This window comes from Acromyrmex echinatior, chromosome 9 (assembly GCF_024713525.1).
Source record: "Acromyrmex echinatior isolate Ae372 chromosome 9, ASM2471352v2, whole genome shotgun sequence".
Classification (NCBI taxonomy): Eukaryota; Metazoa; Arthropoda; class Insecta; order Hymenoptera; family Formicidae; genus Acromyrmex; species Acromyrmex echinatior.
The window spans coordinates 61,707-133,795 of NC_141860.1; the positions used below are offsets into that span (position 1 = coordinate 61,707).

Sequence of the window (72,089 nt, forward strand, 5' to 3'; positions counted from 1 at the left end):
TTAATTCAACATCGAGGTCGCAATCATTTTTATCTATATGGTCTTTCCAAAAATATTACGCTGTTATCCCTAAGGTAATTATTTCTTTCTTAATTATAAATAAAATCATTCATCATCAATTAACTATATCTACTCATTAATATTTTATCTCAAATTAAAGTTATTTAAAATTTAATAATCCTCCCAACTAAATAAATAAATCTATTTTTTTAAAATAAATTTTTATTATATATAAATTTATTTATAAAATTCTATAGGGTCTTCTCGTCCCATAATTCCATTTAAAAATTTTAATTTAACTACTAAATTCAATTATTATAATTTAAGACAGCTTAAATTTCATCTTTACTTTTATCGTCAGACGTTCGTCGTAGTATGTGACGGATAGCAGCTCTCAGATACTTGTTTATAGCACTCAATTCGTACGATCCTTCGGGAATCGTGATTATTTTGTCGTCGGTATCGAAGTAGAAGTTATTGTTCGTGGAAGTAACATTCGGTATCGCGTTGTATGTTTCGAAATTCGTAAGACTCAATTCGTATTCGCCATTACTTAAATCCAACGCAGGAAAGTAATTCGCCGTGAGAATACTGGTTGTTCTTAACGTGAGAGTCCACGACATGACGTAATCGAAGATAAACGCTCAACTGAGACGACTCACACGACACATTATTAGATATATCTTTTCCTCCAATCTATTTCTCGAAGAAATCGTAGACACAACTGACTCCACAAATACTCTGATCGAACGTTTGATAAGAGTGACGATTATACGTTACGTTGCTTCCGAGATAGTGTTCGAGTTCCCTCGATGGTCTAAGATTGCCAAAACCATCGAAGTAAACGGCATTATTTCCCTTTTTCGCATAAGCAACCCAGTGTGTTCCAGCATTTTCCGAATTATCGAGATTTACGATACCGCTTTCATTACGATGTGGTTTCGTCGGTAACGCGTCACGCATAAACACACCTCTGAAGAATGGTAAACGCAAACGATACGCCGCACGACTCAACTGTTCGTTCGTTGTGATACCGGAGAGCGGTATTTTAAGAGTCTCTAATGTTTCTTTCCACGATGTTTTTTTTTATCTCTTGCCTTTCTTTTCCTCACGTTACCACCACCACGTTTGTAGGGCGCTATATACAGTCCGCGACCTTCCGTCTGACGTCGAGCAGCTTTGCGATCGCTTACAGCTCTCGCTACGCTCGCCGCTCCACCGATCAAAGACCCGAGTGCACCCAACATTGGTAAAATCGGTAGGAAACCTCCGCGTTTTGAAGTAGTCTCTTCCTTTTCGTTTTTTTTTCCTTCTTTTCATAACCATTCCTAATTTCGTTTTTGCTTTCATAGCTACCCATACAGCGGTCGCGGCAGTTTTCTCACCAAACGTCGAATCACTCGCTGTTATATATTCGCGCGCTTTTTCGGCGAGAACTCGATCGGCAATGTGACGATCGGCGAGATCGTTGCTTCGCGAATAGGCGATATCGTGTTCGCGACACGCCGCGTCTAATCGATTTATACCTCGATCACCACGCGCTAGTCTTTTCGCGAGACGAGTACTGGGTCCACAAAATTGACCAGGTATATGTATTTCAAACGAAAGCGCGTTTATCGCCTTGTCAAATAAACCTGCTCCATACGCAGGAATCATTCCCTCCTCCACGCTATCTTATTTCATACGACATATGTCGCAATTTTTGATAAGTGGTGGCGGATCGTCTATGTGTGTTCGTTGCCACGAACGATTATAATGCTCTGTACACGGACGATAGCGTTGCACTTCAGGATCCGTTTTTAAATGTTCGGGTAATCGATCCCACAATAGCTCCACGTAATTCTCAAATTCCTGTAGAAGAACAATCTTCGGTATGTATTGCAATTGCTCGGCGGTAAAATCGAGAATCCGACGTTTATCTATTAGTAAGAAAAACATTTTTTGCGATAACAACAACGACGACGATTGCTCTTTACAGTAAAACTGTGCGGATCGAGTGCCTGCTCAGGGATATAAATAGTGCTGAAAAAACTCGCTCGCGTTACATCGCACACGCGCGGTACACAAGTAAATGCGATTCGTATGACAATCACGGGCGATAGGAGTGTCGAATCTCGACCGCAAGGCGCGACTTATGTCCGATGAAACGGTTGGAGAAATTCGTAGACACGGCCCTTTACTACCGAATACAATTCGTTGCATCATTTGCGGACCGTCCAATTGTGGTAAAACAAACGCTTTGATAAGTTTAATAGAAAGTCCACATGATGTATGTTTCGAAAACGTATATGTGTATTCGAAATCTCTCTTTCAACCGAAATATCGATATTTGGAAGAATTACTCGAATCAATAAATGGTATCGGTTACCACGCTTTTTCCAACAATCGCGACGTCATACCACCGAAGGAGGCACTTCCCAATTTAATATTTGTATTCGATGATGTGACTTGCGATAATCAGAATACTATTAGAGAATATTTTTCTATGGGTCGACATACGAACATTGATTATTTTTATCTCTGTCAGACGTATGCAAAAATACCGAAACATTTGATACGCGATAATGCAAATTTTTTGATACTATTCAAACAAGACGGTACCAATTTAAAACACATTTATAACGATCACGTGAACACCGATATATCGTATGAGAATTTTTGCACGTTGTGCCATTTATGTTGGCAACACAAATACGGTTTTGTGATAGTAGACAAAGATAGCGCGTTACGCAACGGTAGATATAGACGAGGATTCAACGATTTCGCTGTAGTGTAAAAAAATCATTTGTAGTGTTTTTTTTGTAAAAAAAAGTGAGCAGTACCTCTTTGACATTACGATAAAATGGTCAGAACGAAAAGTATCTCTGAACGGGAGAAAACAGCAAAACTGATCGCGAAGACTCGCGCGTCGATTCGTAAGAAACACCGAGCATTGAAGACTGGCATAATGGAGAATGAGGTCGTTCTGGAGAAACAATTAAAACCTATTATCGAACCGTTGAAACAAATTGCTGGAAACACTGAATGTGGAGGTAAATTTGACACTAAGTTTACGGAGAGTAAGCAAAAGAATAAACGTGAGTACAACGATGATGAGGATAATAATGATGACGACGATGATGATGATGACGATGATGATGATGTGATTCCAACACAAACTACTCCCCAACGTCTTCCATGGAACAAACAAACAAATAAAAAGAAACGATCAAACGTTATGTTTGATTCGTCCATAATTCATTCGACACCAATAGAATCACAACAACAACAACAACAACAACAGGTAACTCCATTTAACTTACGGGACGAAGAAATTTTTAAAACCGATGATGATCCGTCGTCGCTCGAAACGTCTGTCAGACAGGTGTTGAACACACCTCAAGGTCGTCAGAGATTGCAAAGTCAATTAGGACCGTTAGGACAAATATACGTAAATACTCTTTTAACTAGTGATGCAAGAAACGAAATCGATCTTGTCTACGGTGTTTATTTTGAAAACGGTACGATGTTAGGTAGTAAAAAATTTGACGTAAATACGGATGACACTATAATCATAGACGGAGGTACAAAGGTATACCAGGTCTATACGAGCTGATCTTCAAGATTCCAAACGACGCTATCTACACAGAGAATGATAAACAAACATACAAACATATATTATTAATGACGAATGCTCACAGACGTGACAATGACGCCAGAATGCCTATTAAGAGTAACAAGGGACACAAATACAAAAACATTATCGCTCCGCTCTTAGTTACTCATCGTAAGACCAGTGGCACTATTGGTTCAGGTATAAAGACAAATATACCATCCGGTGCGAAATTGACCGACAACGAAATAGATTACGTTTATTGGGACGACCCCAATTGGTGGATCGTCTTCAATTGCTCGATGCTTCTCGTAGAGAGGGTAATAATGCTCACGACAACGAAATATTGTCGATAATCGAAGAACTTTGCGAAGCTGGGTTAATTATAAATTAAATTGCTGTGACGAAAATCGCGACAGTGATCAAATTCGCGCGAACTCGATATGATGTCTGTGAATAAATTTGGTATGTCTATGAGGGGAAACGAAATCGAAAAATCGCGATCGTCGATAGAATCTTTACGAAATTACGTGCACGACAATGAGCTTTGTCTGAATCCGGATCATTACGACGCGAAGGAGCGAAAAATAGAACACATAGCCGCGCCGGAATTCGACACCAATATAGTAAACAAAAGCTACGTCGAGCGTACGCTTCGAGATACGCGAAACGAGATCGAGGAATCATTTAGAACGATAAGGAGAGATGTATAGGAAGTGCATAGCGATGTGGAGAAGGTGCGAAGAAACGTGGAAAAGAATGTGACGAGAATGTCTGACGAGATTCAGCATTTGAATCGAGATATAACGATACGAATGAAAAATGTAGTGACCAACGAGACATTGGAGAAATCGTTTAAAACGACCGGGAGAGATACGATCGTGCGCGCGCTTCAGGATACGCAGAAAGATGTGAAGATCTCGAACGATGTGGAAAAAGTGCGAAACAACGTGGAGGAAGTCTCGAAAAGTGTAAACGCGCTATCGACAAAAGTGTCTGATGAGATTCATCGAGGTGTAACTGATTTGCGTCAACGAATGAATAATATAGTGACGAAAGAGACATTAGAGAGAGATACGATCGTACTCGCCCTTCGGAAAGTGTCCAACGATATGCAGATACTGCACCGCGGTGTAGGTGATCTGCGTCGACAATATCAAAGAAAGTGCGTAACGAGAACGAGATTCAGCATCTGAATCGAGGGTACCTGATTTAAAAGATACGCGCGAGGCTCGTTTCTTGTCACAACAAAGAGAGAGAGAAAGATAGATGAGTGTCGAGAAACAAAAACTCGTGAAAGAACTCCACGCGCCCGCGCGAAGAAATTTTTCACGTCGTCGCGTCGAGATGCGTCCCTACGCGCGATTCAACAAAGGTTACAATTACATTTTAACCGTTATCGATGTTTTGAGTAAATACGCATGGGCTCTACTGCTCAAGAGCAAGAACGGAAGCGACGTAGCCGCAGCGTTATCCAAAATATTTCGCGAGGACGAACGATACCTGCAGACAGATCAAGGAAAGGAATTTTACAACACTACCGTGCAGAAAAAATTGTGAAAAGATACAACATAAATCATTATTCGACGTATTCGGTGATGAAAGCGTCGGTAGTGGAACGATTTAATCGTACTCAAGAATAACATGTGGAAAACATTCACGTTAAACGGCTCGTACAAATGGATCGACGAGCTACTGCGTCTATTGTCAGATTATAATCATCGTAAACATCGAACTATTGGGATACGACCGATAGACGTAACTCCCGTCGTTGCAAAACGACTCTTGTCGACGGTATACAGTCATGTAAAAATTGCCGCTCCAACGAGATTCAAGGTAGGCGATCCAGTACGTATTAGTAAATTCAAGACAATTTTTGAAAAGGGTTATATACCCAATTGGTTCACCGAGATTTTTTACATCGTTAAAACACAACGTACGAATCCTGCAACGTATCTATTGAAAGATTATCAAGGAAAGCCGATAGCTGGTGGATTCTACGAACACGAATTGCAGCGAGTCTCTAATCCGGACGTTTATCTCGTGGAAAAAATATTACCCAAACGAGGAAACGAGGTGTACGTGAAATGGTTAGGAATGGACAATTCATATAATTCTTGGATAGATAAAACGAATGTATTGTAATTTTTTTTTTTATTTATTACAATAAAAAAACTAAAAAAACTACAGTGCATTACAGAGGTATTTTATAATGTCCCCAAGGTAGAGTAGCGACCGGGTACGACGTACCGCTTGTCATCGTATGGACTAAGAGCGAGCTTCAATTCAGACACTGTGTAAACTTCGTGCAACGTTGATAGTATGCACGACTGACGTCTCGACTGTACCGTCGCATCGTTCAAACATCGCGCATAATCGTCGAAAGTGATCGTTTTCGCGACTACCTTTTTCTTGATACCCTTTATTCTCTTCGTATCGCTCTTTCCGATCACTCTCAATGCGCACTCTCTTCGCTCTGAGTCCTATGAATTCCGACATAATCGCACCATTATTTTCATCTTTCATCAAACCGGGTATTTTATTGTTAGCGCGTGGAACATCATACGCATTTCTCTCAGGATAATCACTCGTGTCGAATCTCGCGATATCACGCTTAATGTTCTCGTACACATTCTTACATTCTAAAAGATAAATTAAGCTGTCCGTGTCCATGTACATAATCTTACATCTATCGCGATACAATGTATTCATAGAAATGAAATTCATACAAACGCAACTTAGATATCTCGAGAATGCACTTACGTATATCGGTTTATTTAATTTCACCTCGAGTTTGCGCAATTCAACAGCGATCAGATTTTCAGAAAAAACACTTCTACTGTGAAAATTCGGTTTCGCTATCATCGCTTCCGCACCGTGTCTCCCATCCCAACGCATTATGAGTCGAACATCGACATGATCGCGTACGTTCTCCATCGTTTTTCCAAATACCGCATTATTCATCAATTTGTAAAGATTTTTCTCAAAATCGTTATTCGCGAGTATTCTAAATCTCGTATTAAGTTCAATATATCCGCGAAGCCATGGGGATTGTGCGAATTGTAATATTCGATGAATTTTTTTTACGTGTAATCCATGCTGAATACGTTGTTGTAAATTGCGATAGTGCACGATATAGCGTAAAGAGTGGCTCCTTATCGTAAAGAGTGGCCAATAGTTTGTCATTCCGTTTTCCGGGAGGCCGTTCGCGATTGGGGCAGAATGGAAGGTCTGCATGAGCGTCGTGTATGTTTTGCGGATACGCAAGATCGACCTCTAGAATATAACCGACTACGGAGTCTGACGACACTGACATTATGTCAAAGCGTCGACCCATTGAAATTCTCCGTACGGTAAGGATTCGGACATCGCCCAACCGTACAGATTGTTCACATCGAAGTACATGAGATACGTCGAAGGTTTCGAAGAATCGTACGAAGATGCATTGTACTTGTTATTAGCTTGCGTATCTATGCGAACATTAACTTAAACCACCGCGTATACCATGTTCCGCAAACATGTCAATGTCAGTGAGTAATTCGAATCGAATACCAGTGTATTTCAACATAGCGTCCCACGTATATCCCGGTAAAGTGTAATAATACGTTGGATCCAATCCGTAACTATCGATACACGTATCACGAAAATTTTCAAAAACATCTGCTAATAAAAGCACATTTGTCTTAAGATACAAATCACTGTAATCGCCGAGAGTCTCTATGCGGAAACGTTGTCAAACGTTTGTCGCGTGTTGATAATCGTCATCGGAAGCGGTCTCGTCGGTCAACGAACTGTAAAACAATTCACTGGTAAACTATTCGATGGTAAACTAGTCTCGTCTAGCTTATCGACGCTGTCGATGTACTCGTACGGAAACACTCCTTTCCGCGTACTCTTATCAAGATATGCTACCAATTTTCGAGACTAGTATTGAGAAATTTAAACGAATCCACAAAGCGCACTTTCACACCGTCCTTTCCCCATTTAGAGTTTACTGTATCCCCGACATGTTTCGTAAACGATATATAATTTTTTTTCGTTATAGGTAACACGTCAACTCTACCCGCAAAACTGTTAGCAATATCTTTTATGATAAAATGAGCGTCGTAACCTGCCAAATTGTGAAAGAATACAGGAATAACGTATGTATCCTGATAATGTAAATTGCAACGTGAATGTGCGGGACCTCTGTAACGTCCGGTCAAATGACAGTAATCGCGTACGCGCACATCTCCTTCCTCAAATGGTCGTTCGCAGATATGACAGTGAGTCGTGTTTCGAAATTTTTCCCACTCGACGTTCGATGTAAATTCCGCTATAGTCACATTATTGTTGAATATCATTTTCGCACGATGCGTCAAATCGTATAATTCCTTGACAAACCACGATACGCAATCCTCGCCGCGATAAGATCTGTACATCGACTATATATATATACAAAACAATTAGTATACCCACCTATCGCACAGATACTTCTTTCCTATATTCTTGCTCAATTGCGAACCTATCAATCGTGACAGATCTTTAATCCATGTGAAATGAGCGATAACGTTTTCGTCGTCGTCGCGTCTCGACTCTTGCAACAGATTTACGTGTTTCTCTTTCTTCTCTTTGGTTAGACGAAGAGGAACGATTATATTGCCATCGTCTTTTTTTCCACCCCTCTTTCGCTCGGTAAATACGTTGATAGATATATCGTTCAAAAGTTCAAATGTTGTAATTTGTTTTAAGGTAACAGGGAACTCGATACCCTCAAGATTCAACACAGTAGTATAATCCGGATACGATGATTTCCTATTCACATGACTTTGAACTGGATACAGAGCGGCGACCACCAACCAAGCGAAACACGCATTGTCTATCGAACGCACATTGATTACCGCCTTCCTCAGCATAATTTCTCGCGGCAGCTCCACCCAACATCCCGCATGCATAGGATTATATTTGTTAACATTTACAATCAGATTCAATATACGTGATAGCGCCCATCCACTGTCACGTTCCTGAAATTCCTCCAATGCCGCTAAAGTATCATCTGTCACGTGTTTATCGTACCACTCTCGCAGATCGGATGTGTCGAAAAGCTCGTGATTTTTCGTAGTAATACTCTTAGCAGATCTCTTAGCATCCGCAACGAACTCACCGTTGAATATTGTATTCACTTTCAAACAAATATGTCTCTGAAGATTATCGCGTACCCGATCGAGAACGATATCTCTCGCGTCATCGAGAAATCTCTGTCGAGGTTCGATGTAATTCGAATTCAACACCACACCAGTCAATACGCGATTGTTAAAAGCTGTTTCGATCTCCAACCACAAGAATCCCCCTCTTTTTTGCGATTCGACATAGCCAATGCCCACATGTTCAAAACGATGTCGTAGGACATTTCTCAAACCTTCCAATCGTGCTAGTCGAGCGATCGCTGCATTTACAACTCCGGCAGATGTTCGTTGACGTTTACCGCTTCGACACGTCTCCCGTAAGAAATCGAGACACTCGTCACATTTTTCCTCCCATACTCGATACGTGTCCGCCGTATCGATACTCATTGCACGATGAAGATCTTCCACCTCCTCATCCATCTCTCTCTATATTAAACAAAAATCACTACCCTCGCTTACACATGAACCAGAGCGTCTCACCGCAACTCTAGGTATCTCTAGGTATGTCGAATTTAATCTTTTTATATATCCTTCCAATGTCATCGATTCGCACACCTTTCATAGCTGCGTTTTCGTACCTTCTTGTATGATCATCAACAACTACCGCACTTTGAATGCATAAAATTTCTCGCGAACAATGATTCCCAATCTCTCTCCGTAAATGGTGTGTGGCTAAGTTCCAACACTTCTTCTTCTTTATTCAAGATGTAACCAACGTAGGACTCGATACCATACGCTCGTAACAGTACACATCACTACCTACATCCGAAACCGCACTTGACGGATCGCTGTCCGTACTCTCGTTCGGACTATTATCGCTATAGCTATCGCTATCGCTTAACATATTAAAATCACTGTGAGAAGAACCTTACCCCGTGCACTTATATATCGTTCCTTCGTCGGAAACAACAAACCGCAAGCCCATCTTATCTTTTACAAATAATACGCGTATAAAAATACGACGCATCCTATCACATTCAAAGGATGTTGTATTCACACACACACACACACACACACACACACACACACACACACACACACACACAAGGATATGTGTAAGGAAAGAAATCCATTATTCACATTTTTTTCTTTTTACTTTTAATAAAATGCAAACTAAAATTAGTACATACATCATAATATATATAAAAGAATCATAATAAATCGTCATAATGTATAAAAAATACGTACTACTATTCATTTTGATATTTTTTATACTGATTGTATAGTTTCATTATATTTTGTAATGCGCACGGTTACTGTGTCTTCCACACCGAAACGTATTAATAGAGTCTAGATTTTCCAACGATTCAATGTCATTGAAATGATTGTCGATCGTTTCGACTATGACATTGTCGTTGTTTAGAATGTCCACTAACCACCCCCGTTTCTCGAGACCTTTCACATAAATAAGTACATCATCATCGCTCTCTCCACTGACAGCTTCAGCGATCAAACGCTGCGCCATACGATACGGCACCACCCCGTCGTTCCATCGCAATCCGTGATGATGCGCCATCAGCCATGAGGCGTGCGACTGATCTTTCTTCGTCAAGAAACGCCATGGCATCGGGCACGTAAAAATGTAATGCGTTTCACCGCCATTTTTCAGCACTGCCACCTCCTTCACGACGAATCGTTCACCCACGACGAATCCTTTAACAAAAAAAACCACGTATAATACACATAATACACACGTTTTGTAAAATAAATAAACCAGAAACACGAACTGTACCTTGTAAATCGACGAATGTCGGCACCATGACTTCGATATATATATGTCACCACATACGATTAAACCACGCCAATATGGCAATCGCGCGGTGCGTCTCTCTTTTATCATATCCTGTGTTCTCTCGGTGTGAAGGAAACAATCGTACGTAAAAGTGAGATAGCTATGTAGGATATGCGTAAGTAGTAGATATAATATGTGATTATCGTATGCGTCTTTTCCTCTCTCCTATATATTTTTTTACATACGTTTTTCTTTTCCTTCATTAGCGATGGTACTTTCCTCAAATCGTCAGCTACCCAATCCAAAAGCCAATTCACCACTTGCTGCTTACGATCTCTAGGGGAAGATGTCACAAATTGTGTTCTCATTTTTGCATATTTCCATCATTGACGTTTTTCCTTATTCTTAATATCATGAATGTCATACAAATCTACGCGAATCAACTGATGCCTCCAGTCTGTCCTTCCGGAGTGCTCACGGTGTACAGCTGACCATGTTCCAATTTTGTCATGTATTGGGATATTCCATCGTTTTGCTGTTTCGAGGTTGAAACAAAAAGCGCGTCCATACCTCCAGATGTCGATTCTCTTGACGATGCAAAAATCTCACGATCGATGTTCGGCGCATCAATAAGTGTCGCCATGTGACATCTAACGTATTCCTTCAGATCGTGTAACCATTCGAAGTATGTATTTCTCGTCATGAAATCTTCCATAAACAAATGATGCAACACTTTGCTCTCGGAGGTAGAGAGGAAACGATCCAGCTCTTCCACAGAATACCTAGAATTCAGCAAACCTCTCGTTTTCAATACGTTCAAAAATGACATTAATGCATTTTTCATCGTCTTTGCCTCCCTCATACGTATCGTATTCGGATCTATCTTTCGCTGATGTACCATATAGGTCTGTATACATCCAATCATCATTCGCAGATTTTTTACAAACGTATTCGTAATCCACGTCTGATGTATTAAATCGAATTATAGAACCCATAAACGTTTCATCGAACACATCTTCCTCTTCGTCTTCCTCATCTAATAGTTGTTCAAACGATTTCTCAGTGGATCTCATCGGTAGCTCCTCAACCTCTTTACTTCGAGACTCCATCGTAGTAGTGCATAAATAATATTAATACGTTCGAAACCAAAATATATGTATGACGAAAAAAAGCCTCGCCCATACACATTTATATACTGTTGTCCATCGGACATGTTGACGGATGTAGTTTCTATCGAGAACGCAAAAAACTGCATAAAAATAGACACCCTTATGAAGAGTGAAACAACGTCATACGAGAGAGAACGCATCCTGAAAGAGGATGCAATAGTGTCTTATCACATCTTTGTGATATCTATCAAGGTGACAGAACTGCGCAAAACTGCATAACGGAAAATCTTTAAGGACTCGAAAGAGGATGCATGTGGTATTAGACAAAAAACTATTTATAAAACTGCATAAAATGGATTCTTATCGTATCCTTAAGGACGCGGTGTAACTGCGGAAGAGAAAATATTATTTATTGTTCCATTTATCTTTTGTTTATTATTAAACTAACAGCGATCGAACGCGACAAACGAAACGTTGGTGCAAGCGAGAGCGACAGCAAAAATGGGGATTCTTATCGTATCTTTAAGGAGGTAAGATTACATTATTATATTATATTTACAGCGAGTGAGAAACCCGTTGGTGCGAGCGAGAACGACAGCGCGCATGCGGGAAGAAAAAACGCGCGAACTTCCTTAGTAGCTCGCCCGCTCCCGAGCTCGCCGGATCGTCGTCACGACGCGTCACGCCGTGACGTCACCAGCTCACACAGACATGCGCCCGTGGGGACGGGGGCCGGGGAGGAAAACTACGAGAGGTGGTGGGAGGACAAAGCAGCTCGCTCATTGGCTGCCCCCCCCCCCGCACCACAATACCCCTCTCGCCCAGTTTTCCCCCCGGCCCCTCACCCCGCAGCTTGCCCCATGGCTTAGAATATATATAGATATGCTACTTCTAGCAATTGCGCAAATTTTTGGAAATAGGGGAAAGGATTTTGATTTGAAATAAGGGCCAATTTAACTTGGAACCTCAATCTCTTTTCTCTTTGTCTTCTTCCGCCTTTGGTAGGCATGGAGGTAATGCAAAAAAAAGAATTATAATGTTCCGGAAAACTGTCGTAAACGGGGGCCACGCTATTGGCAGCGACAGTCGCAACAACTCCTCAGATATTCATATAATATATACTATATGGGCTGAAAAGTCCCGGGATTTTAATGAAAACAAACGTTTTTTGGGCAAAGTTATATTTATTCCTCAATATAGTTGCCTTCGAGGGCGATACACTTGGTATAGCGATTTTCCAACATTTCGATGTCTTTTCTGTAGTACGAAATGTCCAAGCTTTCAAAATACGCCTTGGTTTCCGCGATGACTTCCTCATTCGATGTGAATCTTTTTTCCTGGAGCCACCGCTTGAGCTTTGGGAACAGATAATAGTCGCTGGGGGCCAAGTCTGGAGAATACGGGTGAGCAACCAATTCGAATCGTAATTGGTCCAATTTGACCATCGCTTTCAAGGACGTGTGTGACGGTGCGTTATCGTGATAGTACAGAACTTTTTTCTTCGCCATATGGGGCCGTTTTTTTTTTATTTCGTCGTTCAGTTTGTCCAATAATACTCTGCATAATACGCTGCATAATACTCTCCCGTAACTGTTCTTCCCTTCTGCAGGTAATCGATGAAGATTGTGCCATGCGCATCCCAAAAAACGGAGGCCATAACCTTCCCGGCCGAGCGTTGGTCTTTTGGCCGCTTTGGTCGGCTTTCGTGGCTTTTCAGCCACTCTGCAGACTGCCTATTGGACTCAGCCTATGGTAATGGACCCACGTTTCATTCATCATCACAAAACGTCGAAAAAAGTCCGCTCGATTACGCTGCAACAACGCCAAACCGGCCGTTGAATCATCAACGCGCTGCTGTTTTTGGTCGATGGTCAGCAAACGCGGCACCCATCGTGCCAATAGCTTTTTCATCTCCAAAACATCGTGCAAAATGTATCCCGCCCGTTCTTTTGAGATGCCCATGGCCTCAGTTAACTCGCGCAACTTCATTTTACGATCACTCAAAACGATTCGATGCACTTGCTTTACGATTTCCGCATTCGTAGCCTCTTTTGGCCTTCCAGAGCAAGGTGCGTCTTCGGTGCTTGTACGACCCATTTTAAATTCACTAAACCACCGATAAACTGTTGTTCTAGAAGGAGCAGATGTGGGATAACATTTCTGCAACCATTTCAATGAATGTTCAGAAGTTTTTCCCATCAAAAAACAATGTTTGATCAAGATGCGATATTCCTGTTTTTCCTTTTTTTTTACGAAGGCGAAAGTAACGCCACTTAAACGACTGTAGCTTGTAAACGAATAAACGAATTGTCATGAAACTTCGTACATAAATTGGTGACAGATGAATCTCTCGAAATGAATCATGTTCATTTTCTAGTGGCGCCATCTATTGAAAAATCCCGGGACTTTTCAGCCTATGTAGTATGTACTTGTATGTAGATTTAGAGATTAGAGATTTAGACGTTCCGTTGATAGATTCGATTTAATATTAATATCGTTTATTAAAAAGATAAATGGTATAGGTAAAACAATGCGAAAGTGAGATTCTGATGAAGCGCGAGGATAGTTCTCACCTTGATAGTATAATTGTAACTGTAACTGTGATAGTATAACTGTAACTGACTGACTGTCTGAATAACCGACTGACTGACTGGCTGGGTGACTGATAAATTGACCGAAAAAGGAAAAGAAGAGCAGTGTAGTAGTAGTGAGTAGTGGTGTAGTGTGGTAGTGAATAGTAGTAGTAGTAGTGTGAGTGAGGTTCTGTCTTCGACAGCTCCTTTTATATTCTGAAAATGAGTGTGGGAGTGTCCTTTCAGAACCAATTGACACTTCTCAAAATTTGGTAGAATCTATACTCGCGCTTTCCTTGAGATAAGGCAGCAAGGCTCCGCGTAAGCCCTACTCCCCACTCTACAAGTTTATTCTTAATAAGTAATAGTTGAATTTTAATAATTTGTTGTAATAAAAATTCGGTTTTCCTTAATATCCTTTATGCGAGGCGAATTCACTACATTCATATGTTTAAAATTAATTTAACTTTATTAGAAAAAGAAAAAGGGAAAAAAAAGATATTCGTTCTCGCATTCAGGAAGATTTCTATTTTACTGCTAATTGTTGAATTTAATTACTTAATCGTTAAATGCTAATATAATATACATTATTATTAATGTTGTATAATACGCTTTTATATTTGTTATTTAATAGGAGGATTTCTTTGAGAAAGATCGTGTGATATTCTTAGACGTTCTTTCTAGAATAATCTGTAGATAATTTTTATGACGCATAAAAGTACATAACGTGATCTATCTGTTAGAATTTGAATGTTTAAATAAAGAAACTGAATATACCCTCTTATAAAAGAGAAACGGAATTTCCGGTTTCGAAATAAAGATAAAATAGGGAAATCTAGCGATAAGATAAAAGTAAAGTATAAATTGTATACCAAAGAAGAATATCTATAAAGAATAAGAGGATTTTATCGGTATGTAACAAAGGTCAGACCATTCGCGAGTTTTCAAGGCCTAACACTATAGTTGAATTGCGTCGTTTTCTTGGGATTATTAACTTTTATTGTAAACTACTGCATAACGCAGCTACCGTTTAGGCACCACTAAATGAGTACCTTCGCGACTCACGCAAAAACGATAAACGTCCAATAATATGGACGCCGGCGGCTGAGGAAGCGTTTGATAAGTGCAATGAGAATCTGGACAACGCGACTATTCTTTCTCACCCCTCCGACGCAGCTGAGACGCACCTCGTTTGTCAGATTTCCCCATCGGGGCCGTCCTTGAACAACGCCTAGACAACTTTTAGAAACCTATCGCGTTTTTTTCGCTCAAATTAAATTCGGCGCAATAAAACTATTGCGCGTACGATCGGGAGCTTACGACGATTGCCGAGACAGTAAAATACTTTCGTTATTTCCTTGAAGGGCGGAATTTCAAGATTGTGACAGATCACAAGCCTCTCATCTATGCGTTCATGCAACGTTCCGAAAAGGCGTCATGGCAACAGAGACAACTGTCATTCATCTCGCAGTTCACTGCGCGTATCAAATACCTCGGGCAATGATAATATTGTGGCGGATTCCCTTTCCTGCATCGAAGCCATCCGCTTACCTACAGAGATTGAACTAAATGAGCTCGCACAGCAACAAGACGAAGAGCTACGGTCCATTCGCGAATCTCTTGAATTTCCGCTTACTATGAAGCGAATTCAATGGGGGCCGACGCATACTACACTTTATTGTCAAATGACCGGCGAGGCAATCCTCCCCTATATATCGGTATCTTTACGAAATCGCGTCTTTCCATGACGCAGCTCATCCAGGTCCTAAAGTCACTGATCGGGTAATCCGTCAACGGTATGTGTGGCCATGCACCGCGACAATGCGAAGTGGTGCAAAAATTGTCTAGATTGTCAACAGTCAAAAATAACCCGACACGTTCAACTAAATCCTAAAAAATTTATCGCGCCCGACGGTCGTTTTGAACATGTTCACATGGATTTAATAGGTCCCTTGCCTGAATCGGACGGATACAAATATTGCGAGACGATCATTGATAGATTTTCGCATTGGCCAGTAGTAATACCTCTCAAAGCCATTTCAGTGGCACGCGCGTTTTAGAACAATTGGGTAGCAAACTTTGGAGCACCTAAAACGATAACTACTGATCAAGGTAGCCGTAAAACTGGGGGAGGGGGAGGGGGAAGTAGCAGCTAACCTCTACTGTCCTTCCTCCCCAGTCCACGGAGACAAAATCCCTCTCTCTAGGAGTACACTGTTCCGTTTACCGGGGGGAGCTCGCACAGGTCAGCCACTCCAGATCGACATCCGGTCCTCCCTCCACCAAGTGTCTAAAGCAGCCCCGAACTCGGGGACGGCCCAAAGTGAGTCCCCTGCATCACGACAAAGTCACACCCCGCGCGATGGGTTGTTAAAACATAGTTGTAGTTAAATAACTTAACTCTTAAAAATGTATTAAATTTGATAATAAATTTTGATTCAAATTTAATTTATTATTTATTATACAAAGTACATAAATATAAACATTTTACTTTGAAACTTTATAAATGGGTTGATTTTGACACATATTGAAGTTAAAAATAATAAAATGTCAGTAAATGTAAGGAATAGAGTTGCTCTTTAATATCTGCGAGTATCATAATTGATGTTTTAAAATAATGTTTAAAATTTACTCATCTATTTGATAAAATTTATGCAAGTGTCCGGACTATCAAGAATGGTAGTACATATTTATTAAATTATTTATTTCAATTAGGTTTTGCAGTTTATATTGCAAATAAAACAGACAGAGGTAAAAAAATTTGGCTTGGGACATTTCTGCTTTGGATATTGTTTTATCTGCTGAGTATATGTTCTATTTTAAATAAAAATATAAAAGTATGTAATAAACGTATATACATGTGCGTGCGTGCGTGCGTGCGTGCGTGCGTGCGTGTGTGTGTGTGTGTGTGTGTGTGTGTGTGTGTGTGTGTGTGTGTGTGTGTAGAGAAGGACAGTAATCTAATCTATCCTTTCAGAATATTTCCTCTATTTTTAAATATATAATAATATATTTATTAAAGTTGCATTGTATTCCATTTTAAAAAATGATGGAAAAATGATCTTAAAATCTTTGAAGCGCCTGCATAGATAAACCGTTAGTAGTATATCATAATGCCCTCCCTCTTAATGCTACACAACTTCAATAAATATATCATATCTCTAAAAACAGCGAAAATATTCTAAGTGAATAGAATTACTGCTCCACTTTATATACATGTATAATAGAATAAATACGTACATATAAAATAAAACATTTTCTAGATTTTCTTTATAATTAATTCTTTTGAATTTAATCTTTTCGCTCCTAACACCGGCTATGTCTGGCATCTACGAAACGATCCGTATAGACGAATGCTGGCTGTTCGCGAACAAATTATTTTATAATGTCCCTTATAATAAGAGTTACGCCAAATCATCTTGTACAGCAATATACAGCCAAACGTAATTTTGTCAAATAATATTAGGTGTTGGAATTAATTCGTAGCGTTTTTTAATGAAAGAATGTTATTTATTTCACATGAGCATTAAAAAGTACATTAATGAAAGTACTTCCCATCACTTGTAAAACGCTACGAATTAATTCCAACACCTAATATATATTTAAACATGATTAGTAATACAATATATTGATGTCTATAATGCTACTGAAGGGGATAATTTAAAAACGATTTGCGAAGAGGTTATAATCATTTTATTTTGGGAATAGTTCTTTTTTATTAAAAACGTATTAAGGTGGCGTTGTTCAGGCGTAAAACGTAATTTTAAACGTCCAAGACTATCCATTGAGTGGAAAGACGTGTCTCCACTTCACTCAGACTGCTCGGAGCAAACTAGCGACCGCCTTGGAAGGGCAGACCCCCCACCACATTTCCCGACCCATTTTACCCCGCTGCGATGGATATTCGCGTCACAATAAAATCATGCGCATTACTTTCATAATGGACCCTGTATACTTTTGGTGTGGGGTCCCGATCAATGGTGATATTCTGGTGGACCGCTTTCTGAGCGAAAGGGTTAACAAACCTATTTTCATTAAGTATTGTATAATGATAGTGTACTTTCTTTCAAATGTATCAATTTTGTTCACTACAATAATTCTTAAAACGCAGGTATGTAACAGACCTATTCTCGCAGCAATGCATGAATAATTTTGTTTAATTATGGCTTGATATAAACAAGACGCTCGCGCGTATATAATTAATTACATTTTATTTAAATAAATCAAAATCTCGTCATAACAATCAGAAAGAATTTCCGGTTGTGACAAGATTCGAAATTTTACAACTAGAAGTAGAACTATTGTATAAGTATTATATTATTTATTACATTATAAAGATTTGTTTAATTTATAATTATTATAATATTATTAACATTATAATATTTTTCAATTTACTTGGGGAACTTTTAATGATTATAACTTGCAATTGTAAAATTTGTTAAATTTTATTAAATAAATTTTCTAATACAAAGAAGTCTAATACAAAGAAAAGTAATCTTTATAATGGAAAACGGATTTAATGTATATTCCACGTAAAATTTATAAAAATCTATAAAATTTTATAAATTTATAAAATCTATCCGCAAAGAAAAATTAAACTATCTATCAAATTACAACAGTCTGTTTATAGGAGAGTGTGAATTCCAAATCTTCTAAACTGCTTATTATAATAGATTATTTGGTAAGATGTTAATTACAGTTACCATTTTTATGACATCATTAATATAATATTAAAATTCGCGTGTAAGAAAATATATTTTAACACATTATTAAAAATCATCTTTTATGAAAAATAAATGGATAAAATAATTTTCTTATGGAATGGAGATTACGAAGGGATACTTATATTTAATAATAATAAAATATATGCGTTATTGTAATTTTATATATATATATATAGGTACAAAAGTGTCTCGGGTACTGACCGCTCGAAATGATCCAAACCCGAGAATAGTAATATTTTAAAGAATTATTTTTATATTTGATAATTTATTATATGTTTAAAATTTAACATTTCCTATTTTTCAGTTTCTTTCAAAAATTTTAATCATTAATTGCACTATATACCGGGTCTCAGAGCACTCGTACCACCCTTTTAAAAGGTAGGGATGTGTTTGTACAAAAAAATGGTTCAGACAAAATTTGCAGGATTTCGGGAGATCTATCTGATGGTGACCTTGAATTTGACCTTGAGGTCGACCTTGGGCATAACTCAAGGTCAAAGTACCGTTTTACAAATGTAAACCCTTATTCATGACATCACAAATGAAAATAGCGGAAAATTTTACGTCCGAATATGTTATCAAGCCTAGGTCAAAATTACCCTTAGAGGTCATGTGGAGGTCAAGTTACTTTTAGAGCACCCGTACCAACCTTCTAAAAGATATGGATGTGTTTGTACAAAAAATAGTTCAAACAATACTAGGTATTTACATAGCTATGATGCATCCATCTGCTGGTGAATTTGAATTCTACCTTTAGATTCATTTGTAGTCGTGTAAATCGATTTTTAAAGATTCCTAATTATCAAGGTCTTGAACAGTCGATGCCGCCTGTGTCAGCGTTACCCAAGATGTACTACGTGGAGGTCACAAGGTCGGACTTACACCTCGTCGGGGTGCTTTTTTAAGGTGGTTCCCCTTGCCGTCACCTTTGTTCGTACGCATGTGTCTAGATTTTCGAAGTGTCCTCCACGTGCATGTATGAAGGCTGTTATTCTTCGTTGAAAATCATCCGTCACCCGACGAATTTCGACAGGATCTAGAGACTGAATGGCTTCTCGAATTCTGTTCTTCATGTCTTCTGAAGTCGTAGGTCGTTCGCGGTATACGAGGTCTTTTATTCTTCCCCACAAAATAAAAATCCAAAATTGTAAGATCCGGTGATCGTGGTGGCCAGTTATGTGGACCATATTTATCTATCCATTGGCCGCGAAATATGCGGTTCAGTTGTTGACGAGCAATGACAGACGTGTGGGCTGGACATCCATCCTGTTGAAACCACATATTTAGACGTAGTTAAAGTGGAATATCTTCAAGTAAACGTGGGAGTTCGTTTTCGAGTAAATTGACATACAGAAAATGGTTTAGATTTTCTCCAAAGAAAAATGGTCCGACGATATGCGTATCAACAATTCCGCACCAAACATTGACTTTCCAGATACGTTGATGATCGATTTCTCGATACCAATGTGGATTCTCTTGCGCCCAATAACGAGATTATGTGTGTTCACTTCGCCGTCACTTTTGAAGGTGCACTCATCAGAAAACAAGATACTTCTATGGAAAGTAGGTAATTGTTGAGTAATCCAATTACAGAATATCAGTCTTTGTCTATGATCGTCCAATGTCATGGCCTGGTGAAGTGACATTCGATATGGATGAAATGAATTTTCTCGCAAAATTCTACTGATAGTGCTTCTACTTATTCCACTATCTCTTTCTCGTCTTCTTAAAGAATCGGTAGGATTTACAAGAGCAGAAGCAATTATATCAGGTGCCCGTACTGCACGAAGCGGACGATGAATTTGCATTCCTTTATTATAATCCGATTGGACGATATCTTTTTGAATTATCCGCCGTTGCAAACGACTGAAAACATTGCGCGAATGCGGTGTACGATCGGGATATTCATTTCGCCACATTCTTTCAGCTTCGCGAAAACTTCCAGCCCTACTCAAAACCGACAACATTAACGCAGCTTCTTCGCTTGAGTAAGACATATCTACCTATAAATGAATAATAATCCCCGAATATTGAAATACCTAAGTACCTACCTACCTAGGTATAAAACGCACTTAAAAAAAAAACCGACAGTTTATAAAACTCTTAAGCGAACAAAGAAAGAAAAGCAAAACACAGGCGGCATCGACTGTTCAAGATCTTGATAATTAGGAATCTTTAAAAATCGATGTACACGACTACAAATGAATCTAAAGGTAGAATTCAAATTCACCAGCAGATGGATGCATCATAACTATGTAAATACCTAGTATTGTTTGAACTATTTTTTGTACAAACACATCCATATCTTTTAGAAGGTTGGTACGGGTGCTCTAAAAGTAACTTGACCTCCACATGACCTCTAAGGGTAATTTTGACCTAGGCTTGATAACGTATTCGGACGTAAAATTTTCCGCTATTTTCATTTGTGATGTCATGAATAAGGTTTTACATTTGTAAAACGGTACTTTGACCATGAGTTATGCCCAAGGTCGACCTCAAGGTCAAATTCAAGGTCACCGTCAGATAGATCTCCCAAAATCCTGCAAATTTTGTCTGAACCATTTTTTTGTACAAACACATCCCTACCTTTTAAAAGGGTGGTACGGGTGCTCTGAGACACCCTGTATACATACCTATTTGACTTACCTCGAATCTTTGTATTCACATATTTTTAATTAATCTCTTAGGTACGGTTGAATTTTGCGCGGGGCTGTTTCTCTGTACGGCAGAGTTCAACGCGAATTACGCGTAAACGATACAGCACTGCAATGTGTGATGGACAATACTGTTCTCTACGCGAGTATATTGGAATGAAGTTTTTGATGATTAAATTATAATTTTTCTTAAAGATATGATACACATACTTTAACTTTAACAATTTATTTTAATAATTAATAATACAATTGAGTATGATATATTTTAAAGTACGACACATAGATCCACGTCACAATCTTCACACTAATAGCGTGATCTTCGTTTTTTATTCTTCCTACCACGCATTTTATATCATTTTCGATTTCCGAGTCTGTTCCTGAATTGTAACAAATTGCTCTTCGTTTTTTATTTATTTAAATGAAAAACAACAATTCATACCTGACACTGGCGTATCAAAAACAAAGACTGTATATTCTATCTGTATATTGTTAACACTGTTATAAAACATTGAGAAAGCAAAAAAAGTGTGAAACAAAACATATGAAAATGATCATTTAATTCAAACGATCATTTAATTTCAAACGGTGAGCGAGTGAGCCACTAGAGTGAGCCACTATAGTGGCACGTCGTTCAGAAAGATGACATCCGCGAAGGCCACTATAGTGGCGCATCGTGCCTAAGAGGTTAAATTCTTGTATTTGCGATAACATTGTTAAAACAATATAAAGCATTTTGACAAAATTATCTAAGTCGACAAAAATCAAAATTTATTAAATACGATCTCATATATACATGTATTTTACTAGAAAAGAGTATGATTACTTTTATAAAAATTAAAAATGTATATTGTATACATATATTTTTATAAAAGTAATCATAAAAGGTAAGCAAATTATTTGTACAAAATTTGCATCTATTTAACAATTTCGATTTGAACAGATAATCATTATATCTATATTTGAGGACCAGACTTTCATATTGCGTTTTGTCTTTTGTAATTTTCAAAAAATGAGAAAGAAAGAGACTGCACACACAAGAAAAATATACACTTTATGAAAAATAACAATATGCCAATCAGTAAAATGTAAAATATTGAATAAAATTGCTAAATAATTGCTAAAAATGTTTAAACAAATACATTTTGTTCATCTCTATAAATTAAAAATCATAATTTGCACTTTGAAATGTCTATATTTTTTCAACATATAAATTAACAATGAAAAATGCTTTTTGAACATTTTAGACTAGCTATTATGAGTCTTTCAACATTGAACACTATATCATATTTAACTAAAAAAATGAAATTTTGACAAAATGCATTTTGGAGTTCTGTTCTTCATTTATAATATAATATTAAAGTTTTATCGTCATTAAGACACACACACACACACACACACACACACACACAATTCTGTTACTAGCCTGCATTCTATTACTATAATAAGAAAACATTTAGTAAAGATAAGAAAGCGATGAAATTAATGTTAAAACATGCTAATATAAGTTAACACAGAAAGTTGGTGTGTATACATTTTAATCATGATGTGATACTAATTTATATCATTCACAAAAATTTCAATCCATAGTTCGGATTTTCTTCACTAGGTAAATTCTTTCACAAGTAATCATTTACAATATGTTGCAAGATGTACCAAGTGACGATAACTGGATTTATTATTTGTTTCAAGTTTTGACTAAGTGATGTTATAATGATAGATTTAAATTTATTTAGTGTATTGATTGCTTCATCTCTGCAATTTGCAAGTGACTTGCTCTCAATGGAAAATTTTTTGTTGCTGCATTCGCTGAGAATGATTCCAATGTCAGTAAAAAGCAAAGATTTAGAAGATGATAATCAGATATTAATAACCATTTTTATTTATTTTGTCAAATGTTTCATATCTGATTATTATTTGCATCTCCTAAATATTCGCTCTTACATCTGCGTTTGACTTTCATTAGTCCTTTTCTGAATTTATGTATTAATTAAGAATAAAAATAAAAAATAATAATAAAATTAAATTTAATTACACACTAATAAATTATATTTGTTATAAGAATAATTGTAGAGAAGACCTGGTTGGCACAGTTTTCACAATTTCGGCATTAGATTTTTTAACAATGAATTATTAACAATAAATTATTATGATTAAATGATTTTTTAATAATGAATTATTATGATTAAAATATATCAATATGATATATTTTATATTATATATTTTATATAGAGAGAACCTTCTTCTATATTTTTATGTCATTAATGATTCTATACACTGTATGTTTCTTTGCAATAAATGAAATGTGGACATGCTGCATTGTAATTAATTGCCCCGATATGTGGAATAAATTGGTACATAATATGAATTGTCTGTATGATAAATCCTATATTAAATTAACAAAAATGTAATAGAATGTAGTAGAAAAGTAATAGAAATAAAAATGAGATAGTAGATACGTACTTCTTAATAAAAATTGTATCTTTAAAAGTTATTTTGTAATGATCAAATAGCAAAATGTTGTTACAGAAAAATAAGTGTAAATTATTTCAATTTTATCTTCTTTTGATATATAATAGAAATATTAAATATTTGTCAGAGTTGAATGTTTACATGTGCGATACAGCGAGTTATCCTAATCTTTTCTTATGATATGAGCCAACGTACCCCACCCCTGCATACATGATCGTCTTATTATAACAAATTACCATTGTTACTCAAAATAACGTATTGTTTACTAACAAACTTTTCTTTTAACTAATAATACATCGCTTATTAGATTTGCTTTCTTAAGCTAAAGAACATTAATACGAAATTATGAAATGCTTAAAAATTTTCTTGCCTGCTCTTGAATCAGAATTTTTTCTTTTTCTATTGTAATACTTATTTGATTTAAATGAAACTTAGGAAGAAGTATCTATGTTGTAAAAAAAATATTTTACAGTAACTTTTCTATTGTTTCTTTTATTATAAATATATAAATAGAACGGAATGCCAATTTGTCTCTTATACCAACGAGCTCCGGTCTCTTTACTTATCTTCTCTTTACAAAGAGCATTATATTGTGCACATAATTTCAATATATAAAATATTTTATTAAAATTATCAATTTCAACTCAAGTTGACACGTGTCGCTAAAAGTCATGTAAATAAAATGCAATAATTAACAGAAAGACATATTTAATCAACAAGACATTCTGCGGGTATAATTAATGAGAAAAATTTATTCTCTATAAGAGAATCTTCTCTTTTCTCCGTATGAAGAATAGTCGGTACGCTTCTATTCTGTGGATGTATTACAGACACGAATCATCACATCCAGTTTCAACGATACGATTTTATCAACAGATCAAAAAATGTATGTAGTCAAGTAGTTCCCAAACCAAAAATAAATGTACTGTGCTGACAATTTTAATGTCACTAGATTTATAAAGTATCGCAAACTCTCATCTATTTTGATGGATGGACGCGAAACGCGGCCATTTAAAATTTATGCATTCGTATATATATACTTTATTTGAGAAAATGAAACCGGCTCGAAGCAAATTATCTCAGTCTATAATGATCGAGAGAGGAAGGGGGGAGAGAATAAATCCAGTCGATGTGATGAGATTATTTGTCTTTTGCGAGAAATCCTCTTCACGATTTCGCTTCTCGAAGTCTCTCTCTTTCACACACTCTGTCTTTCTCTTTCTCTTTCTCTCTTTTGCACCGTGGAATTCGCCGCGCGGAGAACTGTCGGTATTTTTTTATTATATTTTTTTCCTTTTTAATTAATTAACGAGCTCGTCGTATGATATGGGTAGTACATTGAGTATACATGTAACACTGGCTTTAATTTTAATTTATATTACATTTACACGCGCCCTGCGACGAAAGGATGGCTCGTTCCGCTTTGCGAGCACATATGACGCTTTTGATTTTGGGGTGCACAGATCCAAGTGCGCCGATAAAAATCCAAGGTATAACGCTAAGCGAAGAAGTCGTTTAAAGATCGTTAGCCTTTTTGTCGCCAAATTGCGTTTGCTGCAATATATATACAAGACATCTCAGGTTTTTAAAAAATTACTTTAAATCCGAAGCGCCACTACGGTCTAAGTATTAAGATGTTGAATATATATACATATAAAAAATAAGAGCATAAAAAACCACAGCATATTTGGGCAAAGTTTCGGAAAAATTTAAAAAACTTTCACATATATACGGTTTTAATATAGCTTATAAACCTATGAATAAATTGAATACATTTATTAAGACAAGAAAGGATTCTTTGCCTAAGGATGACCAATGCGGAGTAGTTTATAAAATTAATTGTTTAAACTGTGAATCGTCTTGTGTTGGCCAAACCAAAAGGAAATTAAAAACTCGGATTAAAGAACATAAGGCTGATATAAGAAAACCTTCTTCCGAAATTTCTGTGGTTTCACGTCACCGTATGAATGAGATGCATGAATTAGATTGGGATAATATAAGAATTTTAGATAGAGAACAATCTTTAGCGAAAAGAAGAATTTCGGAAATGATACATATAAAAAGACAAACAAGTGGTATCAATAAGCAAAGTGACACGGAAGGTTTGCCTGAGGTTTATTTTCCTCTTCTAAAAAAGGATATCTCTTTCTGTTAATAAACAATTCTAGAACTTTCTAAAAATTTTGACTCAGATATATAAATAGTGGTAAAATATATGATAGGACAAATAACAACACATAATGTCACGACAAAATTCTAACTGTGTAAAAGAAATATTCGAGATTCATCGTTTGGTTTTTTTGCTGTAAAACAGGTAATGATTCTATTTCTTTATATTCCGACTAGAAGATTTTAATATATACAATTTTATTTAGAATCTGGAAATTCTTGTTCTACACTTTTCTTGATATGACAATTGACGGTGTAACATTACTGCATGAAGCATCTTCACATACAAAAGAACATATTTATTTAATTACAACTCTCGACTGTTGAATTTAATGTCAACTAGATGTAACTCTGCGTTTTAAGAATATTATTGAATTACTGAAGATGGCCAGATTGTGGCCGAAACGTTTAATGTTTTAATTAATGTAATAATAATTAAATATCACAAACTATAACTTGTGCTGTGGTTTTTTATGCTCTTATTTTTTATATGTGTTAATATTAGAACCACGTTAGTTTCAAGATATTGAATATATATATTTTTCAAACGAATGAATTAATTTCAGAAATGATAATTACGTGTCGATATGGTTGTCGACATTAACGCAATTGATCTGTATTCGAGAGCGAATCAGAGCGAGAGCGCTGACGTGAAATTTTTAAAGTGATGCGGCGTTTATCTGACAATATTCCTTGCGAATCACATTCGGCGATTTTCTAGCGGCGGAGCGTCTCCTTGGCGGTGCACTAATAGCGATGCGTTAACTTAGAACGGCGGAAAATTGAGAGTGGCGGAAAACTAAGAGTTGCGGAGAACTAAGAGTTGCGGAGAACTAGGAGTTGCGGAGAACTAAGAGTTGCGGAGAACTCAATAAACTTATTGCGAAAAAATTCCGGGTTCGACTCCCGGCCGAGGCAATATTTTTTCGCAATAAGTTTATTACAGTTTTTTAAGATAAATTTGAGGAATTTTAGGGGGATTATTAACATTTCAGATCAATTACGTTAATGTCGACAACCATATCGACACGTAATTACCATTTCTGAAATTAATTCATTCGTTTGAAAAATATATATATTAGTTCAACATCTTAAACTTGAGGAATCAATGCTTCTTTTATTATTATTTAAATAGGAATATTAACTTTACAAAATTATATATATATATATATATATATATATATATATATATTAGGTGTTGGAATTAATTCGTAGCGTTTTTTAATGAAAGAATGTTATTTATTTCACATGAGCATTAAAAAATACATTAATGAAAGTACTTCCTATCACTTGTAAAACGCTACGAATTAATTCCAACACCTAATACATATTTTTCATGACAAATAAATAGATCCTTCCGATTGATTCCTAGTAACTTAAAAAATTAATAAAATTTTGTAATTTGATCTATAAAGATTTTTTTAGATTTATGTTATATATATATCAAACTATATTATAAAAACTTTGATAACCCATAAAATATTTTGAAAAAATTTATTATATTTTGTATAGAATGTAATTATTAAATATTCTAATTATTTCGAATTCTAAAATTAAATTTAATATATTAAATTTTTCTTTTTCTCTTTCAACTATCTCTTTTTCTTTCTTCAAAGACCATGACAGATAAATAATAGCCAGCAACGAATTTTTATTAAAAGATAATTCATCAAGAATAGATCTCGCTATAAATTCATATTTTATGGTGTATTCTATTACATGAACTTTAAATTCTCTCAATGGATATTTATCGACGCATTCACGTTATTATCGCAAATGTGAACGCGATTTTCGCGAACATGCGTAACCATTTTTTTATTTACATATATTATATATATTAAATGTCATACATTGCGCAACGTAACTTAGCAGATTGGTATCAACAGCAGATTGGTACAAGCTGAGATTGGTATCATTCATTAGGATCGCTTACTACTGTTCCATAATATTCTACTCGCCTACTGTACAACATTTTACACTCATCGTATTTCGTTCGTAAGATAATGTCGATTAGTAATGCTACGAGATTATTGGAGTCATGAGATTGCACAGCAACGCCCGGATCGATCAATCATGTTGGCGTCGAGCCCAATCGTTTTTTTTTCATTCTCCATTTTGCTTTTCACCAATTTTTATATGTACAGGACGATGCGGCGTCTCGCCGATTCTTTTAGACACTCTCAAAAATTGTCTCCCGAGAACATCGAAATGACGCAACGATTGCTCAAAAAATTGCTTGCAAACAGAGCCATGTATATATAAAACACTGGATATATATTTTGAGATATAACTTAATATATGTCAAAGGCTTTTATTTATAAAACAATCGATTAATTCTCGAATTCTTAATTGATATATTAACAAACAATAAATGATAATGGTAAGAAATAATAGAAAATGACGTAACAGAAAATAAATATCAATATATTATTTTACAGATTAAATTATAGGTAATTAAGAAATAGATAAACAATAACTAACTTATCAGAAAAGACCGAAATTGAAACTTCTTCAAATCAGTTTCGTTAAATTTTATTTCATTATTGAGATATACCGTAGATTATATTTATTAACACATCTAATTGTGTTACGCCAGTTATGATTATGTTTACAACTCTTCCCTTCAAGCTCGTCCATTCTTGCAGGTGCAAGATGATATCTAATTATACAATGTTTTATGTATATATATATAGATATTACAATTATATGTATTTCGAAAAACACTTTGAAATATTTGGTAATATTTTATAGTGCAATTCGAAATGATATAACGTATTGTAACAAATATATACATATATGTATATATGAGTGTGTATATATTTATACATAGATACCTTCGGCTTGTAAGTCGCTCATTATATTATGTATAAACTAGCAACAATAAACAGTCCCTGTTTTTAATCGTCGCGTTTTCAACATGTTTCATCTTTCTTTCTCTTCCTGGAATCTCTGTTACAAAATACGATATACAGAAGTAGATATAACGTAGTAGGTTTAATTTCATTAAATTAATTTTGTAAAATTTCGTAAATATTTCCCAGGATTAAATTAATTAGATCATAGTGATTACAAAAATATGACCGCTTTACATAAGTAACAAAATTTATTCGAAAAATTCGCGACAATTATTTAGAATACAATGTTTCTCCTTTAATCAAAAATTAATTCTTAAAGCAAGAATAGAAAATCTCAGAAATTATTATATTAGGTGTTGGAATTAATTCGTAGCGTTTTACAAGTGATGGGAAGTACTTTCATTAATGTATTTTTTAATGCTTATGTGAAATAAATAACATTCTTTCATTAAAAAACGCTACGAATTAATTCCAACACCTAATAGAATTTCGAAATATTATGTCAAAGCATCTTAAAAAGCAATAGGAGATCCTCCGGGAAGAGAGACGAACGGGGAAGACACGTCACGTCTGTGGAACTTCGGAGATTTAGAGCACCGACGCTTCTTGCCGGTCGGCGGCGTCGTCGGGTGACCGCTGGCGTTGTTATTATTATTATTATTATTATTGTTGCTCGCCTCATCGGCGTGACTCGAGCAGTAGAACTTCTTATGAGCAATGAAGGTGCTCAGGTAGTTGAAGCTGATGTTACAGGAGCGGCAGTAGCGCGATCCACTCTTGCTGCTGTTCAGACTTTCGTCGGGTGACGGCGAATTCTCGCGCTCTTGTTTTACCTTGCTGGTGAGCGACGGTGGCAATGTCGGCGGAGACGGCAGCAGCGGTGGCGGTTGCGGGCTCTTTCTTATTTCCGTTTTGCCATTCACTTGGATCTCAGCGGGGATCTCCTCTGGCGTCGTAGCGGCTGCAGATTCCGGTGTCGGCAATGTCGCTTCGTCGTCGAGCATGTATGTTATATAATTCTCCTCCTGGGATAAAGAATGTTTCGTAAGAATCTTTCAGTCAAAAATGCATCTTCAAAATATTTCCTAAAAGAAATAATTTAATCTGATCTACTACAAAAAATACTGATCATTACAACATGGAAGCTTGCAGTGACATTGTAATATAATGTTGCAGAGACATTTCATAGATTTTTTTTTAATTACTTCAGCAATGTATTGTAAAAATATTTCAAAAATATTGTGAAAAATAATCTTCCTTGCTTTGGTCGCGAGAAGTACTCGGAACTTAAAGTACTTATAATTTTATGCAATATCTTTACAGATATAGCTTCTTGCTTATTTGGGAAGAATTAATGCAATTTTCCCTGCAAATGGGAAGGTAAAAATTGTTGAACTGATTTATGTCTTATGTCCTTCATTGTTTTCTAAGAAGTAAAAGATTTTTAAGCCTTTCCTTAAAATTAACATTTACGAGAAATCGTAGATATTTCAAAGCAAAGAGTTACATATCAGTGATGTTCTTACAAGTTTTACGAGAACAAATTACGAATCTTACGATTTTGCTTAGAATCTTGATCCATTAGTTTATAGTTTTAAAAACTAATGAGTCAATTTTAAGCAGAATCTAATTAGTTTCTAATTGTAAGTTAATTCAAATCATGCACTTTTGAATCACGTAGAGGAGCTGTAGGAGAGATCTTCAAATCTCAGAAATTAAAAATTTTTTGAGCTACGAATCTTTGAAAAAAGCATTAATTTTTTGATCAAGAAAGAAATAAAATTCCTTTTAGAGTCAAAGACAGAGTTGATAAGAATCAATATTTGATCGAGACAATTAATCAAACAAATAAATCAAATTATAGCGCATACATTTTGACCTTCGGTTTAGGTCCTCTTCAATATAGAAAGAATGTTGGTCGCAGTAACGAATTTTGCAATAAACGCTGCAGCACAGAATTTTGCATAACATTTAACGCACTAAAAGTGGAGATGAAAATAAAGGACTGATTGATTCTCTCATGATTGCGTTATGCAACAGCCAGTGCTTTCTCTCAGAGTTAGACTTGATTCGCCAACAAAGAATAATCAAGAAAGGATCTCTTGACATTGCAGAAGTATAGGACATTTTCTTCGCATCTTATAGCGAGGAGATTAAATCATTAAATCATGTCTAAGGATCGAGGAACAAACGATTTAATTTAACGAAGCAAATCGATAAAACAATTAGAGACGCATAGACTAAACGTACTCTTGAGCCTCTTGAGGAGTCGCGAGAGTGCATATGATGCGTCGGTAAATCATCGAGTGTTCCGTGACCGAAGGCACGCGTGCCGCGAAGCCGCGATGCAAAAGCGTCCGCTCGTTAGAGTAATAAGTAGGTAAGCGGGACATTTATTATACCGCGCTCCAAACCCTTCCTTCCTTCCTTCCTTCTTTCCTTCCTCGCTGCTTCAGTCACGGCCAACATTGACCTCAATGTTACCCATTCGAGTGTTAATAAACGGCAATTCCAAGAAACTGTAGCCAGGCATCACTTTCCTAATCGATCTCAAGTGCATCCAAATGTCGAATTTCATTCCTTTATGAGATCTCTCGGTGTAACAATTCCACAAAGGATTCTTCTCGTAATCGTTTCCTTTTAAGAATATATCGTAAAATGAAATAACTTTAGCCCAGTCAGGATAAATAGACTTTGAGATCCAAAATTATCCTTAATTTTAAGATTCAAATTAGGACATAAGATATCTTAAAGTGTCTTTAACCCTTGATTGTATCAACGGATCATTTGAACCCAAAGAAGAACATAAAAAGTATATGATTTGTATGATTGGTACATGAGATTTAAATCGTAGGTAAAAAAACCTCTTCCTCTATCAATCAGCCTGAGGGAGAAGTTCTTAAATTCTATTTGCTTCAAACAAGACATTTTAGAACTTAGGTGGAGTTTTTGTAATTGCAGTTGAAGGTTAAGATATTTTTAAAAAGTCTTATGTCTCAATTTCGACATGTGCTGTCTGGATCAAAAGAATAGCGTTAATTAAGTATATGGAAAACTAGGTTCCAGTAAAATAAGTTAGTTACATATAACGTAGCTTATAATATAGTGAACAAAAAGATGCTTAGACCAAAGGGTCAATATATTCTGTGAGCACAAGATTTATACTTTTAATACAACATAAACTCAACAATTATCCAATATTGAATCTTTTATTTGTATTAAGAATCTTTATTTTAGACCGCATATGTGAGAAACACAATCAATATTAGAAATTTAAAATGCCTATTACAGTCAAAGCTGGATCTTCACTGCTTTAAATAATTAAATCTTGAATTACTAATATACACTATATATGTACTTGCATATATACCATGTTATAGTCTTTTCGAACTGCGCGCTGAATTGTTTTTCCGGACTATAAATGCAATTAAAATCACTCTAATACTCGTGCAATTAAAATCACTCTAATAATCGTGAATTAAATTGACAAATAATTTTAATAATTTGATGCTACCATCAAGCATCATATTATAAAGATGTTAATATGTTGAAACTACTAATAAATTTATTGCAAAAAATATTACTTCGGCCAAGACTTGAACCGGATCTCTTTTATTTGTCACATTATAAGCTACATTATGAAAAAACCTAATTTATTTCATAGAGATCCAATTTTCCAAGATAATTAGTTCTTTAAGAGATTCTTTGAGTCAAAATTATCCCAAATTTGGGTCGAAATTACCCTATTTTACGATATTCAGGGATATATATGATATATGATGTCCATATCATGGATAGACATATCTAGATATATGTATAGAGTATCTATTGCCCGTATTCATAGTCAGACCTTATATTTAAGGCTTCCTTAAATTTACCTTCAGATGCTCTACGAATTATTTCATTGACTGCTGAGCATCAATCTGCGAATAAAAATCTGCCGAATACCTACTTGGCATAGATATTTATTGAACGTTATCCATCTCACAAAGTAGATAAATGTCAAAAATATCTATTATAGATATTCGCGTGTTATTTAAATATTTACATCATTTAAGTGATCCTATAACTTTATTCGCTAAAGGGATAATGCTATAACAATTCAAGTAGTAGATAAAGTTACTCGAACTACGCAATATGAAATTTCTATGTATATGTGCAATAGACATTTATGTAAACATTTACTAGATATACAGGGTGCGTCACCAAAATCCCGACAAATCGAACAATTCCTTGTCGTGGCAGCCTCAGAGAGCCTCTTTAATGTGTACGATTTGTATCGAAGGCCTCCTCGGCAATTCGACGCATTGTTGGCTCGCTTACACCAACAATCGATGCTAATTTTCGCAACGATTGCCTTGGGTCATCCGAAATCAACGTTTGAGCCCTTTCAACGACTGCAGGGATCCTCGCGGTGCGTTCTTTCGAGTGACTCTTCCTCGCTGGCATACTGGAACCTTCGTTGGACTGTTCTAAAGCCGTATATTTTGCCACAACGTCATAAACAGTGGATCTCGGGTATCCAAAGAACCGAATTATTTCCGTTGCTGAGCGCCCGGCGCGAAGGTCTTCGATGATCACGGCTCTTCGATACTCCGCACTTGGTTTCAACATCGCGGCCATTTTGAGAATATGACTGTTTACTAGAAGCATCAGGCTTTCTTGGACGCCAATAACAATCTCTGGCGGAAGCACAGTATAGCGGAAAATTTGAATTGAAATTTGTCCGGATTTTGGTGACGCACCCTGTACATGTTTATTAAATATTATGATATACAACAAATGAAATTAATGTTTACAATGAAATCTAATAAAATTATAACAAACAGAAAGACAAAGGGCTACGAACCTAAAACAAAATTATATTGAACAGTTAAAAAATAAAATAAAACATGTCATGAATTTAAAATATAAAATTTAATTTAACCGTTAACAAGTAAACAACACAAACGTTTCGATCCCTGTTGGATCATTTTCAATGTGACGCAAAAATAACAATGGAAATATTACATGTATAAGATATATAAAAATTAATTAAAATTCGCTCTCGATCGCAGTATCAAATATAAATCTCGCTCCAAAATAAAATGAAAGTTATACGAAAGTTGTAATCGATAACAATATATTCCTCCGGATTGTATGTAGAATAAGGACGAATATGTTTCTGTTAGAAAGTACAAAATGTAATTATAAATTATCACGGGAATAAAAAATTAAAATAATAAGAGAATAATAAGAGAAATAAAAAAGCCACACAAATAAAAGAGTCGCAAATAAAAAAAAGAAAGGTTGTGCGGGACTGCAACGCGCGTAAAGATTAAAGTGAGAGGACGGCACACGGCTGATATAACGCACCAAAGTGAAAAGAACTCCGTTTCTTTGTAGTTTGACTAAAGATTTACTTCAATTTTTATCACAAATTAAGTACACATAAATATTAAAAATTATCGCAAAATATTCGATACAATCACCTTTTCCGAATTATCTTACTCAGTAAGGAGATTTTCTCGGCGGTTCTCGAAGGAATCTTCCTTAGCGTGTTTACTTGACGGTTTTACTTGGCGGTTTTTCACGGCGGTTTTCTACACATATAACAGCGAGACTGAACACTAAGAGAGAGAAAGAGATCGGCGACGATCGGCGCATATGTTATTGCCTTCGTGGCTTGGGGTCTCCCTCCTCTTTATAAAATCCAATAGAATTTTGCCACAATTGTAATTTTTGCGTGGCATTCGTTGTCTAAGATTGATTTGCGCCTCGGATTCTTTTCTAACGACGTAACAGTCATGTGCGACAGAAAATCCGCGCATGGGATTGATGGCCGCACGTGTTCGTCGGAGCGCTGCGCTCGCGCGCGTGATTGAATTGTTCTCGAACCTTCGATGGCTGTTGCCGTTGTCTGTGTGTGTGTGTATAACAAATTAATTTGAAAAAAAAAACGACAAATTGGTAGCTTTAGCGAGAATTAAGATCGTGCTAGAGATGAATTTACAGACTCATTTCACACTCGTTGCACACGTCCAACAACAATTAATGTTAGTTAAACGAAAGAATTATAACTTTTTTTACGAATTAACGATCTCAAATAAAGGTACAAAACGAGTTGCAAGTAATAAAAATAAAAATAAAAAGGCAAAAAAAAAACAATATAATATTGTAAGTCATGTACATTAGAGTCATTAATGCAGATAGAGAAAGTGTGAAGTACCATCATAGATCATATATATGGATGTCTCAGAGCACCCGTACCACCCTTTTAAAAGGTAGGGATGTGTTTGTACAAAAAAATGGTTCAGACAAAATTTGCAGGATTTCGGGAGATCTATCTGATGGTGACCTTGAATTTGACCTTGAGGTCGACCTTGGGCATAACTCAAGGTCAAAGTACCGTTTTACAAATGTAAACCTTTATTCATGACATCACAAATGAAAATAGCGGAAAATTTTACGTCCGAATACGTTATCAAGCCTAGGTCAAAATTACCCTTAGAGGTCATGTGGAGGTCAAGTTACTTTTAGAGCACCCGTACCAACCTTCTAAAAGATATGGATGTGTTTGTACAAAAAATAGTTCAAACAATACTAGATATTTACATAGCTATGATGTATCCATCTGCTGGTGAATTTGAATTCTACCTTTAGATTCATTTGTAGTCGTACATCGATTTTTAAAGATTCCTAATTATCAAGATCTTGAACAGTCGATGCCGCCTGTGTCAGCGTTACCCAAGATGTACCACGTGGAGGTCACAAGGTCGGACTTACACCTCGTCGGGGTGCTTTTTTAAGGTGGTTCCCCTTGCCGTCACCTTTGTTCGTAGGCATGTGTTCAGTCTAGATTTTCGAAGTGTCCTCCACGTGCATGTATGCAGGCTGTTATTCTTCGTTGAAAATCATCCATCACCCGACGAATTTCGACAGGATCTAGAGACTGAATGGCTTCTCGAATTCTGTTCTTCATGTCTTCTGAAGTCGTAGGTCGTTCGCGGTATACGAGGTCTTTTATTCTTCCCCACAAATAAAAATCCAAAATTGTAAGATCCGGTGATCGTGGTGGCCAGTTATGTGGACCATATTTACCTATCCATTGGCCGCGAAATATGCGGTTCAGTTGTTGACGAGCAATGACAGACGTGTGGGCTGGACATCCATCCTGTTGAAACCACATATTTAGACGTAGTTGAAGTGGAATATCTTCAAGTAAACGTGGGAGTTCGTTTTCGAGTAAATCGACATACAGAAAACGGTTTAGATTTTCTTCAAAGAAAAATGGTCCGACGATATGCGTATCAACAATTCCGCACCAAACATTGACTTTCCAGATATGTTGATGATCGATTTCTCGATACCAATGTGGATTCTCTTGCGCCCAATAACGGAGATTATGTGTGTTCACTTCGCCGTCACTTTTGAAGGTGCACTCATCAGAAAACAAGATACTTCTATGGAAAGTAGGTAATTGTTGAGTAATCCAATTACAGAATATCAGTCTTTGTCTATGATCGTCCAATGTCATGGCCTGGTGAAGTGACATTCGATATGGATGAAATGAATTTTCTCGCAAAATTCTACTGATAGTGCTTCTACTTATTCCACTATCTCTTTCTCGTCTTCTTAAAGAATCGGTAGGATTTGCAAGAGCAGAAGCAATTATATCAGGTGCCCGTACTGCACGAAGCGGACGATGAATTTGCATTCCTTTATTATAATCCGATTGGACGATACCTTTTTGAATTATCCGCCGTTGCAAACGACTGAAAATATTGCGCGAATGCGGTGTACGATCGGGATATTCATTTCGCCACATTCTTTCAGCTTCGCGAAAACTTCCAGCCCTACTCAAAACCGACAACATTAACGCAGCTTCTTCGCTTGAGTAAGACATATCTACCTATAAATGAATAATAATCCCCGAATATTGAAGTACCTAAATACCTACCTACCTAGGTATAAAACGCACCTAAAAAAAACCGACAGTTTATAAAACTCTTAAGCGAGCAAAGGGAGAAAAGCAAAACAAACAAGTAAGTTTAGTTCAGTTCAGTTTAGTTGAGTTCAGTTCAGTTCAGTTTAGTTTAGTTTAGTGTAGTTTAATTCAGTTTAGTCGATTTACTCGAAAACGAACTCCCACGTTTACTTGAAGATATTCCACTTCAACTACGTCTAAATATGTGGTTTCAACAGGATGAATGTCCAGCCCACACGTCTGTTGCTCGTCAACAACTGAACCGCATATTTCGCGGCCAATGGATAGGTAAATATGGTCCACATAACTGGCCACCACGATCACCGGATCTTACAATTTTGGATTTTTATTTGTGGGGAAGAATAAAAGACCTCGTATACCGCGAACGACCTACGACTTCAGAAGACATGAAGAACAGAATTCGAGAAGCCATTCAGTCTCTAGATCCTGTCGAAATTCGTCGGGTGACGGATGATTTTCAACGAAGAATAACAGCCTTCATACATGCACGTGGAGGACACTTCGAAAATCTAGACACATGCGTACGAACAAAGGTGACGGCAAGGGGAACCACCTTAAAAAAGCACCCCGACGAGGTGTAAGTCCGACCTTGTGACCTCCACGTAGTACATCTTGGGTAACGCTGACACAGGCGGCATCGACTGTTCAAGACCTTGATAATTAGGAATCTTTAAAAATCGATTTACACGACTACAAATGAATCTAAAGGTAGAATTCAAATTCACCAGCAGATGGATGCATCATAGCTATGTAAATACCTAGTATTGTTTGAACTATTTTTTGTACAAACACATCCATATCTTTTAGAAGGTTGGTACGGGTGCTCTAAAAGTAACTTGACCTCCACATGACCTCTAAGGGTAATTTTGACCTAGGCTTGATAACATATTCGGACGTAAAATTTTCCGCTATTTTCATTTGTGATGTCATGAATAAGGGTTTACATTTGTAAAACGGTACTTTGACCTTGAGTTATGCCCAAGGTCGACCTCAAGGTCAAATTCAAAGTCACCATCAGATAGATCTCCCAAAATCCTGTAAATTTTGTCGGAACCATTTTTTTGTACAAACACATCCCTATCTTTTAAAAGGGTGGTACGGGTGCTCTGAGACACCCGGTATACATATTAAATTTAGATAAATTGAGAATAAATACCTCTTTTTTGTGTCAAAATGATATGTTATCTATTAGACAATGCAATGAGAATTGAATGTGATCATCTCTCTAAGATGCTAAGAGATAAAGTAAAGTACACATATAAAGACGAGAAGGTTGAAATGATAAATTAAAAAGCAAGGGATATGTTCAATTGTAAATTAGCCTTTTCTATTCCTAATACATTTAAAAGTTTTATAAAAAGAGGAAAAGATAAGCTTGATTTTCTATCCAATCAGAATGTAGTTTATATGATCTCCTGTGACGACTGTGAGGCGAGTTATTGGTCAGACAAAAAGAAAATTGAGTATGAGATTACACGAATATCTCTGATATTAGGAAGAATACTGGTTCTCCTACTGTCATAATTGATCATCGAATTAATTTTAATCATAATTTTAAATGGAACGAGGTGAAAATTTTAGACTGTGAATCTTCGTATAACAAGAGATTGGTGTCTGAAATGATTCACATTAAAAGACAGAAACAAGATCTCAATAAACAAAATGATATCGAATCTTTACCTGAAACTTATTCACAGATCATTCAATCTCTTTCTCCTTCTTAACTGCATCCTATTCATTTCTTCTCTCCCCACTTTCTCTTCCTTCTAATTTATTTTCTCCTTCTTATGTTCCCCTTCCTTTTTAATTTATCATTTCAACCTTCTCGTCTTTATATGTGTACTTTACTTTATCTCTTAGCATCTTAGAGAGATGATCACATTCAATTCTCATTGCATTATCTAATAATATAATATGATAACATATCATTTTGACACAAAAAAGAGGTATTTATTCTCAATTTATCTATAACTAAATTTAATATGTATATATATATGATCTATGACGGTACTTCACACTTTCTCTATCTGCATTAATGACTCTAATGTACATGACTTACAATATTATATTGTTTTTTTTTTACCTTTTTATTTTTATTTTTACTACTTGCGACTCGTTTTGTACCTTTCTTTTTTTTATTTGCGATTGTTTTTTATTCGATTTGTACTTCTCTTATTATTTTTATTTTTTATTCCTGTGGTAATTTATAATTACATTTTGTACTTTCTAACAGAAATGTTCTTATTCTACATACACAATCCGGAGGAATACATTGTTGTCGATTACAACTTTCGTATAACTTTCATTTTATTTTGGAGCTAGATTTATATTTGATACTGCGATCGAGAGCGAATTTTAATTAATTTTTATATATCTTATCCATGTAATATTTCCATTGTTATTTTTGCGTCATATTGAAAATGATCCAACAGGGACCGAAACGTTTGTATTGTTTACTTGTTAACGATCAAATTAAATTTCATATTTTAAATTCATGACATGTTTTATTTTATTTTTTAACTATTCAATATAATTTTGTTATTTTATGATAATTGTTTTAGGTCTCGTAGCCCTTTGTCTTTCTGTTTGTTTTAATTTATTGAGCCTTATTACTTTTAGTTTAATAAAATTATATCTTTTTAAATTAAATTAAATTAAATTATCGTCAAAGAATTAATCTGTCTCACCAAAAAATTTTTAGTTGACTATAATATAAAATGTTAATAACTATTATACAGGTAATTTATTTATCTGTTATGTGTCGTCAAGTTTGTGTTTTTAAATATTGTTTAAAGTAATAATGTTACTAATAAAACGTTATCTATCTAATTATAGCTATTAAATGGCTAAGTTTAAGAACAAGTAAAATTTTATTATACAAATAGGAAAGAAGAGAAAAAAGAAATAAACTATGTGGAAAAATAGCGTGAAATGTAACACGTGCTTGAGAAGAAAAACAACAAACGCATTATGTAGCTATATTTATAGGAACAACGTATAGGACAGTTAATATTTCTCGTATATCACCAGTAATGTTTAAGGTCAATATAAAAGCAGCAATACAGTTACTCATGATTTCAGTAAAGGATTAACTATTGGAAAGCTTGTCTCGAGAAATTGCAGGCAAGAGAAGGAGAACAAACAGTAAAGAAAAAGAGAAAGGAGAAAGAAAATAAGAATGTTTATCGTTTTTGTTTTTTCTGTTAGCTAGAAGTATCAGTTTTTGTGAGATAGTGCGACAATATGGATAAAGGCACGAGCGACATGAAGCCAAACCCCAAAGAGACCGCAAATGTCTTCAGTGTTCTATTCTTCTGGTTCGTCAAGATTCAATATATTGAATAAAAGAAAGGAAAAAAAAGAACAAAATATGCAAGACATTGTTTCTTATAAAAAATCTAAATTTTTGTAAAAAAAAAGAGATTCCGAAAAATTAGAAATTTTTTTTTCTTAGAAAGCGAGATTTCTTTCAAAAAAAAATTTATAAGCAAAATTATATTTCTCCAAAAATGATAAATGAAGAAGACTTTTGCTTGTATTATGTTAACTACTTTTAATCTCAATGTACAATACATTTTACAGTTTACTTTAAGAAAATGAAAAAGCATTTCGCAAATTTTCCTGCTATTCAAAAGAACGACGTGTAACTTACATCGAGTCATCCTCTTATCTATTTTTTTTTATATGTCAGTTTTCTTCATCAGTTTTTTTATATGCCATTTGCAGTAAATAAAAAATTAACTATGTCTTTGTATAACTGAGCCATATTAAGTTATTATTTATTATTAACAAATATGTACGTGCACATATATTCCTCGAATATAAGAGGAAATTTATTAATTTTTTCTTAGACTACAAAAACAACCATGATGTTTCTAATCATTTATTGTTAAAATAAATTTACAATGGAAAATACATCTATAAAGTGTTCGTAAAGTATTTACTTAGCCTTAATTCTCTGAATTATATATAATTATGTTGATGCTAAGAGAAGAAATAATTATTTCGGGATATTTTAATGCACTTACAATTCTAAATTTAGAATAAAAATTTATGTATAATTTATACAAAATATATATTTAAATATATATCTGCAATCTTCGAGTTTGCGTATATTTCTCATTATTAATAAAAAGAAAAGGAAAAAGATAATTTCAGGATAGTCTTTGTACCGTAGTATAAATAAATATACCAATATAAAATCTATATAGATTGTTTTTGATGCAGATAGATGCGAAAACTATTTATGATAAGCTTTAAGCATGATTTGGAGGAATCCGACATTTATCGACCAATCAAGGCAGACGATCTGAAAAATTGACCGATCATCTTGAGAAGTGAATATTGTTCATGTTGATGTCAACAAACATACATAAGTAAATACATATTATAATGACGCTCGTAATAATTAAAGCTCACTTTCGCTATAATGGAATAATAAACGAATCTTAACAATTGTTTTAAAAACACAAGTGCAATATATTATATGCATATAATTTTGATACTTATTCTATTTTGCGGCATCATTATTTTTATATTAGATATATACTTTTTGAACCCTTTAAAATGAGAAATGCAACAAAAAAAGAAAAATTAAGAAATAAAATTAATAACTTAATACTCGCTTTTTTAAACTCTTAATGCATTTTTTTCGTCCAGATACTGTAATCGCGAGCTGGATATACTAAAGAACTTGGAATATATCGTGGGAAAAAATGGGCAGAAGGTGCTGCTGAAAAAGGAGTCTCGTCCAAAATTGTACAAGGCGGTCTATAAAACCTTTTGATTGCCATATTTCATAATCGGAATCTACTCATTTATCCAAGTATATTGATACTTTTAAAAAGAGATACTTACCATATTGATATTAATATTTACGAAATTTAGATTAAATGTGCATATATAGAAAGAAGTGTTGTAAGATATTCCCACTAAGAGAAAGAAATAATAATAGAAAAATTTATTTTGACATTAATCCTTTATTAGATTTAGAGATGCATCAGATATTCAGAAAGAATTGCCAGAAATCAGATATTCAGCAATCTTTTTCTGGTGCATTCCTATATATAATTAGATTTAGTTAATACTTAATGAAGAAGAAAAAAATTGATCTGAATTAATCTGAGATTTCTCTCTCTATCTCTCTCTCTCTCTCTCTCTCTCTCTTTCTCTCTCTCCTTTTCTCTCTCCTTTTTGCTCGCTCTTCTCAGATTTATTAAATTTATAAATTTATTTGGAAAGAGAGAGGAGAATTAAATTTCAACTTTTCCCTTTTAATGTAGCGTAGTACGCGTAATGGTACCTATCTTGCAAAGCTGGATCATCAAATACTTCATTAGTGATCCTAACGCGAAACATAAAACCTCAACAAACGAAGTGATGATCTACATCACCTTCTTGGTCATTATCAATGTTATCGCCATTATGTTGTTACATCACTCAGTCATGCAATCGTTACATGTTGACATGAGAATACGTATCGCCTGCAGTTCTCTATCGGAAGGTAATAATGCGACTTAACTAGTGGATAGAGTGGGAATGTTAAAAAAATAAAGCATTATCGTTACAGTAATTACTTTTTGTTAAAAAAAAATAACTTATTACCGTTATATAAAAATAACTTATCACTAGTTATTCATTATAAAAGGTAACGTATTACTTGAAAAAGTAACGAATAGTTACTTTTCGAGAAATTGTTGATTTTATTGTAATTCCCTCGTACGATATTGATAAAATTAATTTTATTCGGCGCGTTTTTACACATCGACCGAATCTGGCAAAAACAATCGTTGGGAGCTAAACTCAACAATTACTGAATTTAAATTAAATATGGCTTTTAAACATTAATGTCATTATTAAAAATGTATTTTAAGATTCACTTCCAGCACTGAAAAATAGTATACATGTAATGTGAATTACAGATTTTCAATACTGATAGAGATTATTGGAATGCAGTCTAAAACATAAAATATAAAATATTTTTTAAGAAATAAAAATGAGAAAGTAAACATTTTGTAATTGTCATTACAATCCGAAGCGCCACTACGGTCTAAGTATTAAGATGTTGAACTAATATATATATTATTCAAACGAATGAATTAATTTCAGAAATAATAATTACGTGTCGATATGGTTGTCGACATTAACGCAATTAATCTGAAATGTAATAATCCCCCCAAAATTCCCCAAATTAATCTTAAAAAACTGTAATAAACTTATTGCGAAAAAATATTGCCTCGGCCGGGAGTCGAACCCGGATCTCTTGCATTCCGTGCGAGCGTCCTGAGCCTTTAGACTACCGAGACCTTAGCAATAATTTTTCGCAATAACCGATATGTATCGAGAGTAACGCATTATTTCAGCGCGCGTTTATAAACAATAAGATAGTAGTAGTAGTTTCCTATCTTATTGTTTATAAACGCGCGCTGAAATAATGCGTTACTCTCGATACATATCGGTTATTGCGAAAAATTATTGCTAAGGTCTCGGTAGTCTAAAGGCTCAGGACGCTCGCACGGAATGCAAGAGATCCGGGTTCGACTCCCGGCCGAGGCAATATTTTTTCGCAATAAGTTTATTACAGTTTTTTAAGATTAATTTGGGGAATTTTGGGGGGATTATTACATTTCAGATTAATTGCGTTAATGTCGACAACCATATCGACACGTAATTATTATTCCTGAAATTAATTCATTCGTTTGAATAATATATATATTAGTTCAACATCTTAATACTTAGACCGTAGTGGCGCTTCGGATTGTAATGTTATTTAATATAAACGGTCTTGTTTCCTATCTTATTATTTTGTAATTGTATTTTTTGCAACTAATAACCTCTTATTACAGTGTTTGAGATCGTTAATTCGGGAAAAGGTAAGAATTCTTTCGGTTGACCGACAGTGATTGTCGTTGAACGCACGCATAAAGTGAGCTCGTGATTTCATCTCGAGCATGATCTTAATCCTCGTTAAAATCAGCGATTTGGCGTTCTTTGTTCTTTTCAAAACAATTCGGTATACGCAAACAGGCACCGGTAACGGACAATCGAAAGTTCTAGAACAATTCAATTCGCGCACGCGAGCGCCGCGCTCCGACGAATACGTCACGCGCTGTCACCAATCCCACGTACGGATTTTCTGTCGCGCATGACTGTTACGTTGAACGTCGTTAGAAAAGAATCCAAAGCGCCAATCAATTTTGTACACCTAATGCCACGTAATAATTACGATTGTGGCAAAATTTTATTGGATTTCTCCCAAGAAGAACGCTCAGGCCGAAAGCAATAAATGCTTCGATCTCGCCGGTCCTCCCGCTTACTTCTTACTTCTAAAAGTTCTTAGAGTTCTTAGAGTCATAGTCTCGCTACTATATCGCTTCGTAAAACCGCCGTGCTACCGCTTAGTGAAAACCGCTATAAAACGAATCTTTTCGAGAAGTGCCGAGAAAATCGCCAAGATTTTCCATCACCGCGATTTCAACCACAATTTGGAAAAGGTGACCGCAATAATTTTTTTTAATATTCTTTTAATCTAATATTCAATCAATTATATTTTCTGACTTTGTAACTGAGCATATTAAGAAAATTCTTTTGTTAAATTACAAAGAAACGGAGTTCTCTCTACTGTCGTGTATCATATCAACCTTGTGCCGTTCTCTCACTCGAATCTTTCCGCGCGGTGCATCCTCGCACATTTTCTGGTCCTTCGAGCCGGATATGAATCAGCGAGAAATATTGTTAGACAAACGCCGCATCACTTTAAAAATTTCACGTTAGCGCTCTCGCTCTGATTCGCTCTCGCACATACAGATAATATAATGTTAAATTGTAAATATATATTTGTATACTTAGCATTAAAAAAAATTTTAAGTATTTCATTTGTTTGTTATAACAACGACACAACTTGGGTGGTTAGAAATACACTTCTAGAGATATAAAACATCTTTCAACGCCAATCGAAATATAATCTAATCCAACTCATCCAAAAATTAAAGTAACGATAAAAGTAACAGTTAAATCATTATCATTACTGCAAAAATAACCTTATCATTAGCGTTACAGACAGAAAAAAGTAATGACTGTTATCAAAAAACGTAACGAAAAAGTAACAACGTAATAATGCATTACTTCCCAACTCTGTTTGTAAATCCATGCACTTGTCTAATTAAACCTTTCCTAGAAAGAGAAAACAGTTTCTTTCTAGTTGGAAAAAGTTTACTTTGTATTAACTTATTAAGTAATAATTATACACTCCTTTTACGGAATTGTTGAATCAATATGCAATGTTTTATATTTAGGATAACATTGGACTCACATCGATGTGTAATAAAGGATTCAATTTTAAAATTATTTGACGAAGTGATCAATTTTGATGTCCGATTTTAATTATAATTAATTAAGAAATTATTTGAAAAATTTCCTTTAGTGCAAAAAATTTATTTAATGCTTAAAGAAATAGTCGTATTGAGTTTGTTATCTTGCACGTTTATTGTTTATCAGTTGTTTGCAAATGCTTATTACACTGTTCGATAAAAAGTCACTTTTCTTTTTCTCCGAAGTACAATGTACATATCCCGAAAATTTTTTTCTTGGTAAACACAATGCCATTGGCAAAATTTGTGTAATCAGAATTTTGAGTAAATTGAGATGAAATGGGCAAAAAATGACATTTTTTACTATTTTCAATATCTTTTACAGCAAAACAAAATCTTGTTTCTAAATAAAGTTTATCGAGTTTAAAAGTACAATTCAAAAGTTTTCAAATAAATTTTAGGATGTGATCGTATCATTTATTTTTATTAGGTTATAATTGTTTCCGTAGACATAATATCAAAACAACTTTTATTTTATTATAAAAAATTGTATTTGTATAATTGTATTTGTATAGTCATTTGTATATATGAATATTATTGAACACCAAGACTCATTTTGATTAAAAATAATTTGCTTCTCCTTTATAAATGTTTGTGTTAAAACATTTATCAGCTCATTTCACTTAATATTGTTTACTATAAAAAAATGTTAAAATGACAAAAAAATGTTAATTACACAAAATCTTGACAAACTATGCAAATTCTATCAACAACAGTGTGTTACTGCAAACAGCGCAAAAGATCTTTAGAATATGTATTATAATATATTTCAGAAAGTATTTGAATGCTGAACAAAGTTTGTTCTAGAATTTCATATAGAATAATGTGGAATCTAACACATTCAAAATATAAAATAACAAGTTATCATAAAAATAACTAGAATTTTTTTATTTCTATAATCACTTGGAGCATTCGGAGCAAAATTTGTAATGTATATATACATACATATATATATTAAATATTTAATTTTTATATTCAAATATTATTAATGATCTACAAATTCATATTATGCTTTTTATAATATATAATAGCACTATTTTTTTTATTTGTTTTAAATGTAAATTGCAAGGTAAAATGTGAACAGATCAATTATTCGCAAGTAATTTCTCGTCTTTAAACTTCAAACTGTTCTAATCTAAAACTTTTAAAGTTTTAATTTTTATAATAATTTCCAGACATTTGTTTTTAATATTTATATTGTAATATGCAATATTGTTTGTAATTGTAATATTAATTTCAAAATGACAAATGAATGTATCATTACTTTATCCTAATATCTTTCTCATTATAGGCACGACCTTCAACGACTATCAATAACGTTTGCTGGTATAATATCCATCGCGGAATGACGTGTCTTTCGAGTGATCTTATCTCTTTAAAAATATAGCAACTAAAAAAATGTTTGTACATAATTATACTTAAACAGTTATACATGACTAATTTATGTAATTATATGGAATTATTTGTAACGGTTATAAATTGTGTACAACCATTTATGCATAATTATGTATAAAAAATTTTTCAGGCTGCTATATTTTAAAAAAGATACGATCACTCAAAAAACACGTCATTCCGCGATAAATATTATACCAGCAAACGTGTTATTGGTAGACATTGAAGGTCATACCTATATTAAGAAAGATGGCCAAATATTCATTTGTCATATATTTTTGAAATTAATATTACAAATATACAAACAATATTGCATATTACAACATAAATACATAATAAATACAACATAAATTACAAAAACAAATCTTTTGATTATACTACAAAAATTGAATCTTAAAAGATTTTAAATTAGAACAGATCTCCAAACTTTAAAGACAGGAAATTATTTATGAATAATTGACCACACAACATTTTACCTGCAATTATACATTTACAAAAAGCACAGCACTATTATGCCTGATAAAAAGTATAATAATATCAATTTGTAGATTATTAATCATTATAATTTTTAAATGAAAAATTAAATATTAAAAAAATATATATTACAAATTTGCTCTGAAAACTTCAAGTGACTACAAAAACGAAAAAAATTAAGTTAGTTTTATTGACTTGTTATTTTATATTTTGAACGCGTTTTTGATTTTGCAAGAATCATTCTGCAAGAAATTCTAGAACAATAACTTTGTTCAGCAATCAAATACTTTTTGAAATATTATAGTACATATTCCGAAGATTTATATACGGAATATGTCCACATTTAATTTTATAATGAATTATACATAATTATGTAAATTTTTACATAATTTTGTATAGTTTTTATATATGAAATGTGATTACAAATGAAAAAAAATTTTTTACCGGAGACTATAGACAAAAATCTAATATCTTAAGTAAAAAATTTTGCAATATTTACTTGTTACATTGACAAGTAGAAAAAACTTTTTTTATAATTTTTTATAATTTTATAATTAAATCATTTTTTTTATAATTTAATAATAATTAAAAACTTTATATTCTTAAACATTACAAAATCATAGAAACATATTTATGCAAATACCACTATTAATAACATACAAAAAGAGAATAAGCATGTATAGGAAATGCGTGTGACAATATGCATGTGTATAGAAATATGCGCGCGCGTGTGTATCTCACAATCAGAGATATTATAAATGGTTGATTACAAGATGAAATAATTTTAATATATATTAAGCTGCTTTATTCAGTTTTTTTACAATTTTCATAAATAGTTTTGTTTATCTTTTTTTGTAAAAATCAATCAAAGAAAAATTCATGTTGTGTTTGTATGTACCGATGAACGTATGGACGGAGCGAAAGAAAATGAAAAGATCTATTACTCAATTTATAATTATTTTCAACACTGTTGTAGTTATATGATTGAACACAGCAGCCATGAACCAAACCGGTACCGATACAGATCATGAATCTTCTTAGCAATGATGCCATTCGCTTCAATCAATTAACAATGTATCTGAATTACATATGGATCATGCCTTTTATCCTTTATTTTGTGAAAGTATTCGTGTACCGCGGTAATTAAACAGCACATTGATCATACTCTTGAAAAAAGTCTTAAATTTATTAATCTCTTTTGTAGATTCTTGATAAGTATAAATTTTAATAATTGTAGTATAATTCGTAGAAAACCTATTATCGATTATATAAGCTATTTGTATACATTTTACAACTTCGTGAATTAGTTTAGACTATAAAGACGTAGGATCTCTTCTTTTCATTTGTTTCGAATTTGCTCTTAAATAATTTTCTGTTCAAGCTGACCGAACTTTATTTTTATTTGCAGACCGCGATCATAGGAACAATAATGTGGCAAAAAGTCGGTATTTCGAGTTTTGTCGGCATCAGGACATTGTTAATCATCGTTCTCCCAAGACAAGGGACTTTGAGCTTTTTGAATCTCAGAACCATGATTGCGCCACTGACCGACCGAAGAGTGCATCTGATGAGCGAATTCATAGCTGGGATACAAGTATCCTCAAGAAATGATTTAGTTATTTTATTTTTGAACGATATAGAGGCTGAATAAAGATATAATATTAACATCAAGTATCATTTATAAAAAAATTTTATGGAACAAATTTATGAAATAGTAATTCTCTGGTTCAGGTGATGAAGATGTACGCCTGGGAGAAATCATTCAGCCAGATTGTGTCAGAATGTGTAAGTAAGAAAGTTGAAGATCAAGCAAATCAAATTCTTGTCGTATGTGCGCGCCGCATATTTGGCCATCATAGTCTTCACTGAACGATTGACTGTTTACTTCACCGTGATAACGTTCGTCTTAATGGGAAATAATTTGACTATTGCCGATGTGACCTATGAAATGTCGACATATTTTAACATACTTCAACTAGTCGTCGCGTTGTACTTTTCGCAAGGGCTCATACTACTGGGTGAATCAATAATGTCGTTCAATCGATTGGAGGTAAATATTATTAGGTGTACAAATAAGTTTCCGCCATTTGATAAAAGACGGCGCCACTAGCAAGCTATGGTTAAAATTGTCTGATGTAAAACATTATATCGTAAGGTTGGACATCTGTCAACAACATAACCTTGAAATACTAGCGATTTTGTATCAGCATCATATATTTTTTTTGTGCGAAAATGCCGAGTTTTGAGCCGAATAAGCGTCATTTGCGAGAACTTTTGATTTGCGGGATACTTCTTTAATTTGAAGAAATCTGCAGCTGAGGCTCATCGACTTGTAGAAGCATATGGTGAGGCTGCCTTAAGTGAGAGAAGTTGTCGTGAATGGTTTTGTGCGAGAGCGCACCGCGCGGAACGATTCGAGTGAGAGAACGGCACAAGGTTGATATGATGCACGACAGTAAAGAGAACTCCGTTTCTTTTAATTTTAACAAAAGAATTTTCTTTAATATAATCAGTTACAGAGTCAAAGAATATAATTAATTAAAAATTAGATTAACAAAATATCAAATGCGGTCACCTTTTCCAAAATTGTATGTGGAATCGCGGTGATGGAAAATCTCGGCGATTTTCTCGGAACGAGTCGTTTTATCGCGATTTCACTAAGCGGTTAGCGCGGCGATTTAACGAAGCGGTATAGTAGCGAGACTATGATTCTAAGAACTCGAAGAACTTCTAGAAATAAGAACTCTGAGAAGTCTAAGAATTCTAAGCGGTGTAGACGGTATGAGCGGTGTAGACTATTTTAGCAATCTGCGCAATCTGCCTTGAGGACCGGCGAGATCGAGGCATTTATTACTTCCGGTCCGGGCTTTCTTCTTGGGAGAAATCCAATTAAATTTAGCCACAATCGTAATTATCACGTGACATTGGTTGTACAAAATTGATTGGCGCTTTCGATTCTTTTCTAGCGACGTTCAACGTAACAGTCATGCGCGACAGAAAATCCGTACGCGGGATTGGTGACAGCGCGTGACGTATTCGTCGGAGCGCGGCGCTCGCCTCGCGTGCGCGAATCGAATTGTTCTAGAACTTTCGATGTTCCGTTGCCGGTGCCTGTTTGCGTGTACCGAATTGTTTTGAAAAGGCTAAAGAACAATGAATCTCTGACTTTGATGAGGCTTAAAGTCAGGCTCGAGATGAAATCACGAGCTCGCCTTGTGCGTGCGTTCAATAACAATTACTGTCGGTCGACCGAAGGAATTCTTACCTTTTTTTTGAATTACCGATCTCGAACATCCCGCCCGCCTCGTCATCTCCGTGACGACATATGTATAAGGTTACGCATAGAGATTACCAAAAAAACAGTAAACGCGAAAATAAAGCAAGCGATACAATACAATGAATTCGTGGAAGAACTTGAGCCGTAAACGAGAATTATCTGATAAATAACATTGACGAAATGATTCACGAAAGTACACGCGACAATTCAAGTTCTTCTTTACATTTGATGCACTGGCGTGCGAGATAAACGCGTTAGCCTCTTCTGGCAATAAAACTAATTTGACTAGAGGACGAATTAATTCGGATGAGGCGGTTTTGATTGTAACCACTCGCACCACGCCGTCGTTTCCAGGATGCAGCTGCGTGATCCGTGCCAGTGGCCACTTATTTGGCGGTGAGAGCTCGGAACGCAGGATGCATAGCGATCCAAGGCGTGGTGGCAAAGCGTCCTTGGTCCATTTCGGTCTGGTAGCCAGAGTATGTAAATACTCGCGTGACCATCTCTGCCAGAAGTGGTCTCGCATTCTCTGAATAAGTTGCCACCTGGAAAGCAAGTTCTCCTTCTCGTTTGACAAGGATGGCTCAGGAATGGCCAGCAGTGGTGCCCCGATGAGCAGGTGACCTGGTGTTAGAGCCGTGAGGTCGTCGGAGTCGTCTGAGAGGGCCTGCATGGGCCGGCCGGGAGTTTAGGCATGCCTCCACTTGTGCGAGCAGGGTGCTCATTTCCTCGTAGGTGAGCCTGGTTTCGCCGATGGTTCGGCGCAGGTGATACTTAGCCGATTTCACGGCCGCCTCCCAGAGTCCACCAAAATGAGGTGCCGAAGGGGGATTGAAATGCCAACGGATCCCCTCCGATGTAGCCACGTGTGCGATCTTTCGTCCTTCCGCCGAGAAGGCTCGAAGCATCTCGCGAAGTTGCCGTCGGCGCCCAAAAAATTGGTGCCGCAATCCGAATATATGTCCGAGCACAGTCCTCGCGAGATGTGAATCGACGGAGAGCAGCCAGGAAGGCGTCGGTGGTGTATGCTGAAACAGCCTCAAGGTGACGGCCTTGGAGCTAAAGCAAAACAAAAACTGCGATGAAGGCTTTGTGACGGCTGTGGCCCCCGAACCCCTAGAAAAAAGAAAAAAACATTTAATGGGGGGGGGGGTGGGGGGGGGCGTCGTCCAGATTGTGGGAAATGGGCCCCGTCGAGTAAGAATAATACGAGGATAGGCCCACTTGGGGTGAAGGAAAATACTTGACGTAGACACGAAAGGGAGGGAGAGAAAGAGTCAACATCACTCCTATGAAGGGGAGTTAAGTCCGCTTCGGGTCTGCCTTATTCTGGGTTGCTGGCTTCATTTGCGCGCATGAGCAGGGCCCACGAGCGGTGTCGCAGTCAATGTAGTGGCATGGGAATCAACGCACGCGATGAGTCATGTCATCGTGGAGGCTGTCGGTGCGCACCGCTCGGCCTATACCTTGAAAATGGAGATGCACAGACACCGGATGGCGATAAGGCATTCAAGGCGCGCAGGGTAGTGCATGATACTCTCTCGCGTAGGAGCAGTCACAGTCGTATCTGTGTCAGGCTTGCCTGAGGCCATGCGTGAGCGACGGACGGGTACCGATGCTCATGAGGCAGACGCGTCAAGGTAGGCACGATGGGAGATAAGGACGTCGGGGCGCATCAAGTGGGCTAACAGTATACGATCGCTGCAGTAGCTTGAGTTAGTCGGCTCTGCTCTCAACTCGCAGAATTCCGTTAGCTCCACGAATCGGCTCAGTGCAGTCGGAGCTGAGCGGTTGTCTGCAGAATGTTCATAGGATCTCAGGCATGTCACGCATCCTGTCCTTGAGGCTAGCTACCTCCCATCTGTCGCTTACACTGGTATCCGTACTCTGCCGCGATGCTTACACCATCCACTTCGATCGACCGGCCGACGTCGATTGCTGTCTGGGAGACCGGCGACCGATACTTTCGATTGCGGCATTCCAATTGATCCGGCTTTCGTCGAGCAGCTCGGGGCTGCCGCGCTGACGGTCCTCCGGTAGAGACTGTCCAACTGCACTCGCACCTAGGACACGGTCCACCCTAGCAGGGCCGAAGGACGATGAAGATGAGCACAGCGGGTGTGTGCGAGTGGGGGGCGGGTCTGTCCTGCGGGGGTCGTTGGCAGAATATTCTCACTGGCGTTCCTTGCCGCACGCTCGTATGTTGTCGGTTGCGTAGACGACTCGATGCCGATGGCGGCTTCGTGGCTGAACCCGCTCGCTCACGTAGGTCACACTGCGCCCGTCCAAACCATTGAAGGATGTCATACGAGGATTGACACTAATGGAGCGGTAGGCAAAGACGAAATGTCCCGCGCGCTGCCGACGGATTCCCCGGAAGCACGACACCCTGCCCCCCAGATCACGGCAAGTGATATCTTTCATTTTTACCCCCTTTTTGCTCGCAAAAACCCTTCTATCGCATCATTTCCCAGGCCCAAGGGGAAACCGGGGAAATTGGAATGGCAGAACGGAGGGGGAAAAACCTAGCCCCAAAGAACAGGGGAGAGCCCCGAGGCCACGAGGGGCCAAAAAAGATCCTGCGGCCTCTCGAACTTGGCCCCGGACATGGCACAGGCATGAGGGCGGTTTCCCGCGATTAGCGGAGCCGGGGACCCACTGCCAATAAGGCCGATAAGGCTTCCTGGCGGGGGGTACGAGCCCTGCGTCCCCCCGAGGGATCAGCCCCCGGCATTTGTGCTGGGGCCCCTTTTAAGCGAGCGTACAGGGGAAGAATGCGGGAAACCTCGCGGAGAGGAAAGAATTGAGGGAGCGAGAAAAAAAGAGGGACCAGGGCGAGCATCAGGGGAGGTCACGGTGAGAAAGCGTCCCCGGCTGAAAAGTCGAGGTTTCCAAACCGGGAGGCAAAATTTTCATTATAATCCTATCGGGGTGTATTATAGCGAGCGCACGTGGCACTGCCGTGCCTTAGATTTCCGGGGAATTCGAGTACGCGTGTCGCCCCTCCCGGGACGGTCCATCATAGTCGGGAGAAATTTTACTGCGTCCGCCAAGGGCACAGCCTCGTCATTTCTTGTAAGCGTTTGTCACGTGTCCTGTTTCTTTTGTATCGTACCGTGTCGAAGTTCCGCACTGCACTATTGACGCATATCTTTCGGAAGTTTGCAGCATAAGATCTGCACGTCTATTCGCATATCGGCACTCTATGTGATAGTAATTAATGATAATTTATTGTAGCCATTAATAATTGAGCATATTCTATCGTATCGAGATTGTGTAGCGTCGAGTTTGCGTATATTCTGTCTTTCTCTGAACTTCGGTTGAGCGGTGCGAAAGCCCCGCGAACGCGTACGAGGTCACGCCGTGTTCACGCTACAATCGTTGCCGAATTCCATCGTATTTTTGAAGCGGCGAAGTCTTGTTCTATAATTCGCGAGGATATCCCTCTGTGGCGTGAGCTCGCGGGGATCTAACGAAATTGATACGCCTAGTGTAAAGCATTTTACCTGCCTGTGTGAATCCGTTATCGCACTCGATTTATCGTCATGATTTTGTTGGCAGATGCAAGTTGAAGACTTATTCAATATACTTGTTAATTTTGTTATTGTTAATTCTGGTGTGCTTGCCGTCCCTGTTCGCTTCTCCAAACGATCCGCTATCCTCGACCACGAACCGTCCCCTCTGCCATTTCCGAGGCTGAGCTATCGGTTGAGAGCCCATCGACATTCACAACTCGTTAGAATATTGCGTAAAGAAAATATCGCGTAATTTCGAGAAAGAATGGTACGCTCATTCATGCCTGGCGCCCAACTATTGTCTTGCGATTGTGTGTTGCTCTTAAACGTCACCTGTCATCCGATTGCATAAGAAAATCTTAACTATGAATACGCGAAGTTGCGCCATATTCATGAATGAGGTTGCAAATTTGACGCCCAACGTGTGGGGCGTCCGAGTACAGAATTTTTTTTTCGCTCAGTAAATAAGAATGAGGAATTTGGAGAGCGAATTCGGCGAATATTCTGCTTTTGCTATGTGTAATTTTTGTGTGCCTTTCCTATTTTTGTACCTACTATTCTTTTGATGAAATGTTTGAATTTTTATTTGAATGTGATTTTTTTCTTCCACAGCATTAGTTGCGATGTGTAATTTGTGCGCGTTATAAAGTGAGTTCTGGAATTTCATGCTGTATCACACGTCCTTGATTTTTATGAGTTTCACTAGTGTTTGTCGTCTCGGGCAGTTGTGTCGTGATTCAGGGTCGCGTTTTTCTGTCGTTGTCGGTTCCGTGTTGTTTTTACCGAGCTGTTGGCACGCGGATTATTATTCTCGCAAGCTCAAGGCCACTATGCATTGCCCTTTCTGAGGATTTGCTTCTCAAATATTATTGTTGTGTACTGGTCGTTTCTGGCAGTCGCGTCTGAGTGTACCGGTCGTTCAAAATTGGGATTGAAAGTCACCTAATATTGTTAAGTTTTCTTTTGTTATCGCGTTCGGGTAAGGGCGCAAATGCCAGGGGACCTGTAGTAAGAAGGTTATTTTTTTTCTCTCTCTCTCTTTCCCGTGCGACATTTCACGGAGAGTTTTTCTATTGGAGATTTGTCGGTGCCTATTGTTTCCGCTTGTTGTCACTTACTTCCGAGTCCCGCCGGGATGTCTGAGGGACGTTCGCGATTTTTGTGGATTTACCGGCTATCCGTCGAGCAGCTAAGGGAGGAATTGTCGTAGAGGGCAGGCGATTGAGGCGGATACTGCCGTTCTGCATGACCGTTTGTTGCGCTACGAATTAAATGCGCTGGTGCACGCGGAGCCATCCCAGCGTGCGAAGGAGGACGCCCCCATAAGTTTGCGACCGCCGCGATACCTGTGCGACCGGACAGTCTGGGGCCTCTCCTGCATGGTTATTCGGGGGATGGCGTGGACGCGCACAGTACTCCTCCACCAGTAGCGTCCTCGCCTTTGCGTCCCGCGGACACTTCGGGCGCGCGACAGGCTTCGATCTCGAACATTATTAACGCGCTGCGTAAATGGAATTTAAAATGCTCGGGCGCGCGAGGTAGTAAGGCGGAAGCCTTTCTAATTCGAATCGAAGAGGAGCGTGAGTTATTTTCCGTTAGCGATGCCGATCTTTTCCGATGTTTGCCATTTTTCTTGTCGGGTACCGCGCTGTTCTGATATCGTTCTCGGCGTTCGGACTGGCAGATCTGGGATCAATTTGTGGTTGCGTGGTGAAGACGCTTCAGCGATCCAAATTTTCAGTACGCGTTGCGGGGCGAGATTTTGCGTCGCACGCAGGGGGATGATGAGCCGGTCGCTGATTATTTAACGTGCATGCAAGCCCTTTTCGGTCATTTGAGTCCGCCGTGGAACTTGGCGGAGCAGTTGGATTATGCGTCGTAATATGCTACCACGTTTGCAAATGAATCTCCGTAGGGTATCGAGTTCTCGAATTTCGTGACTCTCGAGTTATTAGCTTCGCAACTGGAAGTAAGCCACAAGGCTAACCTCACGCGTCGAGCCCCTCCCGCACCGGAGAAATCTTTATTCCCGGAATTAGCTCATCGTCCGCATAAACCCCCGTGTAACAGTCGGGCAGATGCGACCGAATTTTCGGCGATTGCCAGAAGTAGGAGAGCCCCGAACCACAATCGGACAAAGCGGCCGCCAGGGAAATAGGAGCGCCCGCGACCTCGGCGATGACGCCCGTGCTGATAGTTAAGTGCTGGAATTGAAGAAAATTGATCATATCGCGCGAGAATGGGGAGACGCGCCATACGTATTGTTTTCGCTGCGATGCGCCGAACGTGACCGTGAGGACGTGTCCCACCTGTTCGGGAAAGGAGAGTCGCTAATTCGGGTCGAGACGACTCCCGCGAAATCAGGCGAGACCCGCGTGGAAGCCGGCAGGGAGACCTTTGAGTATCTCGCGACGACGTTCCACGTATCTGAGTTATCCCCACTACTTTCATATTTTTATCGGGAAGCATTCTTTGCTGGCTTTGATGGACTCTGGATTAAGTCGAACTCTTTTTGGGGACGAAGATATCGAAATAGTACGACAATTGGGCATACCGACTGGATTGGGGTGACCTCCCTGAAAATTTCCATATCCGTACCGCGAATGAGCAAATGGCGAGAATTAGAAAGAAGATTAGATTGCCGTTGCAATTGAGAAGCAAATCCTGAGAGATTTCTGTTTGTTTGCTTCCGAAGTTAGCTGTTCCCTGTATCTTTCCACACAGCATTGTCACGAGTCGGTGTCGAAAGACCGAATGGCTCTTATGTGGCGCGCACATAGTGTTGGCTGCGCGATCTTCCCTCGTTCGTAGACGAACGTGATCGGATGTATGGTCGCGCTTACTGAACATCAATTCCACGGACACGAGTGACAGAAGGAGAGATCCTTTCCGTGTATATTTGTAACCCTTAGCGAAAGACAATTCGAACGAGTGTCCGAAAGGGCATGCCGGTCTACAAACATATTCCACGAACGTATTCCTGGACGTCCCAGAATCGCAATCTTCGATCTAGCATCAGGGTCGAGGTTACAATCCGCCTATCTTAGGAGAAAATGATCTTAGCGATAGACGTGTGAAACACCACGTTGAAGCTCTTCGGAGCACTTAAATAATCTCCACACGGCTCTATCAAGGAACTTTTTCGACACAGCATAGCCACGAGTCGGTAAAGGCCGAATGGTTCTTATGTGGCGAACATAGAATTGATTGATTGATTGAACGATGGTTTTTGACAGTGCATCTTGGAATTGTTGATCCTCTTAGCACCTTGATCCCTCTGTTTGGGGTTCTATGGTGCTGGGATCGGGATCGGTGCCTCTAAGGAAGCTTTATTGACACAGCATAGCTACGAGTCGGTCCCGTAAAGGCCGAATGGCTCTTATGTGGCAACTACAACAATTGTGACGGAGCCGCGCGTTTAAACCCTGTCGTCGCTGCCTCCCTCTTTTCACGGAAAGGAAGGCGATGGCGGTGAGTGAGAGATCCCTTTGGGACCGACACGGTTCGAGCTAGACTCGGGCCCTGGCGGAACTAGGATGTCTAATGAGCGGATGAATTATATATATGTATATATTTACATATTATACTTTTTCAGCTCACATCAAACACCGATGGATGAATGCTTAATGATAAGCGTTTCCAAATAATGGCGGTCGTTCAAAGGCCAAGGTGTAGGAAATCGTGCTTAGAGTCTGTATGGCTGCGGAATCTAAATCGAGCAGTCTCGAACGACACCTCCAAGGTACCTGTCGCCCTCCTGAAGTCAGACTTAGTGGCGTATAGGTGGGTGCGCCATTCGACTTCTTCGTTCTACCAAAATAAAAGCAATAATCATATGGAAAATAATAATAATAATAACAATAACAATAAAGTAAGGCAAAGTCTGAACACCAAGGCTGGGAAAATAACCAAGATTAGCAAGGGTCAAAGTGTCAAGATAGTCCTGGAGAGGTGTGACGCTCGAAAAGGGTCAATAAAGACAGTTAGCAAACTTCGCGCTGTCAAAATAGCCCTGGAACGATGTGATAATCTGGTAAAGCAATACGCACACCAACAAAAAAAGGCAAGTGGCGAAAATAGACAAAAGGTACCATCGTGAAGTCAGCATAGTCCTACAAAGATGCGATACGCAAGAATATGAAACCGCAAAGACATGGCATTCAGGCGACAGCATCCAGCTCCAAGTCAGTAAGAGTTAGAATACTGCAATTGAATATGGGGCGGTAACAGGTGAGGTGCGTCAGCTCGTCGCCAAAAAGCGATTTGACATCCTGTTATTACAGGAATCATATGTCAAGAAGCAAGGCGAGAGCCACACCTTTTATGGGAACGGGGATGAAAGTTGCTGCAGTGCGCTTGGAACGCCTATGGGCGATGATAGCGATCAGCAACTCCCGACTACAGATGATGTTTGTCTCGCAGCTTAGCACAACTCACTGTGTGTGTGCGGTAGTGCAGGCTCCTGGCCTATCAATATACGTCATGTCATGTTACTTTCAATACAGCGACGAAATCGAGGGCCACCTCAGGCACCTCTCGAGAAGGTGTTTATTCCCTGAGGGACGAGAGACTTATAGTGGCGGTAGATGTCAACGCGCGATCGCCCTGAGACTGACGAAAGAGCAAGGAAGTTTGAGATCCTCATCCGCGCGTTTAGCCTTGAGATAATAAACGAAGCCCATCAAGGGCCCATCTTCGAAACGAGGAGGGGATCATCTTTCATAGATGTGACTTTGGTGTCCCCTCAAATAAGCCAACTCATCGAATCACATGGAAGGTGAGGCGAAAATGGGCAACTAGTGACCACAGTCCCGTGGAGATCGGTCTGAGGACACCAAGGATGGTAAATGACCGCAGAACTGCGAACAGTAGATTCGACATACGACGGACTGATTGGGAACGATTCAGTGAGAGCCTGAAAGATCTATCTGGATCCCAAGGCTTGGGACCCTCGGCCCGAAATCTGCAGAGGAAGTAGAAAGAATGGGCGGAGAGTTATAGGAGGTTATTTTGGAAGCATGCGAGAAATCGATGCCGAGGAAAAGTTTTCAGAAAGTCGAATCTGTAGTGGACGAAAGAATTGACAAAGATGAAAAAAGAGGTGAGCCAGAAAAAGAAAATGATCCAAGCATTAAGAGGATCAAGAAATTAAAGGACTGAATCCGAAGTTAAAGCAATCAGTACCTTAAAACAAGAATATCGAAAGTACCAACGCCAATATAACAGGGCGATAAGGAGGACGAAGTATGAAAGCTGGCAAAAGTTTGTCACAGAATGCGGCAATGAAAAGCCATAGGGCTTTGTATATAAACAGCAAGCGAACAAACTAAAAATAGAAAAGGTCATAAGCACACTTAGAAGAGGTGAGCATCTAACAAAGACCGTAGAAGAGACGGTACAATGGTTATTGGATACACATATACCAAATGATCTATGCCACGAAGACACGCAAGAACAAGGCGAAATAAGAAATCTAGCAAATACAGCGAATGCCCCATTCTTCACAGGGAAGGAAATGGCCATAGCGGTCACATTCAAGAACGACAAAGCTCTAGGCATAGACTTGATAGAGATCAAAGTACTAAAAATATCGGTAAGAGAAATCCCTGAACAATTCCTAAAGTTGTTTAATGGGTGCCTTCAGCGTCTTTCATATAATCTGGAAGAAGGGCTCATTACGAGTCCTTCTAAAGAGTGAGGACAAGGACGTGAAGGACCCAAAATCCTATAGATCTATATCTCCTCTCTGTAATAGGGAAACTCTTCGAGAAGCTTCTCAAAATGCGCCTAACGGACACGGCACTGGCGGGAAGGATCTTTGATCGGCAGTTCGGTTTTATGCCGGGCAAGTCGACGGAAGACGCGGTCGTGGAGCTTCCGCGAGCGGTCTCTGCCTCCGAAGAGAGGTATGCTGTGGCATTGCTCTTTGACATTTCCGATGCCTTTGGTAATGTCTGGTGGCCCTTAGTGTTGCAAGGACTAAAATCAAGAGAGTGTCCTAAAAATGTCTTTTGAACTTTTTCGAAGTTATTTCGACAAAAGACGAGTGAGCATCTCAATAGGCGATATAAAAGGATCGAAGTGGGCAACAAGAGGATGCCCACAGAGTTGTGCTTGGGCCGACCTTTTTTATTTTTTTTGATACGGAGGGGAATGCTGACACATACCGAGCCTCGGGGAGAGCCTGGGTTATGTGGGCTTGCACTCACTAAAACCTCCGAGTGTCCTTACCTAGCCTTGCATGAGGGGCTCCAGAACGCGGCAGCATACTTCTGGGAGTCCTCAGTGCTTGGGCCGACCTGCTAGAACTTAATGTTTGATGAATTGCTAAGGATGCTAGAGATACAGGCTAAGGATCGCTTCATAGCATATGCAGACGATCTTGTTATATTGATAAGCGGTAACTCCCGAAGGGAGATAGAAGTTAAAAGCCAGGAACTAGCAGACCAAATAGTTGGATGGTGCAAATCGGCCAAACTCCAAATCTCCAAGCGGAAGACTGAAGCAGTCTTGCTCAGAAGCGAAGAGTTAAGAAGGGCCCAAGTCGACAGACAGGGAGGAGTACGACAGGATAGAAAGACAAAGAATAGAAAAAGAAGAATAAACTTTAAAAGTAGACCATCCGCTGTTAGGATAGGTGACTCAAAAATCAGATTCAAAGACTCGTTCAAAAAGCTGGCAAGACCCAATGGGGTCTCAAAATAAAAACGCTTTCCACAATTTACTGGGGAGTGTTCATCCCAGTAGTCCAATGCGGCTTCAGGATGGGCTGACCATGTACTATGAAAGACAAGAAAGTTCTTAGGGCTGTGCAACGCGAAGTGCTTATAGCACATACAAGCGCATACCGCACTGTATTATGGGAATCACTCTGCGTATCAGGACAAACACCCATTGATCTACTCCTAGATGAACGTAGAACCCTATATGAGGTAAGAAAGGACGTAGAGATAAACGGAACCCTAATCGGAAAAGATACGGAAGACGTCAAGAAAGCAATAAGGCGAGAAATAACAAAGAAGTGGCAAACTAGGTGGGAAGCCTCGACAAAGAGTCGAGTGACATTCATTTTCTTCAACAGCATACAAGAAAAGTTTCAGTTCAAATAAGTTCAGCCCAACTATTGGTCCACACAGACTCTAACTGAGCATGGTAACTTCTATACAAAACTCTCTCAATTAGGGCTTACTGAAAGTAGCTCGTGCAAACGTGGAGCAAAAGAGGACACAGTTTGGCACTTCATCCTAGAGTGTCCAGAATTTGAGGCGCAAAGAATTGTCTTACGAGATGTAGTTCCTCATAACGAGTAGAAACTGCAATACGATTCCTAGTATCAAACGCCGAAGCATTTCAAATACTCGTCGACTTCTCTAAAGAAACTCTATGGATAAAGCAACCTTAAAGAAAGGATTAGATTCAGGAACTGCCCACCAAGACAGAGCCGATGCCCTTGAAGCGATGTGTGAAGCTCAGTCAAGGGAGACCTGCCCCTCATTACAGAAATACTCCTGACAAAGCGAATCCGTACCTCATCACGGTAAATACACGTACCATGGAGCAGTTTAGGGAAACAACATTCTTATTACAGGGTCAGAGCGTGCGTCTGGGGATGAGACGCAAATGAGTGGGCTTCCTCGTGATTCCCCGTGGGCGCGAGGCGCCTCGAAACCTCAGAACTCGAGACGCGTCACGGCTAAATTGCTCATTCCTGCAGGAGCTGCTGGATTTTTTCATTTCGCCATTCTCGGGACGGCTTCGCTGGATGGTGGGTGGTAGTTGTTGCATATACCTTTGTGAGTGAGATGGCATGTTCGCTCCGACTTCGAGACGGAGCCAATAACTGTTCCCTATATCGTAGGGATAGATTTCTTGCACGCCTTTGGCGTCAGTTTAGATTTCGCGTCATCGGAGTGGCATTTTACCGATTGCCCACGAGAGAGATATATACTTTCGAGGATATTAGGGAAGACTTAAACGTTTATTGTAGACTTCCGGAATTGAGCCACAACCAAGAACAACGCTTCTTGCAAGATTTCTTGAAGGTAAAATGCCGGAAGCTATCGAGAATCCTGGTATCACTTCCGTCACGGAACAAAAAAAATAGATGTAGGACAAAGCGCGCCTATTAAGCAGCGTTGCTATTTGGTTTCGCCGAAAGTCCAGAAGGCTATCCGCGAAGAGGTAGACAAAATGTTAGCGGAATAATATTATAGAACCGTCGTTTAGCGAATGGTCGAATCCTATCGTGGTTAAGAAGCCTAGCGAAAAATATCGGTTTTGTTTGGATTTCCGTAAAGTAAATAGTGTATCGAAGAAGGATGCGTACCCACTATCTAATATGAACGGTATCTTATATAAATTGCGGTCTACGCGATATATTTCGACGATAGATCTTAGCCAGGCGTACTTTCAAATACCACTGGCAAAAGATAGTCGCGAAATTACTGCGTTCAGTGTCCCGGGTAAAAGACTTTATCATTTCACACGAATGCTGTACGGGTTGATGGGAGCGCCCGCGACTTTTCAGCGACTTTTACACAAATTAATCGGGCCGGAGATGGAATCATATGCGTTCGCATATTTGGACGACATTGTTATCGTAACGCTTACTTTTAAAGAACATTTAGAATTGAGCGAGTTTTAAATAAAATCTTTGCCGCCGATCTGACTGTGAATCCCGAGAAGTGTGAATTTTGTCGTTCACAAGTTCGTTATTTGGGATTTATAGTGCAGAGAGACGGCTTAACCGTCGATCCAGAAAAGGCAAGGCCAATTGTAGAATATCCTGCTCCACGCAATCTCAAGTAGTTACGCAGATTTTTGGGCATGTCGTCCTGGGTATCGTCGCTTCATTCCGCGATTTGCTACTGTCAGCGAACCGCTCATGCGCTTGTTACGGAAAAGCCAGCGCTGGGAGTGGGAAGGTGAACAATGCCGTGCTTTCGAGCAGATTCGTTCCAAATTAATCCGCTCCGACATTATCGTGTCCCGATTTTAATGTTCCGTTCGTTTTACAAACCGACGCTAGTTCCATTGGTATCGGTGCCGTCTTAACACAAACCATCAATGGCATAGAAAATATTATCGTGTTCGCGAATCGCGCGCTGGTGGACCCCTGAAAAAAAATACTCAGTTACTGAACAGGAGTGTTTAGCGGTTATATGGGCGATACAAAAGTTTAGATCGCATTTAGAGGGCTATAGATTCACGGTAATAACCGATCATAGTAGTTTGCGTTGGCTTCATCATTTGAGAAATCCGATGGACCGGCGCGTTGGTCATTACAGTTGTTAGAGTATGATTACGAGATAGTACATCACAAAGATGGTTTGCACCACGTACCGGATACTTTATCGCGTGCATTTGAGAGTGACACCAGAGATGACGAGAATGTTAACGTTTTGTTAGTGACTGTCGCGGATGGCGAGATTCCGGATACGGGAGACTTTTGGTATCGTGAACGTTTTCGCGAGGTTTCGGAGAAACCTAAGTTGTTTACTGATTGGAAGATATTTGAAGCCGCGAGCCACAACGTCGGATGTGATAGAGGATCTCGATCGTTGGAAGTGTTGCCACGTGAGAGGAGGTTGGAGGCTCTGAGTGAATCTCACGATGACCTTCAAGCGGGTCATTTAGGGATCGATAAATCATATCGGCATTTGTCGCGTATTATTGGCCGAATATATTTAAGGATGTAGCGAGATATATCCGCGTGTATGATATTTGTCAGCGTACGAAGGTGAAACAGGCTAGTCCTGTGAGACTCATGGGTCGGCGAATCGCCGAAGCCCTGTGGACTGTCGTTGCTGCTAATTTTATGAGACCTTTTCCGTGTAGTAAATCGGGTTTAGCGTATGTTCTCGTAATCCAAGACCTGTTTACCAAGTGGATCGAGTGTCATGTCCTGAGGGCCGCGAACGGAAAATTAATAAGCGAAGCTCTAGAAGACCTCGTTGTCTCGCGCTGGTATACCTAGATTTTTGCTCACGGATAACGGTACGAAGTTCGTTAACAAAACGTTATAAGCATTCGCCGATGAACGCGACATCATTCTTACTACCGTCCCGCAGGCTAATCCCATCGAAAGGGTAAATAGGGTATTCAACCATGATTGTGGCTTTTCTTAGCCGTGATCACCGCGAATGGGACACTTGAAGGATTTCCGTTTCGCATATAATACCGCTCACCACTCATCGGTCGGCACCTCATCCGCTTTTCTAAATCTAGGTCGCGAATTAGAGCCAGCACGGTCGTTGCGACGAAAAGGCCGAGGGGCGACCGGGGTGGGACCGCGAGACTGGGAGGAGCGCATGCGGAGGTTGCAATCGATGCACCGTTGGGTTAGCGATATCCTCGATCAGGCCCATCAGTAGCAGGTCCGACACTATAATTTACGTAGGCGCGATAAAGTCGCATCTTTAAAGTGGAGGATCTCGTTCTGAAACGACAACACACGCTGTCGTCGGCGGTTCACAATGTCGCCGCCAAGTTATCGTCGAAATTTCAAGGATCATTTAAGGTTAGTAAAATTCTTTCTCCAGTAGTATATGAGTTGGAGAGCCTCGAAGGCGTTCGGGTGGGAAAGTTGCATGTGAAGGATCTCATACTTCATTCCTTAATCTTGCTAATCCCTGGCTTCACCCCTTTGCAGTTATCAGTATCGGAATTTTCACAGAATTTCTTTGCTTTTTTTGTTTTTCGGCTCTTTGTACTAAGATTTCCCGGTCTTATTTTCGTTGATGATGCAGTTTGGAAGTACGACATGGCTGTTGGCGAGGCGAAGTTCACTTCCGTTTGTGTAGTCACGATGCAGCGGTGCCGTTTCCCCCTCAGAAGATTTTGGGGAGGGGAGGGGGGGAGACTATCGGGCGAGCTGCTACTGGAAGCCAAATTGCGTACCGTTTAGCGAGCAGGATGTTGTAAAAAAAAATTTGTTTTTTCCTCTCCTGTTCTTACCACTTTCTTTTTGTGTTCTCGTATCGCATTCTAAAAGTCGAGAGACTCGAAGAATGATTTTGGCGTATGTTAGCGTAGCGGAGAGAGAGGAGATTGAGAGCAGGCCGCGATAGAACATATTCTCGGGGTCGCGAGACGTGTTCGCGAGGCCGCCAGCGACTGCCCCTTCATTGTTTGGAATTAATAGTTTTGCGTATGATTTCTGAATCCTTCCATGGATTCAGAAGAACCCTCGGGCATTAGGGCCTGGAGGAAGAAAACCGTCAATATCGTATCTTATTTAGGAAAAAGGCTACCCGGATGCTCGTCCGTGACATACAGCTGAGTAACGATTAGGAAGAAACTGATGACTATCGACGTTCGTCGTAGCCGAGACATCCTCGGTCCTCCCCGGGGAAGGAGGAGTTGTGACGTGACGTTTTCCATCCGTCACAAGGACCGTATGGCCCAACCAAACAGTGCAGTCTCGCGTCCTGAATTCTTCCACATTTTACACATCTGCGCTTTTTCTGCGACATTATTTGCGTGTCTCACGCATTACCGTTTTCGTTTCCTTTTTTTTGTGAATTTCCGTGACCGAGAGTTATAGAGACTGGTGACTCCCGCGATCTTAGCAGATTGACGCCGCCTCACCGAACCGTGAAGAGAGAAGAAGAAGGACGGCCAGGAATGGAAGTCGAGTAACGACCGCTGCCAACGGGGCGCACGACACCCTGTTCTCCGGATCACACGCAGGTGATATCATTCATTATTACGCCCTTTTGCTCGCAAGACACCTTCTATCGCATCATCTTCCAGGCCCAAGGCGGAACGAGGATTGGAACGAGGATGGCAGAACGGAGGTGGCCACTCTACGCTCCAAGAACGGCGAGAGCCCCAAGCAAGCAACGAGGCGGCCCGAAAAGATCCTGCGGCTTCTCGAATTTCGCATGCCAGGACATGCGACATGGACATGACGCGGTTCCCGCGATTAGCGGAGCCGCGGAGTCACGCGTCAATAAGGCACGATAAGGCCCCCTGGCGGGGATAACGAGCCCTGCGTGCCTGCTGTGGCCAGTTAAGCGAGCGTACATGGAAGGACTCAGGACCACGCGGACAGGCAAGAACTGAGCGAGCAAGGAGACGACCAGAGCGAGCACCAGCGGGAGGTCACGGTGAGACAAGCATCACGGGCTATAAAGTCGCCGGTTTCCGAATCCGGAAGACACAATTTTATCGTAATCCTATCGGGCATATTATAGTGAGCGCACGTGGCATTACCGTGCATTTGATTTCCGGGGAACTCGAGTACTCGTGTCGCCTCCCGGGACGGTCCATCATAGTCAGGGAAAATTCTATTGCGTCCGCCAAGGCCACAGCCTCGTCATTTCTTGTAAGCGTTTATCACGTGTCCTGTTTCTTTTGTATCGTACCGTATCCCGCACTACACTATTGACACGTATCCTGTCGTTTTGGAAGCTTGTAGCGTAAGATCTGCACGTCTATTAGAGTATCGGCACTCTGTGTGATAGTGATTAATGATAATTTATTGTAGCCATTAATAATTGCGCTACTATTCTGTACTATTCTATAGTATCGAGATTGTGTAGCGTCGAGTTTGCGTATATTCTGTCTTTCTCTGAACTTCAGTTGAGCGGCGCGAAACCCCGCGAACGCGCACAAGGTCACGCCGTGTTCACGCTACAATCATTGCCGAATTCCATCGTATTTTTGAGACGGCGAAGTCTTGTTTGTATAATTCGCGAGCGTATCCCTGTGTGCCGCGAAGATCTAACGAAATTGATACGCCTAGCGTAAAGCATTCCGGGACCTGTGTGAATCCGTTATCGCGCTTGATTAGAGCTTATCGTCACGATTTTGTTGGCAGATGTAAATGCAAGTCGAAGTCTTCGACTTATTCAATATACTTGTTAATTTTGTTATTGTTAATTCTGATGTGCTTGCCGTCCCTGCTTCGCTTCTCCAAACGATCCGCTATCCTCGAACTGTCCCCTCTGCCATTTCCGAGTCTGAGCTACCGGTTGAGAGCTCGTCGACATTCACAGCTCGTTAGAATATTGCATAAAGAAAATATCACGTAATTTCGAAAAAGAGTGGCACGCTCACTTGTGCCTGGCGCCCAACTATTGTCTTGCGATTGTGTGTTGCCCTTAAGAGCGGACGAGCGAAGATGCATTTCTGTGGCGTTTCATTTAACGTCACCCGTCATCCGATTGCATAAGAAAAGCTCTTAGCTGTGAATGCGCGACGAAGTTGCGCCACGCTCGTGAATACGCTTCTGAAATAGAATTTACAAGATTTTTCATTTTATATTTTCCAAAAAAAAACTTAAAAAATGTGAAGAAATTAAGATATTTCTTTTAAAGATATCTTTAGAAATTTAAAATATAAAAATTGTTAAAGTATTATTAGAATCTTTTTGAAGAATTTTCAAAACGTTAATTCCGGATACAGAAAATAAGTATATTTTTGTCCAATGTGATATTATTAAGTTGTAATGATCGCTATCCATAAAAAAGTAAAGCGTAACGATGATGTAGATCTTTTTTTGCACATATTCATGATACCAAAGATACAAATTATCGATTAAAATTGATTAATTTTATTTTAAAATATTATATTATATTTATGTAACTTATGCCAATTGTATTAATTGAAAGTCATTCTAATTATAAGCTTGAAATAAACTATGATTTTGTTTAATTTGTTTAGAAAATTTACGAGCATTTTCATTCTAATAAATTATTGAACTTACGTCGATTTCGATTCCTGGACTTATATAATTTCTTTTCTCGATTCTTGCAAAGAGTTAATGATTTTTGTATTCCAGGAAGAATTTTAAACATATTTTCGAAGGATGTGGGCATCATGGATGAGTGGCTGTCCAAACTGATATTGGAGGCAATCCAGGGGTTTTGCGTAGTATGTGGTATAATGATCATGGAGGCGATCATGGAGTTAATCAGTGGATGCTGATATTGATAGTCATACTAATCATCTTGTTTTTTTTCGCTACGAAATCCTATATGAAGATCCTAGTCAAGACCTCAAACGTCTAAAAGGCGTAAGTAAGTATATTAGAGCAAGTAACATTAATAGAAAAAAGTGCGGTGTATATTATATGAGGTTTAAATTCGTGGACTCTTGCCAAAGAATTCGTATTTTTACTTTTTTAGATTTCCCGGAATTTAATAAATTCTTCAAAAGTTTTTTTGAATATGTTTTTGCGTTTTCAGTCCCATATTCTCATACATAAATGCCACTCTGAATGGTTTGTCAACGATCAAAAGCAGCGGCACGTGATCTCTTTTTAACATACGCCGTAGCCTTTGCTGTCGTTGCGGATTTAATAATGTGCCTGTTCCTCGCTTGCATTTGCTTTTCTCTAATACCAATGAATGAGACTGGTAAATTATATTATATCTAATTAATTAATAGATTCTTAGTTAAGGAGAGTTACATTTTTTTTCTAAAGATTTCATAAAGATGCAAAAGGTTACAACTTAGAAAAATTAATTAGTAGAATTAAATAAACTTTATGTTTTAATAATCCTATAATATTATGTTTTAATTAATCCTTATTTCAGCGTGTGATCCTTTTTCTCAATCATCAGACTATTGAAAGTTCTCTTTGTTCTTTATATTACAGGCAGTGTAGCTGGCAGCAAAACAGATCTAGCAATATCGCAGTCATTGATCTTGATCGTTTGTCTACAATACACCATAAAACAATTTAGCGAGTCGGTGTCATTGATGACCTCCGTGGAAAGGATTCTTCAGTAGACACAAATCTTCCTAAGGAGGAACCTATTGCCTCGGACAATTCATCGCCACTTACATGGCTATCCTAAGGACAATTGATTTTAAAGGATGTCAATATGAAATATCATATAGATAATCCACCAGTTTTGAAGGTATAAAATAAACCGACTGTTCATTCTTAAATATTATTTGTATTTTATCACGTAATCGGGCTTTACAGAATCTGAACGTATCCATCGAGCCTGACTGAAAAGTTGAGATGGTTGGACGAATTGGCGCCGGTAAGTCTTCCTTGATCTCAGCGCTTTTCCGCTTGTTCAATGAAGGTCTAAAAGGCGAGCTCAAGATCAGTCGGACACAAGCACGGGCTTCAGTGAATTGCGCTGCAAAATCTCCATTATATCACAGGAACCTGTGCTCTTTTCCGAGAATCTACATTACAATCTAGATCCGTCTAATCAGTACGATGACTTGAAACTGTGGGAGGTGTTGCGGCAAGTCAAGCTTAATGATGTCACACTGGACCACGATATCTTCTCTGGCGGTCATAACTTCAGCGTTAGTCAGAGGCAACTTATATGCCTAGTCAGAGCCATCTTGAGAAACAATCGCTTGTTCGTTCTCAATGAAGCTATGGCCAATATTGATTCGCAGTGAGTCTTTACAATTCTTTAGGATTATATTTAAATATCATTTGGCGAAGACAATAAATTTTAATTGATTAATTACATGTCTATAATAAATTCTCCATAGCAAAAAATGAAATCACAGTAATCGCAAAGTCATGATGATATGCAAATATTTACCTTGTCACGGATGTGATAGTAAAAGCATTGTACTGTAGGAATATCCGCTTACAAGTGTGACATTATACAGATGAATTAATAGTTATTTATTGTGTTATGACACATACAGATCAAGATAATAATGTGGTGTAGCCTTTGATGATTTTTCAATAACATCACACAAATTATGATGACTATTGAGAATTTATTATACTATGAATGTGACATTTTTGCTATGAGGTATAGCAATAAATTACCATATGTAAATAATTCAAACCTTCTATAATTAAGTTGCTACTTTTGCGAATGATTGTGAATAACATAAAGTATTTTTACAATATGTTACATCAAGGGTACATCAAGTTACGGTCGGGTACGATAAACGTTTTATTTAATTCGTTTTATAATAAATTCAAAATTAATAGAAATCAAATCTTTTCAAATCGAATTGGTAAACATTTCCATTAAAATAGTATATATTTTGTATCTGTAATTTGCAACGCATAAGAGAAAGAGAGAGAGAGAGAGAGAGAGAGAGAGAGAGAGAGAGAGGGAGAGAGAGATTTATAAATTTAACATGTTTATAAATTTGCATCCCTCAATTTGAAACTACACATATATTTCTAGCACGGATGCTTTTCAGGATACAATAAGGAGCAGTTTTAAAGAATGCACCGTTATCACGATTGCACATCATTTGAATACGATTATAGATAGCAATCCGATCATCGTGATGGGGAACAGTTCTATCGTAGTAAGTTTTTCCGTTTTAATAATTAAAGTGTGAATAGGTTAAGAAGAATATTGATTTGTAAGACAAAATTAAGAGATAATTTTCTGTATAACTGTCTAAAAAGATTACTTATAATAATTTTGATTAATAGCATGATCAGTTCAATTTCTGAAAGATGTTTAGAATAAAATTCATTCTAAAAAGTGAAATTTCATTCTTTAAGATTGAATATTGGGATGTTCTTATTCAAACCAACCTAATTTTCACTCTTTAGAGAAAATTTATTTCAAATTATTCAGAGAGTTTAAAATCATTTTTTATTTAATATACTTTTTTCCTGAAAATTCAATGTTACGTATACAAAGAATAATCAAGCTTTTTTTGGAAAATTTTGTAATATCCTGGGGGAAAGTTTTCATACGAATTTGATAATTAAAATTGTCATGTTAATAGGAATTTGGTTGTCCATATAAGCTGTTATACGACAAATCAAATGACAAAGCCACGAAATTTACAGTGAATTAAAAAAAAAGAGAGAGAAGGCAAAACAATTAGCCGAAATCAAATTTTATTTACAGCATATTTAGTTTAAACCTTTTACTTTACGAAAATAAATATTATATTTATAATTGTGTGTGTGTGTGTGTGTGTGTGTGTGTGTATATGTATATATATATATAATATATATATATATACATGTAAGTACATAAAATTGTGTGCCTATATATATATATATATATATATAAATATTTTGAAAATAAAAATAAAAAATAATAGTAAAATTAACACCACGTTTTATGTTTACATTAATAAATTATATTTTCATTATAAGAATAATTGTATTTACCTTTACATTACAAAGAGCATTATAATTTCACATATCTTCAATCATTAAATATTTTATTAAAGTTGTCAGCTTCAATTTAAATCGCTATGTATCGTTAGAAGCCAGGTAAATAAAAAGCATCCATTAAGCACGTTTATACAGGGTCCGGCAAAATGATCTCCCACATTTTAATCTTTAATAAAAACGCCATTGTAAATGCTATTTAGATTTTATTTTTATTAACTGAAAATTTATGCTATGCCATTTGTTTTTATTGAGTTTTGAAAATTACAGAGTCCAAGTGGCGACCATTTCTTTCGATACACATTCGAAGTTGATTTCTAAAAGTTTCCATCACTCGAGCAATAATTTGAGGCGATATTCCTGTAATTTCTTGGCGTATTGCTGCTTTCAATTCGTCAATGGTTCGGAGGTGGTGTTGAAAAACCTTCGCTTTCAGGTATTTTAAAGTAGCAATACGCCAAGAAATTACAGGAATATCGCCTCAAATTATTGCTCGAGTGATGGAAACTTTTAGAAATCAGCTTCGAATGTGTATCGAAAAAAATGGTCGCCACTTGGACTCTGTAATTTTCAAAACTCAATAAAAACAAATGGCATAGCATAAATTTTCAGTTAATAAAAATAAAATCTAAGTAGCATTTACAATGGCGTTTTTATTAAAGATTAAAATGTGGGAGATCATTTTGCCTGACCCTGTACTTAGTATAAGACCAAATGTTACAATCATTCATACCTTGTAATAATAGAGTAAAAGCATTAAATGCGGATCAAGCACTAGTTCGGAATCACACATTATATTTAAATAATTATAGTATTTTTTATATATCAAATAATGAATATTACAAGATTCTTTAGCATTTGCTTTGTCTTTTTCAATTTTTTTTTTATTTATTAGCAATAGCGCTGCACATTTTATTAATATCGTTAATAAAACTAGGTCATAAACT

At 37.7% G+C, this 72,089-nt stretch overlaps 2 protein-coding genes, 1 long non-coding RNA gene and 2 pseudogenes across 6 annotated transcripts in view; 4 read left to right on the forward strand and 1 right to left on the reverse strand.

The window, feature by feature from the left end:
• The first annotated feature begins 21,525 nt into the window (after positions 1–21,525).
• On the forward strand, positions 21,526–26,642 carry LOC147908438 (uncharacterized). The gene is made up of 2 exons (XR_015546216.1): positions 21,526–26,332; positions 26,394–26,642. It is a non-coding gene; the product is annotated as an uncharacterized LOC147908438 (long non-coding RNA).
• Positions 26,643–29,687: 3,045 nt separating this feature from the next.
• Positions 29,688–49,683, forward strand: LOC147908439 (ATP-binding cassette sub-family C member 4-like). 3 transcript variants are annotated; one of them, XM_087409349.1, is made up of 5 exons: positions 29,688–31,422; positions 41,257–41,366; positions 41,689–44,522; positions 48,673–48,858; positions 48,996–49,683. In XM_087409349.1, the coding sequence occupies exons 4-5, from the start codon at positions 48,694–48,696 to the stop codon at positions 49,131–49,133; spliced, it is 303 nt and encodes a 100-aa protein (XP_087265475.1). In that variant the 5' UTR covers positions 29,688–31,422; positions 41,257–41,366; positions 41,689–44,522; positions 48,673–48,693; the 3' UTR covers positions 49,134–49,683. The 3 variants fall into 3 exon arrangements, with proteins under 3 accessions (XP_087265475.1, XP_087265473.1, XP_087265474.1); XM_087409347.1 differs by having other exon boundaries at positions 40,237–44,522; XM_087409348.1 differs by lacking the exons at positions 29,688–31,422; positions 41,689–44,522 and having other exon boundaries at positions 36,814–41,366.
• Positions 49,684–50,599: 916 nt separating this feature from the next.
• On the reverse strand, positions 50,600–51,231 carry LOC147908440 (uncharacterized). Its single transcript, XM_087409406.1, has one exon. It carries the CDS (start codon positions 51,212–51,214, stop codon positions 50,600–50,602), a length of 615 nt encoding a protein of 204 aa, XP_087265532.1. The 5' UTR covers positions 51,215–51,231.
• A 4,080-nt stretch (positions 51,232–55,311) lies between these two features.
• LOC147908441 (uncharacterized) lies at positions 55,312–60,172 on the forward strand (annotated as a pseudogene).
• A 7,708-nt stretch (positions 60,173–67,880) lies between these two features.
• LOC147908442 (ATP-binding cassette sub-family C member 4-like) overlaps positions 67,881–72,089 on the forward strand; it is a 12,889-nt pseudogene continuing 8,680 nt past the window's right edge. The window contains exons 1-3 of the transcript XR_015546128.1: positions 67,881–67,969; positions 68,621–68,926; positions 68,995–70,313. The product of XR_015546128.1 is annotated as an ATP-binding cassette sub-family C member 4-like (transcript). The remainder of the gene's footprint in view (positions 67,970–68,620; positions 68,927–68,994; positions 70,314–72,089) is intronic.

Coding starts and splice junctions, on each gene's coding strand:
- LOC147908439 (XM_087409347.1), top strand. CDS start 48,694: ATGTGGCAAAAAGTCGGTATTTCGAGTTTTGTCGGCATCAGGACATTG. Junction 48,859..48,995: donor AATTCATAGCTGGGATACAA/GTATCCTCAAGA, acceptor TCTCTGGTTCAG/GTGATGAAGATGTACGCCTG.
- LOC147908440 (XM_087409406.1), bottom strand. CDS start 51,214: ATGCAGGCCCTCTCAGACGACTCCGACGACCTCACGGCTCTAACACCA.